General features: G+C 44.1%; 1 protein-coding gene across 2 annotated transcripts; it reads left to right on the top strand.

The window, feature by feature from the left end:
- Nucleotides 1-11,718: 11,718 nt before the first annotated feature.
- On the top strand, nt 11,719-24,307 carry LOC140207019 (uncharacterized). 2 transcript variants are annotated; one of them, XM_072275339.1, is made up of 3 exons: nt 11,719-12,879; nt 21,511-22,403; nt 24,090-24,307. In XM_072275339.1, exons 1-3 carry the CDS (start codon nt 12,806-12,808, stop codon nt 24,092-24,094), a joined length of 972 nt encoding a protein of 323 aa, XP_072131440.1. In that variant the 5' UTR covers nt 11,719-12,805; the 3' UTR covers nt 24,095-24,307. The 2 variants fall into 2 exon arrangements, with proteins under 2 accessions (XP_072131440.1, XP_072131439.1); XM_072275338.1 differs by having other exon boundaries at nt 21,511-24,307.
- Nucleotides 24,308-72,089: the final 47,782 nt, after the last annotated feature.

Consider the following 72,089-nt stretch of genomic DNA (forward strand, 5'->3'; position numbering starts at 1 on the left):
GTCACCTCCTCCCTCGCTACCATCGAGTTCCCTGAACAGTCCTTCCAGCTGAAGCGACAATTCACCAGCGAGTCTCTTTTGTTGTGTCACTGTGTTCGGTGTCCAGCGTGGCCTCCGGTATATTGATGAGAACCCGATGTAGATTGGGAGAAAGTTCGCCGAGCACCTACGCTATCTCCGCCAGAACAAGCGGGATAGTTGAGTAGCCACCATTTTTCTTTCCATTCCCCATTCCCTATCCGATATATCTATCCGTGTCTCCCTGCACTTTCGTAGGAACAACACCTTGCATGAGCATCGATTTTTCAAACCTGGTAATATCCCCGAACACCCCTTACTCTACCTCCCACCCACTTTTCTCATCTCTCACCTTATCTCAGCAAATCAACCTCGTAGCTGTATACTTTATCACTCCCCCTCCAGGTTTCCTCTATCACCTGGTGGTTCTGCCTCCCCTCCCCTCCTTTTACATCTACTCCTCAGCTCTATTTTTCGGAAGTCCTGCCGAAGTGTTTCGGCCCGAAACGTCGAAAATAATTTTTTCCATAGATGCTGCCTGGCCCGGTGAGTTCCACCAGCAGTTTGTCTGTGTGTTGCTCGTATTTCCGGCATCTGCAATTTTTTTTCTTGTTTGTAGGTTACTATCGTGGTTCTGCTGAGAGGGAGATATGCACACCTTTCACTGGTTAAATTCTGCTGAACGCGGCATATTGTACCGAACTTTTTAACAAAATCTACGATTTCTAAATCATTCGCCCCTGCGAGGCCCAAAACCTTCAATATGTCTTTCATCCACGTGCTCATCAACGAGTCTCTTAAAAGCCTCCTAATGTATCAGCTATGACCACCTCCCCGGCAGTGCATTTTGGACACCGGACACCACTCTCTAATTAAAGAATAAAGAAAACTGTAACCAGTATAACAATTACAGCACGGAAACAGGCCATCTCGGAGCTTCTAGTCCGTGACGAACTCTTACACTCACCTAGTCCCACCGACCTGCACTCAGCCCATAACCCTCCATTCCTTTCCTGTCCATATATCTATCCAATTTAACTTTAAACGACAACATCGAACCTGACTCATCCACTTCTGCTGGAAGCTCGTTCCACACAGTTACGACTCTCTGAGTAAAGAAGTTCCCCCCTCATGTTACCCCTAAACTTTTGCCCTTTAACTCTCAACTCAAACTTCTTCTGACCTCTGCCCTTAATGCGCATAATATACAGTAAATGCTCGGGCCCAGGGTGACTGTTACAAAACAGAGGGATGCGTGGGTGTCATTGGTCGCTGAAAGCAGCATCTCTGGCTAGATATGTTAATGACAGCGGCGTTTGGAGCCACAGGCCTACATCATTCAGCACATTAAATATAAGTTGCAGTTACAAGATTTTATAAGAATTTGGTCAGGACTTACATGGAACACTACTTGTAGATTTGGTCACCTTGATACTATCACCTTGCAAATATGTTATTTAAACCGGAGAGAGGTCAGAAATATTTACCAAGATGTTGCCAGGACACGAGGATCTGGCTAACAAGTAGAGATTGCATCGTAGATTATACTATTCTATTTAATGTAGGAGATTGCGGGCTGACGGGATTAAGGAAAAATGTCAAGATGGACACAAGCCCGGGTGCTCATCATCTTTTCCTCGGATAAGTAGTGCCACAAACCTGAAGGTGCAGGGTTAAGATCAGAGATGAAAGAGTTGAAAGACGCACTTGGGGCAGCTTTCTTTCTCACGGACTTGGAACGAGCTGATAGATGTGGTGAGTCAGATGGCCACTTATCAACTTTGATAGGCCACATACATAGCACATGGACAGGAAAGTTATAGAGGGTTAAGGGCTAAACGTGGGCAGATGGGATCAACTCGCTGGGGTAACACTATTCCACACGGATGTGTTTGGCCGTAAGGCCTGTTTACTTGTTGTAAGAGTCTGTGAGTCTGTCTATCCATTACATCATCAGGGAAAATAGAATTTCCAAGTCATTTGGTTATTTTACTTTTCCTCATACTGTTCCGGCAACTCTGTCATTTCCTTTACATTGACTCTCTCAGTGTCAAGCCAGAGCCATAGAGAACAATTACTCTTTGCCTAACCTGTCTGAGCCAGTAATGGCTTAAAGCCTCCATAAGATCTCCACGACCTCTTCTACTCGGAGGACCTGACTCATTTATATTTTACTGGGCCATTACATTGCTGAGGAATCTCGTCCTGTCGTTGGACGCCATGATATGAAACTCCCCGTGTTGAGATTCGTAGATACAAAATCGATTCCTTTTCCTTCACGTTTTGTAAGACTTTACATTCTGAGGACTCCTTATTTCTGCTGCCGAACGCGGGATCCCAAACTTGCAAACTGTATCGTTAACTGCGGAGGATGATTGCACGCTCTTTGGAGGAGTCTGCTACATAGCTCGCAATCCGCAGGGTGCCAGACGATTGTGAAAAGTCCAAATGGCTTCCAGGTCATTCAAACACAACAACGGAAGCCGACGACTAGATTCCGAGAGAAACAGTCGTACGCATTCTCAGAGTGAAATAAAGATTTTGTGTTTCCCGTTTCATTGCTTACCTTTCAGGTGAGTGGGCACTTCAGATAAACACCGCTCAGTGTCCATGTAGGCGAACTGGCCGTCACCTGTTCAAACAGATTAGCCTGCATGAAGTCTGTTATGTTAAAATTGTAAATTCATCTTCATTTACATCTGCAACACACAGTGTATTGTCCAACGTACCACGTTCCTGTATTTCCTTCAGTATTCTGCTCAGCTTCGGTAAATGGTGCTGTAGTTTCACAAAGGATTCCCACATCACCCTCCGGGCCCCCGGAGCCCTTCTCCATCACCAGATCCAGGAGGAGTGTGGCAGCTCCGCTCGGTTTCCCTTCTCCGCGAGCTCAGTCACGCTCTGTAATGAACAATGGGGAATATTTTGAGGCGAAGTGGGAGGCGGGCTGCAGGCAGGAAGAAAGATTCGGCTCGTTGACAAAATCCACTGGGGGACTGAGCACAGAGTACAAACGCTGGAGGGTATTGACCCATCCTGAACACGGACTGACACAACGTAGGTCGTATTATGACAGGGTCACAGACGGGTTTCCCCGGGTGAAACTGCCGTTGAACTTTGGGAGGGACACAGACTGGCGGGTTGCATGAGCCTTCCAGTCTCACTCGACAGCTGGGAAATGTCAACGAGGTGCAGTCAGCAACTGCACGGCTTCTGCGCATGCGGCGGAGTCCATCCGTGCATGTGCTGGAGACCAAAGGCAACTGGTGCTAGTGCAGAGAAAGGAGTTCGGATTGTGACGCTCAGCTATCTCATGGGGAATGTGAGGGATATGTACAGTGTGCGGCTCTTCGCTGTCATTCAGTCCGGTGATCAACACTTCATTGTCGTCCAGAAACGCAAAGACCGTCGGAAAGCAGAATCTAGGTAAATCTGTGTTAATTGCACATGGTTAGACTTTATATCTTTTTGCAACCTCTGTGGTCGGATTTCTTTATCCAGAATGTGTTGACTTCATGAAGTTCATTGCAGAGAACGCGCTGGAGGCCGACTTTTTTGATATATTTAAAGGGAACTTTGGTAGGTCTTGATTATTAAGGGCGTCAAATGTTATGGGGAGATGCAACGCTGTGAAGTTGAAGGCGATGATTCAGGAGACACGAGAGAAACAGGACGGGTCGAATGGCATAAGTCTGATACTAAATCTTACGACTTTAACAATATTTGCGGCAGGAATTACAAACTGTAAATACTTCCTTCACAAAAGTCAGAAGGTAACTAAACCATGAGACAAGATGGGATACTTGATCAAATGTAAAGGGGTTAGCAGTTCAAAAGAAAGGCAATAGTCACTAGTGACTATTCAATTGATGATGAGGGTGATGGTCAACTCCGGACAAATCACTATGTGTTTGATTTGTGAGCAACACAGGGGTAAAGAGAACACAGACTGTTGTAGAGCCGTTAATGTCGAGCATTGGGAACATGATGGAAAGTCAGACAGAGTGGTGTGAAGTGGTTATCTGTCCACTTGCAATATCTCCAAATTGTCAGTTACATACCAATAATTGTCTGCATCCTAACCTGACCAAAATGAATGTGATCAGATAATTGGAGAGGGACTTGTATTGGTTGAATAAAGGTTCAGTATATCCGCGTATGGAAACTCCTTTGTTACGACTGACCACAAGCCTCTCGGAATTTCTTTGCCCAGCTGTTCCTTTACACCGGTTCTTTCGATCTGTCATAGCGGTAGAAGAATTTACACTAGTCTGCGTCCCTTCCACTTACTTGATACTCCATGCCTGTGAAGTGATCCTGGCCTGTTAACATGAAGCCGAGTCCCTCTACACCCTCCTCAATCGCCTGCTCCAGCCGGTCCCGATAGAATCTCGTCAACTGGAACAGTTGGTGATCGACACAAAATGACAGGAAAGCAGAGACTGCAGAGTTCTGATCTGTGAAAAAAACACCACAGAAGATCACACCATGAATGAGCCGACCACGATGCGAATTTAAACCAATGCTGTCCACAGGCAGATGTTCAATATCCTCCATGTTCTCGACATAGTGTCTCACCAACGTAGAGGAGGCCGCATCAGGAGCACCGAACCCAGCGCAAATTTGCAGTTGGGGTGCTGCCACAGCGGGAAGAACTAGCTTGAGCATTGAAATGAAGTGAGAAAAGAGCTATATTGGCAGGTGTTGCATCTAGGCAGGGATGTGCCGCGTGGCAGATCAGTGCCCATGGACAAATTCGCGAAGGAATCGGAGAAATTTGCAGAAATCGGGGGTGAGTGTGTGTGTTGGGGGGGGGGAGAAAGATAAAGAAGATATCACGTGGCATAATTCCATTGGAGATGACGAAATTTGTGGACGACAATGTATTAGATTTGGAGGCTGATGAGGTGACAGTTATGGACATAGTGAACTCTATTATTTTTAAGCCGGCGGTAAATTGTCTTCAGCGCAGATGAAAAAGAAATTGTGGTGATGCTGGTGAGGGCAGCATCAATAGTGGAGCGAGGAATACCCCGTTCTTTAATGTAAGAGGATATTTCTGATGTCCTGAAACAGAAATCCGCACCCGGGACACAGATGCGGCGACGGTGAAGAAACTGAGAAAAAGGTATGGCATTTTTACAGGAGAGAGAGTGGGAAGAGGTATACACGAGATAACCGTGGGAACCAGTCGGTTTAAAAAAGATATCGGTTAACAATTTGTCTCCAGAGATGCGGGCAGGGAGCTCACGGAAAGGGGGGGGGGGGGGGATGTGTCAAAGATGTACCAAGCGAATTTCAGGTCAGGCTGGAAGGTAGAGACAAAGTTAATGAAATTGACAAGCAACGTCAAGGCAGTTGTTAATGTAGTGGAGAAGGAGGTTGGGTGTATAACGGGGGAATGATTCAAGCATGGACTGATGTGCAAAGCCTACAAAGAGACAGGCATTTTTGAGGGTCAATGCGAGCGCCCACAGCTGCCTCTCGAGTTTGGGAGAAAATATGAGGAGCAGAACGAAAAATTGTTCAGAAAGAGGACCATTTCTGCCAACGGAGAAGGTGGAGTGGAGCTAGTTGGTTCTTTTAACAGTAAGGAAGAGGAGAGCTTCCAGGCCTTCTGAATGGAGATAGACGTGCAAGGGAAATGAGCATCTATGGTGAAGGTAAGGCGGTCATGCCACAGTTTTGAAAATTGCTGAGGGCACCAAAGGCGTGAAAAAGGTCATGTCTGTAGCTGGGAAGGGAACGAGCCTTTGTATGTTTCGTTCTCTGACATTTTGGCTACAGTTGCACCAACAAGACAGACATTTGATAATGACGATCCTAGTGACTTCACCTGTTGCCATTCTGGTTCTGCCTGACGATGATTGATTATCGTCTTCTGGTTTTCACTTTGCCCCGGTGCAGGAAACTTCCTCCTGCTGGTGATGTTCAGAAAGCAGACTGAGAGATGATAACAATGATGATGATTACAATAATAATAGTAATAGTAGTAGTAGTAATAATAATAATAATAATAATAATAATAATAAGGCATTCATTATTCTTGCGAGACCATGGATCTGCGCCTGGAATGTCTTCACTCTCCAGGGCGCAGGCCTGAGCAAGGTTGTATGGAAGACCGGCAGTTGCCCATGCTGCAAGTCTCCCCTCTCCAGGACACTGATGTTGTCCAAGGGAAGGGCATTAGGATCCATGCAGCTTGGCACCAGTGTCGTCGCAGAGCAATGTGTGATTAAGTGCCTTGCTCAAGGACACAACACGTTCCCTCGGCTGGGGCTCGAACTCACGATCTTCAGATCTCTAGTCGAATGTCTGAACCACTTGGCCACGAGACCACACTGTTGTTGTCATTATTATTATTATTACTTTATTTAGCTCGAGTGCGAAATTCATTTGTTAGAGCAGCAACATTTAAAAACACACATGGCAGCCTGCAGGCTTAAATAATATTGAAGGACAGTGTAATATTATACACAATAATTATGCACCAATGTGCAATAATGGGTAATATTAATGTCCGAACTAATAAATCAGAGGCTAGTGTACTATGATGTGTGCTCTCCTGTCGCAGAGAGACAATCTGTTATATAAACCTATTGCATTGGTAGGAAAGATTTTCTGTACCGAACCTTCTCACAGTTAAGCTGAATGAATCTGTTCGAAAAACAGTTCTGTTATTATTCAGTAGATCATCGGAAGGTTGTCCCAGTTTTTCTATAATGGATATCAGTTTGTTTAGTGACCTCCTCTCCTGCACACTCAGGGAAGTTGCAGTCAACCATGACAATGATTCTGTTATATTTGTATTTTTTTCCCTAACCTGCCAACATAACTGCTCCTCATTGTCCCGGTAGCCATTGTGTCTGTGTTGCAGGGTGGGAGAGGGCTTTGGAATGCTCCCTTTCTGCTCCTGACCTGTTCCCCGAAGTTCTCCATTTCTGCAGCTGTGATACTCTTCAGGATTAGCAAATCCACTCGTCCCCATTTCACATCCCTGCATATGAATTTTGAAACAACTAAACCTGGAACATCAAACAGGCAACCTACCCTTTCAACAGGCAATGTTCAGTAATGGTGGCAACAAGTACCATCTATATAATGAACCGTGTTCTAAGTTACTCTCATTCTGAATACTTACTGTATTGAAGTAAACACATTTCAACCTATTCAACTGAATACATGATGCCCTGTCCAAAGCCTATTCTTCCACAGTCAGTCCAAACTTTGCATCTACATTAACATCATGTGCACCGTCATTTGCCGAAAAATCTGTTTACCATCGCCCTACCAAACGAGTTGAAAACTGTCCCCGGCAGCTCTAGTAGAACTGCCTTTATGATCATTAGCCATTTACTAGTTCATGTCCGCTTGGTTTTGGGTCAAATGGGAACTCAATTTCATTTCAATTCCTACTTCTTCTTAATCATAGATTCATGGACTTTTACAATTTAATGAGTAGAAAAATACTATTGATTTAAGCTATTGTTTGGCAATTGCCATTGAAAACTTATGCGAATGCGGTTCTGTGACATCTTGCTTTAAAGGATTTGTTCTCAGCAGAAAATTGAATGACAATATACTGGAAGGTGCGTTTACCATTGCAGCTTGTTGCAATAACAGGTTGCTGAAGTTCATGGAAATTCCACATTCCTTTAATCACTGCAGCATTTTGAGATTATTAACACATAACAAACCCGCGGAAGAAAACATCAGAGCTGAACAAAAGCTACTTCAGAAGATGCATGATTTTGAAGGAGGAAATATGAGTGGTTTTAAATCGCTGAGTTGCTGACAGCACGTTAGCAGACCCAATCATCATAACCGTATCCGACAGAGGCATAATTGGTACCTATGGGCACATTCATCCTCACTCCAACTGTTTCCTACCTTCCTTTGTACAGAATTTTAATGTCTGAATTACCAGTGCCAATTAACTTGCTCTAGCAAGTTAGTCTCACCATACTTTCTCCTGACTGAGTCAATAAAAACGCTGCGTCATAACAGAGAGCAACGCATTCCTGCCCAATGTTATTAAAAGCAAAATTAATTAAAATTAACCGTTGAATACAAGTGTAGTGACCTCATGAACACATTTGTAGTTGTCCCTTGCACTTTAGAAAACCTGATAGGGGATACAAAGGAGTCATTTTTCAGTCCTGGTGAGACATAAAACATAGGAGTAGAACTAGGACATTGGGTTCATCGAGTCTGCTCTACAATCTATCATGGTTGATCTTTTCCAAACGCCGTATTCCTACCTTCTTGCGTTAACAGTAAAATGATTTAGCAATCAAAAACATGAAACTATTCAACAATAACCTCCACTAGCCTCTGTCGCAACACATTCTACAGATTAACCAATATTTGGATGAATAAATTTCTCTTATCTCAGTTTTAAAGAGAAGCCTCTTTATGCTGGTGTTGTGCTGTCAGATCCCAAACTCTCCATCTAATGGAAACATTCATTCAGAAGGTTTAAATAACCACGTTCACCACTATCCCTCTGACTCCACTGAGCACCAGCGCAGAACCACCAAATGCTCCTCATACAGAAACCCTGTATTAATGGTTATTCTTGTAAACATTGCTATCAGAACCTATTTCGACAAATAACAGACACATTGGTACCAGGATTATTTACTGGGAATATTGTTATTTCTTTACTGCTCTACTAACTATCGCAAAATGAGCGCCTGTGTACAGATCCATTTCCAGGAAACAAGCCATTCCAGGGTGAATGTACTCAAAAGAAACTGGAATTACTGCACTATATCCGTTCAGCAGCTGTGGTAGGGAAAGGAAAAAAAGTTAACGATTCAGGCTCACAACCTTTCTTAAGAATGTCTTTAACCATTATGCAGTTCTTAATGCAGATTTATCACGTGTTAGCATGAGAGGCTGAACAATCTTGGGTTGTTTCCTTTGGACTGGCTGAGGCTGAGAGAAGGTCTGATACAGGTTCATAAGATTATTAGAGGCATACATACAAGAGGTATTTGTTTCCCAGGGTTGCATTGCCTAATATCAGAGGACTTGCATTGGAGGTGAGAGGAGGTAGTTTCAAGGTCGTAAGTTTTCTATACAGAGAGTCGCATATGCTGGAATGCTCTGCCCGGTATGGTGGTAGATTCAAATATATTAGCCGCTTCTAGGAGACGTTTGGATAGGCACATGGATGTAGGAAAGATGGAGGCGTGGTGTAGGTAGGAGAGATTAGTTTTTGGAGGATTTTGATTAACTTTTTAGCTGGTTCAGCATAATCTATCATGGGCCAAGAAAACATTCCACATCATTAGAAAAGCTGAACAAGGCCTGACTTTCTGAGGAGGATGAACAGATCTGGAATATGTGCATGTATAGTCACGTTTTTCTACAGATGTGCAGTAGAGAGAATCCTAACATGCTTGATCAGTCCGTGGTGCGGGAAGTGCGCTGCGACGGACAGGAAGACTCTACAATTGGTTGTGAAATGCGCTGGCGCATTACCGGCACCTGACTATTCACTAACAAGTATTTTATGCACAGAAAGGTGCTGAAGAATGGCCCGAAACTTTATGAAGGATCCCAGCCACCCTGTCATGATTGTTTTTGTCCCACTCATGTGGGGGTTACCTAAGTAGCGTCCACGCTAGATCAAAAATTTCACCCACTAAGCCAACGCGCCACAATATCTTTCACCAACAGTTTTTTTTTATTTCCTGTCAGTCACCATATGTCCAGTTTCTTATGTGCCTATTGTCACTTTATGGTCATATAATCCATGTACATAAGCTGTAGTATGTATTATGCTTTTTAAAAGAATATTGTGTTCTTTAACTTACTGCGTTTTCAACGTCCTGTTCTGGATCCTGAGAAACAATTATATTGTTCCCCTTTACTCCTCTGTACTGGAGTGACGTTAAACAATCTTGAAGCTTGTGCCATAGGGGCAATTATCATGACAACCTATATCATCGATACTCCCTTTTGATTTTATAAATTGCTACAATGTTAGCCTTCATTCTCCTGTGCTCTCGGGAATAAAGATTCAACATGGCCAGTCTCTCCGTGCATCTAGGACCGCTAGTCAGGCAGCATCCTCCCAAATCTCTTCTGCGCCTTCTTCAGCTTGATAATGCCTTTTCCGTAGCAGGGTGACAAAAACTGTACATAATACTGTGTGTGGCCTCACCATCTGGTTATATAATGTCCATACTCCCAAGCTCAGTACCTTAGATGATGAGGGCGAGCGTGGTTTCTCTACCACCCTGTATACTTGCATGTTTACGTTCAGCGAACTGTACACTTGTGCACAATATCAGTCTGTTTCACTATCCTCGGTGCCCGCCCATTCATCATACAAGTCCTACCATCGTTTAACTCTACAAAATGCACTATCTCTCATTTGTACAAGTTGAAAATTATTTCCCATTCCTCAGCTCACGATCATAACTCACTAAGATGTCTTTTAAATTCATTGTAACCTGTTGTAATATCAACCAGACACCCTAATTTAGTATCAAAGTTGTTAAATGTGCCATGTATATTTACATATAAAACAATAGCTTTAAAAATGAATGCTAGAGATCTCAACAGTGACACGCACACCCCAAACGCGACAGGCCTCCATTCGCCAAATCCATCGTTAATCATCGTCCTCTGCTTGCTGTTATCGAGCCCGGTGTGGATCCACCTCGCTAGCTCCCAGTGAAACCCATGTGACCTAGCCTTCCAGAGCAGCTGCCGGATCTTGTTAGAGGTTTTACCAAAATCTATATAGACAACATCACTGCCCAACTTCATCTATCCTCATAGTTGCTGGTTTATTACACTCTAAAGTATTTGATGTATGACGTCTCGATAAGTGGTGTAGTCAGTGACTTCTCCACAGCCTATGCCCAAACGCCAGAGACTTCAGCTTCACTGCAGACTGAGGAAATTACATTCCCAGCTGCAGAAATACCAACCTGAACCGAAGTCCGGGGACTGCTAGTTCCATATTCTAAGAGATACCATTCCAATATTAGAACCTATACACAGACGTTTGGTGCCAACGATTTGCCGTGATGTTCGTGCCATTTCAGATTCACACACTAAGGCAGAATTAGAACCTAATAATGCACTGCCTGTGCCAGCGGCTCATGCTGCTGAAACAGTCTGTTGGCTGTGAGACAATGCAGATCCACATCATCCTGTTTTATCGCTGTCCTTTTGGTGCGTGGGATCTTGTCTAGCACAATTGTCTGCAATGTTTCCCACAGTGTAGCAGGAACAAAATGGTTTTCATATAAAATGATACAATAGAAAATGCAGAAAGTCAATACGTCAAACTACATCTGTGAAAGAAGAAAATGTGAAAGATTCATTTTAAGAACGGGGAATATAAAAGTTGCTGCCGATCTGCTGAGAGTTTCCAGTATTTCTTGCTTCTTACTTTAAATTCCCTGGAACAGTAATACATTTTTTTCTCTCTGTTTTCATGCACAGATATCAAGTGATTGCAAAATACTTGGCTCTCCCGAAACTGTATAAATGCCACCCCACCCTCACCAATTTGTTATCTCTAATTTCATTCTGTCCCTGCTGTCATGCATTCCATAGAGTCAATGATTACAGCATCATTCCCTGCCACTATCATTCAGTTGCATTTGATCCTGAGAGCACTGTCTCTACGCTGAGAAGCTGTGATAACAAAGCGATAAAATTGTGCAACACTACTTGCAGATCTGGCGGACTGTTACCCGGGAAACAAAGGAAGTGGTTCACCAAATTTAACTGAAAAAGGAAATAACAAACTCAACATAATATGCTACGAGTTTGATTATGAAAAACATTATCACTGCAGCCATTTTGTAATGGTGAACCTAAAATTCTAATTGCTGCTTTTACCCTGCCTCGTGTTGTATATAATTGAACCTCTGATAGTTCTAGTTAACAAAAAAAAAAAAAAAAGATTCCTGGAAAATTCAATGAAGCAAAAGGTGAAAGACAATATTCCGTAATGAAGACAAAGGTTTGAAGACAGTTTGCTAATATGCAGTATATCTTTCAGCTGTTGAGATACAGGCGAGATGGAGGTTGAACGACAAGCTACGGAATGAGCAGATGGCGCCAGGTGGCAGAAAGGATCAAGGACATTCTCAGATGTTCCTCCAGCAAAACACAGATAGTGAATTAATAGTCCATACTACTGTACAAGTGATCCTAAAATGAGAAAGCTAGAACAAACAAAAAGAACTTTGGAAACTGTCTTTTGACCCACCAAAGTATATGAAGACATCATACAAAGTAACCTAGCCGGATACTTTACGCCTTCGAACGGTTGTTGTTCGGCCCATGACTGCAAGGAACTATAGATAACTGTGGGTACAGCTGAGAACATCAAAGAAACAACCTTCACCTCCATGGACTCTGTTATATCAGCTCAACCTGCTGTTGTAATGTATTTAACTGTATGGGTGGGATGCAAAACAAGATTTTCACTGTACCTCTGTGCATGACCGTAATTAACCGTTTCCCCACAACGACAGGACGTGGCCGAACAGGATGTCAGTACCGGACCAAACCGGCGCCAGGCATCGATCAAGGTGAAGTTCGAATCTGCTATCGGGCCGGGAGATAGAGGTAAAGTTTCCCAAGTACAAACCGACGGATCGGTAGAGTCCGACTTCAAACCCTCATTGATCATCATCAGACCTGCCGGCTCGGGACCGACCTCAATACTCACCGATGGGAACTTGATGTATTTGCCCCGCTGATAGCTCACTGAACGGAAAGGAAACCACCGACTATCCGGAGACCAAGCATGTGCAATGTGACCCCTGCGTGTTCAGAGCGGGAGGCGGGGCCTCAGAAATCCGCAGATGCTGCAGAGCTGCGGTAAGATGGAAGCAGGAAATGGGTTCATGTCACCGGTGGTTGGCCTGCTATGCCAATGTCAGATTCAGGTTATGAAATAGATTTAAAAATTCAGCGCAAAGGTAGAAATATATAGTAATAAATCGATTCCCTATCTTAATTGTATGGCAATTTTAGACAGACTGGGATGCTATTTTGAAATTTCTGAAGGAAGACTTAACAGAAAGCAGGAGAGTTGAGTGGTCCACTTACGGCATGTAGGAAGGCAGGGAGAACTCCAGCGTCCCTGATAACTTGACCTGCGAGAAACACATCTAGCTGAAGCTTCCAACAATCTGCGTTAAGAAGTTGGCGCGAGAACTGAATGAACTCCGGATCACTTGGCAGGCTACTAGAGTGATAGGTAGGACATACAGAGAGTCAGTTACAACTAAGTTACAGGACACAAGAGTATAAGTTACAATCAGGAAGGGAAAAGGGGTTAATGAACTATTCCAGAGTATCTTTGTGGCCATCCCACTCCGAAACAGGTATTTTGGATGCTGTTTATGGTGTGGTGCGGGAGGGAATAGGTGGTTATCCTAACAGAGCAAAGTTACATTTGGCTGATCTCTGGTACAGGGTCTTGTTTTGTGACTTAAGTCGGAAGGCAGATGAACAGGTGCGCTGTGGTGGTACTGTATTTGTTAGCAAAAGCAATGGACGAGGTTCTATGGACAAGAACAAGATTCCCGATTGGTATGCTGCCTACTGGCTCCCAAAGTCCGGGGCATCTCGGATCAAGTCCTCAGCATTCTTAGGTGGGGTTAGAAAAAAACAGTGGTTGTGGTCCATATAGTTACCAATGAAATGGATAGGACGAGTGACGAGGTTTTCCATAGACAGTTAGGTGCCAAATTAAAAGGCCGGTCCTCCAAGGTTGTGATACCGTGATTGCAAAGTGTGCCACGTGCTAGTGAGGCGAAAGCTATGACGATAAATCACCCTTAGCGACAGCAGATATAACGGAGTCAGTGTTATTCCTCCATTAAAAAAAAACTCCAAAGAGAAAACCGGTAATTATTGGCCGGTGATTCTGACATCAGTTGTGGGGCAATTATTGGAAAGTATTCGAAAGAACCGAATATATACAGTGGCATGCAAAGGTTTGGGCACCCACGGTCAAAATTTCTGTTACTGTGAATAGCTAAGCGAATAAAAGATGACCTGATTTCCAAGAGGCATAATGTTAAAGATAACACATTTCTTTAATATTACAAGCAAGATTACTGTTTTTTTTTTTTTACATCTTTTACAGTTTCAAAATAACAAAAAAGGAAAAGGGCCCGAAGCAAAAGTTTTGGCACCCTGAATGGTCAGTACTTAGTAACACCCCTTTTGGCAAGTATCACAGCTTGCCAATGCTTTCTGTAGCCAACTAAGAGGTTTTCAATTCTTGTTTGGGGGATTTTCGCCCATTCATCCTCGCAAAAGTCTTCTAGTTCTGTGAGATTTTTGGGTCGTCTTACATGCACTGCTCTTTTGAGGTCTATCCACATATTTTCAAAGGTGTTTAGGTCGAGGGACTGTGAGGGACATCGCAAAACCTTAAGCTTGCGCCCTCTGAGGTAGACATTGTGGATTTTGAAGTGTGTTTAGGATCATTATCGTGTTGTAGAAACGATCCTCTTTTTTATTTTCAGCTTTTTATTTTACAGACGGTGTGATGTTTCCTTCCAGAATTTGCTGGTATTTAATAGAATTCATTCTTCCCTCCACCAGTGAAATGTTCCCCGTGCCACTGGCTGCAGCACAAGCCCAAACCATGATCGATCCACCCCCGTGCTTAACAGTTGGAGAGGTGTTATTTTCTAGAATTTCTGCACCCTTTTTTTTTCCAAACATACCTTTGCTCATTGCGACCAAAAATTTCTATTTTAACTTCATCAGTCCACAGGGCTTCTTTCCAACAGGCATCAGGCTTGTTTAAATGTTCCTTTGCAAACTTCTGTCGCTGAATTTTTTGGGGAGGACGCAGAAGAGCTTTTCTTCTGATGACTCTTCCATGAAGGTCATATTCCTGCAGGTGTCGCTGCACAGTAGAACAGAGCACCACCACTCCAGAGTCTGCTAAATCTTCCTGAAGGTCTTTTGCAGTCAAACGGGGGTTTTGATTTGTCTTTCTAGCAATCCTATGAGCAGTTCTCTCCGAAAGTTTTCTTGGTCTTCCACACCTCGACGTGACCTCCAACGTTTCTGTTAACTCCTATTTCTTAATTACATTAGGAACCGAGGAAACGGCTACCTGGAAACGCTTTGCTATCTTCTTAGAGATTTCTGCTGCTTTGTGGGCATCATTTATTTTAATTTTCAGAGCACTAGGCAGCTGCTTAGAGGAGCCCATGGCTGCTGATTGTTGGGAGAAGGTTTGAGGAGTCAGGGTATTTATCAAGCTCTAAAATTTGCATCACCTGGCCTTTCCTAGCGATGACTGTGAACAAGTCATAGCCCTAACGAGCTATTTAATGTCTGAGACCTTGGTAAAAGTTATCTGAGAGCTCAAATCTATTGGGGTGCCCGAACTTTTGCATGGTGTTCCTTTCCTTTTGTTTCACTCTAAAATTGTACAAAGCAAAAATAATACGCTAATCTTGCTTCAAATGTTGAAGAGAATGTTTCATCTTTATCTTTATGACTTTTGGAGATAAGTTCATCTACTACTCACTTAACTATTCACAGTAACAGAAATTTTGACCAAAAGTGACCAGACCCTTTCATGCCACTGTAAGACACAAGAGCAGAATTACGTTATTCGATCCAACGGGTTTGCTTCGTCATAACATCATGGCTGTCTTTTTATTTCTCTTTAGCCCCATTTTCCTGCCTTTTCCCGGAAAGGTTGGACAACCCGATGAATGAAGTGCATGTCAAAATGCGCTTGAAATATTCCCAACGTATTAGCCATCCACGGCCTTCCATTGAATTCCACAGATTCGCCACCCTCTTAGAACACAGAACATAGAACAGTACAGCACACTACAGGCCCTTCGGCCCACAATGTTGTGCTGACCCTCAAACCCTGCCTCCCATATAAGCCCCCACCTTAAACTCCTCCATATACCTGTCTCTTGATGAAGATACTTTTCTTCCTCATCTCCTTTAAAAATGGAGACCCCTCCATCCTGAGGCTGTGCCCCCTCCCACCGTAGGAAACATCCTCTCCACATGCACTCTACAATATCTAGCCCTTTCAATATTCAACAGGTTCTAGCGCCACCACAACCAAACCCCCCACCCCCGCAACTCCCCACACACGTTCATGCTGCGAATCTCCAGCGATTTCCCCTCCAGAGCCAACAGTCTTTCCTTGTATGTTAATCCTTTTATTCCTAGGTTAATTCTAGTGAACTTCTATTGAATCCTCTCCAATGCCAGCACAACTCTGTCTCAGAAAAAGACCTTGAAATTGCTCACAATACACCATGTGCTGTCTGAAGCCTCAGCATTATACTTTTGCTTTTACATTTCAATCCTCTTGAAATAAACATATCTTGCGTAAGTTTATGTACAATCAGTCTCGGTTCATAAGCTCTTATAATCTATTTGCATTTATTTGTTTGCTTATTATTTTCCTGTCTTTATTCTATTTTTTGTGCCGTATCGGATCCGGACATATGAACATTTCGATCCCTTTACACTTGGTACTGTGGAATGACAAAAAGCAGATTTGGAGCTTGAAATTAATGGAAAAAATATTGCATTCAGCTTCCTTAGCGACGACTCAATCGGCAAAGTTGACCGTGTGGGAATCCTGCAAGATAAATCCCAAGAGTCTTTGCATCTACAATTATTGAACTTTCTCTCCATGTATAAAATAGCCCATGTCTTTACTCCTTAGCCTGTTTGCATGACCATACACTTCCCTACACCTTATTCCATCTGCCACTTCTTTGCATATTCCCCCAATCTTTCCAAGTCCTTCTGCAGGCACCATGAGAGCGTGGGTCCCCGGGGATCGGACAGTGTGTGACTCGTGGAGGGTTGGTCCCCGGGGATCGGGCTGTGTGTGACTCGCGGAGGCTGGGTCCCTGGGGATCAGACAGTGTGTGACTCGTGGAGCGTGCGCTCCTGGGCATCGGACAGTGTGTGATCCGGGAAGGTGGGAACCCGGGTTCGGATAACATGGGTCCCTGGAGATCGGACTGTCTGCGAATCTTGGACTGTCGTTACCTGGGTATCGGTCAATGTGTGACTCGTGGAAGGTGCTTCCTTAGACATCGGACAGTGACCAGGGAGGGTGGGACACTTTGGGTCAGACAGTGTATTACTTGGGGATGGTAGGTCGATATGTGAATCGGGGAGGATGGTTCCTGGGGATCGGACGGTGTATAACTTGCAGTGTGTGAGTCACAGGGAATCCGACGGGGTGCAACTAGTGGAGGTTGGTCCCTGGGGACTGGACAGTGTGGAAATCTTTGAAAGTGTATCCCTGAGGACCGGCCAGTGTGTAACTCGCGGAGGGTGAGTCTCTGGTAAGAGGACAGTGCGTAACCTGTGGCGGGTGGGACCCTGGGGGTCCGACAGTGTGTACCTCGAGAAGGGTGGATCCTTGGGGATTGGGGAGAGTGTAATTCGGGGAGGGTAGATCTCTAGAGATCACTGGGGATCGGACGGTGTGTGGGACAAACTGTATGGGGTGCTGTTTGGATATGATGGAGGGTGATCAGGGAGCGGTGATTATACGAGATCAGATGATCAATTTTGAAGTGGGACGTCCAATGGAATGCGTGTAAGAGGAGGCCCGGCTCACAGGAAAGGCCGGGGCAGATCTCTCTCTGTTAGTCCCGCAGTGCAGATGATGATACTGCATTGTCAGCCTGGCAAGGTGGTGGCAGGAGACACTTGTAACAGCTTAAGTGGTACTTCAGAGAGATAGGTGAAGGAAGATACGGTGTAGGCAGACGTGTGGCTTGAACTGGTGTCATGTTCAATTGACGTCATAGAAATCACGGGTAGTTCATTTGCTGCATTTTCCGGTGGTGCACAATCAAAAGCCTAAAAAAAGTGTCTTCCACGAACCGTTCTCATTAGAACGGCTTGGACTTTCTTTCTTCGTCCTATCTCTTGCAGTAGGAGCCACCTCAGGAGGGCCGATCCCTGGCAACTGTGTTTCAATTCTTCCCGCTGACGAACAGCGGTGCCATCGAAATTTAGAGAAAATAATCCTAAACTCGATTAAATTGCTAACTACAGGAGCGGGGGATGGGGTGGAGGGATGTGGGATGAGTCCGGTTTACAGCCCAGCAAATGACAGTAGTCGGAACGTGGAAGCACGACCGCCGCAAACAGCAGCCTCGGGATTAGAGCGACGCTATTACAGGTGATCTTCTGGCCAAGTGGTTAAGGCATTCGACTCGCGATCTGAAGGTCGTGAGTTCCAGCCCCAGCCGAGGCAGCGTGTTGTGTCCTTGAGTAAGGCACTTAATCACACATTGCTCTGCCGCGGCACTGGTGTTAAGCTGGATGGGTCCAAATGCCCTTCCCTTGGACAACATCAGTGTCGTGGAGAGGGGAGACGTGCAGCATGGGCAACTTCCATACAACCTTGCCCAGGCCAGTGAAGACCTCCCAGGCGCAGAACTAATTACAGTTCGGGGATGTTCCAGAGTTCAGAGTTCAATTGCGGAGCTCTACTGCCGGGACGGCCTCGCCGTGGAATGTGTGGACTTTCCGGTTTCTTCCCACCGTCCAAAGGACTGCCCAGAAGGTTAACTGGAGACCCGGGATGGGAGAAAGGTGTTTCCCACCCGCTGCCACGTTCTGGCAAGATCGGCGATACCGTGGAGCAGGTCCAACAGCAAAGGGGGACGGGTGAAGGAAAGAGTGGAGAGCAAACAGAGAATCAAATCTTATGGCCTCGTGGAACCTGACTTAGATCGAGGGCGTTTCCATCTTTACTTCTGTCGTCTATATAGTCATATCTTTTCCCTGCCACGGCAACCGCTCAGTCTGTTCACTGCTTAGCGCTCCCAAGTTCCGAGCTGACGGTTTGATTCTCCCCTTTTGCCTGGGACGTGCTGAGCTGCCTGAGTGAATGAATGGTGCTGTCAGGTGCAGGGCGAGTCTCCGCGCAAACAGTTGCCAATAGCTCAGGGAAAGGGAGCTGCCTCTCCTGTGAAAACAAGTCAGGGCGGCTTCATAATTGCATATGAATATATAAGACCATAAGATATAAGAACAGAATTAGGCCATCTGGCCTATCGAGTCTGCTCCGTCAGTTCATCATGGTGGACCCAATTTTCATTCTCAGCCGCAATCTGTTGTCTCATTTGTTTCAGTGAACTTTGCCTTTTCTCTTTCGAAGGTGAAAGGTGACCTGTAAGATGATGGGAAACATTAAACGTGTGCACAGCCAGAGGCCTTTTCCCCACAGGGTTGAAATAGCTAACACGAGGGGCTGGGGTGGTGGGAGGTGTTCTATAGTTATACGAGGAGGCATGCAGTGAGGTGTGTGTGTGTGTGTGTGTGTCTGTGTGTCTCTGTGTGTGTGTGTGTGTGTGTGTGTGTGTGTGTGTCTGTGTGTGTGTGTGTGTGTGTGTCTGTGTGTCTCTGTGTGTGTGTGTGTGTGTGTGTGTGTCTGTGTGTCTGTGTGTGTGTGTGTGTGTGTGTGTGTGTGTGTGTGTGTGTCTCTGTGTGTGTGTGTGTGTGTGTCTGTGTGTCTCTGTGTGTGTGTGTGTGTGTGTGTGTGTCTGTGTGTGTGTGTGTGTGTCTGTGTGTGTGTGTGTGTGTCTCTGTGTGTGTATGTGTGTGTGGGGGGGGTTAGGAGCAAGAGGGAACTGAAGCACAATAGGACAGTTGAAAATGGAAAATCGACGGGACGGAAGCACGGTGTCGGTGAAATCTGTTTGCTGATGAACAAAAGCATGAGCCCTGTAAATTGGCTGCTCCGAGAGAAAACTCAGACATCGACATTATTTCCACCAAATGAGTCACAGCTGACCTAACACCCAAGAATGTTGATATATTTCTCTTCAAGCTGCCCAATATTTACATCAGAGTCAATGGTGTTGATTTAAAGTGTTTGTTCAAGTAATTTTAACTAATGAAGTTAGTCAGAGGTATCTCTGGAGACTGATCCTTTGTATAAATCAGGGACGTCTTGAATGCATCAGCGCAGAGTTTCTGCCGGAGCTGTGAATTCAGGAGCGACAGGTCAGGTTCTCACTGAAATGGGTTATCCAGTCATCTTGAGAATAGGGGAAGTTTACTATCCTTTTATTTCAGCCGTTGGAATTCCCGGTAAGCCGCCGTTTCAGCCTCTGTAGGTGGGAACTGAAGTTGAATTCCAATGTTGTGATTGTTTCTGTCGCTGGATTCCACTGCCGCATGTCTTTTCCCAGTCTTCCATATTTCAGGAATGTAATGAACACCGGGAATGTGGATTTGGGGATCTGGATCTAAAAACAAACCGATGCTGGAATTCAGCGATACTGGAATTCATGGATCAGGCAGAGTTCTCTCAGCTGCTTCGGTTCAACAGTGTGATGTTCGGGTTTCTCTGCTTTTGGTCCGGTAGTGGCTGCACTGAAATCGCAAATATTGTGTTTACACTGCATCCAGTGTTTATGCCAATTGACTGTCTGCATTTGTATGTGAGCGGTCGTGTGAGGTGCAATAATCAAAGCTTCGACTGGTAGTAACACTTCTGTAAATGTGAGGAGTTCCACGTTGTAGCGTGAAACTTGTAGATTTTTAACAAATGTGTGCGCTGTGACTGACTGTGAAGCAGTTCATGGACAACTCAGCGAAGTCGTTGCTAAGCCAACTATCATAACCGAACCGACGTGTGACTTCATAGTTATCAATACTCTAAAACGTATTATATATTATCTACTTTTGACACCGATACAGTTATCTAAAAGCGACACTGAGTTGGCTACTGGACGATGAATTCCTCTCCCCTGCTTCCCTGTGATGGATTCAATGGGAGGTGTCATATCCACATCTCTCGTGTGAGATTGCGCTGTAATTGTGGTAACAGTCAATGCTCTGCTGTAAAGTCACTGAGGTGGCAAATGCTGGATTAAGAAAGAGACTGGGAAATACTTTAAACACAAAACCCCAACCAGCTTGAATGGAAAGAGAAATTTTAAGAGGTTTTTCAGGGGCCCCTTTGAGAACGTTTATGAGAAGATACAATTTAACAGTTTATCCCACATATTCTGTTTTGTCTGGTTGCGTGTTTCCGCATTTCCCGTTTTTTTTTGTACCGTCCTTCGGTTGTCCTGACAGGGAGCGCCATGGAAGTTGATGATTGTCTCATGGAAGTATCCCGCAGTCAGGGTGCGGATTTATTCAGTTTATGACACGAAACGCGGAGGAGCCGTTAGAAAATGTTCCAACCAGTATGGACTCTGAGGAAGTCATTACCAAGTTTTCACTTTCCGCTGACACTGCACATTTCGGTCATCAGTAATAAATCCGTATACAAATTATATTGATTTTATTTTACAGTGTAAAATCCTTCTCTCTCTCGTCCAGATCTGCGCCCTCTTTGGACCCTTCCACAATTAAGCGCAACAATATCATGGAGTTATTAGAGAATCCCCTCACACTGCTGCATTGGCCCTGGTCAGTACTTTTTCAGCTTGCCGTTCCCTGTCTCTCTTTCAGCGAACCTGCTGGCGATTGTGATTGTGTCCCGGGGAAAGTGCGGTCTGTCCAAATGCGTCAATCGTTACCTGGTGGGAATGGCCGCCACCGATCTCTTGTTGGTTATTTCCTATCCGCTGCTAACGTGGACTGCTTGGATTTATTTTCCCCGATCATTCCTTTTCATCACTCCTGTGTGCAGACTCGGTGCATGGTTGATTTTTGCGAGCACCGCGGCCTCAGTCTGGCTGACTGTCGCTTTCACCGTCGATCGATTTGTGGTATTTGCTGTGAGAAGCTGAAAACAAAATATTGCACCGAGAGGACGGCCGCTGTGGTTATCGGGACAGTGAGTGTGCTGGCCTGTTCGGAGAATATCCCCTGGGGCTTTGTATACGAGCCTTTGGTAGTAATTGATGGTGTTCCCTGGTATTGTGTTTACACATCGAGCTACAAAAGTTCCCCCTCATGGGCGGCATTTGCAATGTTTCACCGCATTTTAACCCCTTGCGTCCCATTCTTTCTGATTCTGCTGCTCAATATTCGAACTGTTAGGAAGATTCTAGCAGCCAGCCGAGCCCGCCGGGGGCTCCGGACACGAAGAAATGGAGAGAATGACCAGGACCGGGAGATGGAGAACCGACGCAAATCCATCGTTTTGCTCTTCAGCATAACCGGTAGTTTCATACTGTGCACGGTAACACCGCAGGCATTTTATATCTATCAGCGGATTTCAATGAGTTTTATTTATTATTCTGTGACAGATCCCCGCTACCTCACTGAAGAAATATCGGGAATGCTACAGATTCTGAGTTCCTGCACCAACACTTTTATTTACGCCCTGACCCAGAGCAGATTCCGAGAAGAACTCAGGAATATGCTGATATTCCCATTGAATCGGATTTTGAAATTTGGTAAACGTTCGAAATAAATACTGTAAATTATTACAAACAAGCTGCCTTCACGATACCTATTCTGTAAACCCACTTGTGTATAAATGGAAACAATATGATGAACAGACTTATAGAACTAAAACGGGAGAAAATCTGCTGATGCTCGAAATAGAAAATAACACACACTATCAGAATTTACTCTTTTCTATAATTGCTGTCTGGTATGCTGAGTTCCAGCATATTTTGTGTGTGTTGCCTCAGAGCAATAAACCAGCTGTTTACAGCTGATTCTGACGGCATCACTGGCTTCGGCGTCCCAGTGAAATCCACTTTGCACCTTACCTCACGACCCGATTACATTGAATGTTGTGGCGAATCTGTTACTCTTGTTTACCGGTTCTAACAAAACTGCCTGATCATGTGGTATACTTTCGTCAGTAACAACCACTCCTGCTCCTGTCATAACCCGGCCTTTCATTCACCCTCGTTTTCTCCTCTTTCTCAACCTGTAGGTTCTCTTTCTCTCTGACGTCATGAACTATCTTCCAGTAGTACAATTGTAACTGTTTTACATATGACAACAAAATACCATTGTCTTTACTGCAGAGAGTGAGAGAGAGAGAGAGAGAGAGAGACAGAGAAAGAGAGAGAGAGAGAGAGAGAGAGAGAGAAGTGAAGACAATACAAAGTTTGGGATTCTGAAATTGTTCTAATTGTTCTCGGTCTCGGAGGAATACGAGGAATCAACAAGTAAGTCAAATTGTGAATTGGGAGAGTGAATAGAGACGAGGAAATGACTAGAGTGAAGAGTATTAACAGGAATCCCAGGCAATTTTATCCATACAGTGCAAAAAAACCTAAACATTGTAAACAAACCACGATTAAATTGAAGCTTGCGATGAATCTGTTACCCCTGCTTCCCGGTTCTGACAAAAAAGTATATTTTCATCTGTAACTATAATATCCCCCATATTGACTGGGATCCTTAGTGTAGAGGCTCAGAAGAGAAGAATTTGTTCGTTGTTACCCTGGAAAGACTTAGCGATATTTACCGTCTATACTACGTCAGTTTGTGCAGATTTAGCATGTCATCTGAAACTTAGCCAACTTCTAGAGTAGTAAAGTGGAGAGGACCCTGCCTGGTTGCTTTATTGTCTGGTATGGAAACACCAAGTTCCTTGAGTAGAATAAACAACGAGAAGTTGTGGATGCAGCCAGTCCATCAGATGTGTATCCCTCCCCACCGCTGAGAACATCGACAAGGAGTGAAATCACCGGAAAGCAGCATTCATCATCAGGGACGCCCGTCACCCAGGTGATGCTCACTTCTCCATGCTGCTGTCCGGAAGGAGTGACAGGAGCGTCAGGTCCCATAGCAACAGGTTCAGCAATACTTCTACTCGTAAATGATCAGGCTCCTCCAGTAGAGGGGATAATTTAACTTACCCCAACTATGAACTCACATGAGAGTTCCTTGCCCTTCCTTTCGTCTATTGTTGCCGAAGGTACTTCACAACGCCCAGAGTCTCACCAGTGTCCTCTTTGTCCTTTCGCTCCTCTTCCTCCCAAGCCCATCGGTGCACCCCCCCCCGAGGAACATATGTACACATGTGGATTATATATATATAGTTCATTCAATGAGTCAATTTTTAGAATTAAATCATAAATACGCAAGAAGATATAAATCACTCCATCTACTGTTTCAAGGTTAAATACCGCTATTGCCATCTAGAACACAGTCGATCCCTGGATTGTATCGGTGGACATTGGATGTTCTTTCGCCAGCCATTCTGTGTCCGGCAGCAGCCATTGTAAGTGAGGTCTCACTGCATCCCTGACGCTCACATTAACCAGGGATTCGCCCATTTTAAGTCAGTACGTCACTCCAACCTTTGTGCTCATTTCTACCATCACTCCATTTCCAGCAGCCACTTCAAGTGACGCGGCGGGCATTTGGAGTCATTCTGGGCTTCTTCTCGTCCCTGGAAGTCAAATGCGATTGTTAACCGCAGTGGTTCTGAGATCCACCTGTAGCCTCTCTGTGTCACAGCCACGGATTCGGCTGCGCAGTAGATACGGCAATGCGCTTGTGGCCATACACGTGTCAACTAATTATTACCGCATTGTGGTAATATTTAACTCCATACTCGTCTTCGTAGTGCTTGTTCGAGACTTGGACATAGCTACGCTTTGATATCTGCATTCCACCTTGGCTGAAAAATTGGACTGTGGACTAAACTGACTCTGAAGACTGGCGGTGTTCGTTTTATTCTCGGTTGTTCTTTTCAGCCGCAGTATTGGCTTCGTTTTCCATTTGAGGATTTTGGTCAACGGCCCTGTCTGGCCGAGCGGTTATTGTTTTCTTTTTCCCTTTAACACTGTTCGCATTAAGGTCTGTGAAATATCGACCCGCTCCAGTGTCTCTCACTCCGCACTTGAGTCATATCCGAACCGGGTAACGTTCTGCCCCTTCCGCGTCCCTCCTTCTCCTGCGCCCCTGCCTGTCTCAGTGACTCTCCCTCTTCCACACCGCTCTACGTCTCCGCTGACCTGTTGATGTGTCATTCACTCATTCACTCCTTCCCTGCTGCTCACTTTAACCAAGGCGTCACTAACTCCTTGGTGCCCCTGTCAACACAGCGGGCGGGTTCTTTTTCAGCCAGCAAACTTCTCCCTTTGCCTCGACAAAATTAACCGTAGTGACGGTCGTTTTCAATCGACGTCTTACTCCTTTCCTTCCAGGAGCTCTTTTTAACCAAGTTATCACTAACCCAAACAGCCCATCAGACACTTTCGGTCAGTGCGTCTCTCCTTCCTAATCAACCATTTTACATCGACCAATTACCCTCTCTTTCTTCTCAATGTGTCACTCCGTCTCCTCTGGTCATTTTATCCGGTGGGCCTCTCCTTCCCTTTTTGCTCGTCACTGCCCCCTTTCGGCCATAATAACAAAGGCGTCAGTGATCATTTCATGTCGGCCCGCCACTCCCTTTGGATTTCAGTGAGTCGCCGCTTTCCTGACATCCATTTTCTGTCTGTGTATTTTCCATTTTCTTTCTGTGTATTTTCCCTCCCTGCTGACCATTGTTACCCTCCTTCCTGGTGACGATACTAACTCGACTCGTCACTCTCTCCCTGGTGACAGCTTTAAATTCTGGCTTTTTAGCTCCGTCCATAGCTCCAACTTTCAATCAGCACATAACTTCCTCCCTGGTGTTGGCCAGAAGAAACTACAGTCTAATCAACGACAGGAGACGCAGGCAAACCAGTTGTCTTTGTTTCCCCCTCTTTTATGGACTCTGAATTGATTCTTGCTGTTGATTAATCTAATCAGAGCAATTGAATGTGGTTACAAGCAACAACGTATTGACCTGCTAAATCTGAGGCCATTCTCATGGGAGTAGCTACTTGTTATGTAAAATGCCAGACCTAACAAAGAACCAATTTGTAATCTCGTGACTCCCTGTCTGGGTTGCCTCTTTTAACTGTATTGGACCAGTCAGAGTGTAAAGGCAGAAAGACACAAGGCTGGGGTGGGCAGAATCACGAAACAATGTTGGTTGTAGCCCTGTACAATGACCAGTAAGAAGGTCACCCAGGTAGTTCAGGTGACCTTGAGCCAAATGGACGGAGATCCAACAGTCCAGTTGATGAGGGACGGTATAAGACTCAGGAGCTCCAAATACGCAGGGGCGATAACTGTCCAGCAACCAGAAACCTACCGCGGCGGATAAGGTGGATCCCACGGACACGTGGTGATCGGGACCACAAGCAACGCCTCGACAACCTAGTCACCTTTTCCCGGGTAATACCTTTTCTCTTCATTCGCTGTTCATCTAGAGTCAGGAATTCTAGCAGAGTGCACACAGGGAGATGGTTTGTGAACTCACGCTTTTTAGTTCAGACAATAGCAGATACTTATCCGAAAACACTCATTCCCTGCCCCTCACTGATCATTATTACAAAGGGTGATTTTTGTAACAGAACTGGAGTCCCTGTTGGGGCTTGAGGACAAATCTCTTTGTTTAGCGGGAGACTCGGGTCGGACCACGTGGGTGAGGTACAGAGAGATCTGGGACTGGGTAGTTAGCGGTTGCTCCCACATCCAACCAGCCAGGATGAAGAATTCAGGAAATTCTGCAAGTCCAAAAGACTTGGATTGTTTTGAATGGAGGCTGACTGGCAGAAAGTTTAAACAATTACAAAAATCAGTCGTGGTTGCATGTTTAATGGAGGATTTGATAAAATTGCGAGAAAGTGCTAAGGCAGAATGGCACAGATTAAAGGGGAAAACCAATATCAACATAAAGCAGAAGCCGAGCGAGATAGGTTACAACAGGAAGTTCTGGAATATCTGCAAAGAGCTGACGCCGAGCGAGAGAGGTTAGAGGGAGAACACAAAAGGCTCCAAAAGGACATAGAAACCTACTGTTTGAGATTGCCTTGGAGCCCTTAGCAATCGCTGTTCGTGATTCACCCAATATATTTGGCATTATTGGTGGGAATGGGAAGCATAAGGTATCATTATATGCAGATGACCTGTTACTATATATCTCTAATCCAGAGAAATCCATTCCTGCAGTAATATTACTACTTGCTCAGTTTAGTAGTTTTTTTTTTTCTGGTTATAAATTGAATCTTAATAAGAGTGAGTTTTTCAATTAAATATGCAAGTTCCAATCTATTAACAATCACCATTTGGACTGGTTAATGATTATTTTACTTATTTGGGTGTTAAAATTACTAAGAAGCATAAGGATCTATTTAAAGTTAACCATTTACCCCTCAATTATCATGTTGAAAAATTGCTTACTAAATGCTCCCCATTGTCCTCATCATTGAACTGTCAAATCAATGCTATTAAGACGACCATTTTACCTAAATTTCTGTATCTATTTCAGGTGGTACCAATCCTCATCTCTAAATAATCTTTTGATATTATCGATTCTAAAATTTCTTCATATATATGGCAGAATAAAACTCGTAGATTAAGTAAGAAATATTTACAGAAATCAAAAAAGGATGGCGGTTTGGCATTACCGAATTTTAGATTCTATTACTGGGCAATTAATATTCAATGTCTGATGTTCTGGACACAAGATTTGGATGAAATTCAATGTCCACGATGGGTGAACCTCGAGTGTGAGTCTGTACAGGGGTTCTCATTCGCTTCTATTTTAGGGGCATGCCTTCCATTTGTACTTAAACTGAATAAATAAACGATTAATCCAATAATTAAACATACAATACGAATATGATTTCGATTTGGTAATTTTTTTAGATTGAATAAATTTGTCCTATCAAGTCCTATTCTATCAAATTTTGTTTTCTTGCAACCATCCAGAGCTGATCAAGATTTTCTTTTCTGGAAAACGAAAGGAATAATATGTTTTCGTGATTTATTCATGGATAATTGTCTCACGTCCTTTGAACAGTTGTCTAATAAATACAATTTGCCTAGATCCCTTTTTTTCAGATATTTAGAGATTAGAAACTATTTCAAGGTTATTTTACCTACTTTTCCGATATCACATCAAACTGAAATTTCAGAAAATATTTCAGGTTTAAACTCCTATCAGAAGAGTTTATTAGCAATTGTTTATGATTTAATTACGAAAATACCTTTAGGTATGGCTGATAAATAAGAATGAATGGGAAAGAGAACTTCAGGCATCTTTACCTATAGAGAAATGGAAGAAAATTATCCAACTAGTTAACACTTCTTCAATGTGTGCCAGACACGCTTTGATACAATATTATGTGGTTCATAGGGCCCGTATGTCAAAGGATAAGCTAGCTGTTTTTTATGGTCATATAAATCCTGTCTGTGACAGATGTAATTCTGAGGTAGCTCCCTTGACACATATCTTATTGTTTTTCACGCTTTTGGAAAAATATTGGAAAGACATTTTTGATATTATTTCAGTAGTTTTGCGGATTCATTAACAACCTCATCCTATTACTGCAATTTTTTTTTTGTACTACCAGTGATGGACTCCAGTCATTTATCCCCTTCAGTTTGTCGTTTGATTGCATTTGTTACATTAATATCCAGAAGATCCATTTTTTCAATGGAAAGATTCTAATCCCCCTACGACATTTCAATGTTTTTCCCCCAAACCATAACATGTTTAAAGTTGTAAAACAATTAGGAGAGGTACTATCGATCCTTCCGTTAAATTTAAAAAAAAAACGTGGAGGCCATTTATTCAACATTTTCAACAGCTGACCTTTTCCAAATCTTTTTAAATAACTTTTTGTTTGTGTATAGAGGAGCGGAGTTAATGACAAATAATGATTTTAACCGATAAAATATGGCAGCCCAGTCTTTGTTTTGTTTTATTTTGTTTTTTTTTAGTGTAGGGGGTAAAAACTTGCTTGATTTTCTTTTCATGTTCAGTTATTAAGAGATTGGGAGGTTTAAATTAAACATGTTACTCGGAGTCTGTGTCTGTATACGTTAACCGTTATCAATGTAATCCCGATCTATTTGTATTATTATCATTGTTATGTTTATCAATTTGAAACTCAATATAAAAGATTGAAACAGAAAGAAAGGAGGTAGAAACCTTCAGAGAAAGGATTACTGAGTTACAGTATCAGAGAGGTACGGGTTTGATGCATATGAAACAGTTTCAGTTGAAGTGTGAGAAATTACTTGAAGAAAATAAAAGTAAACTAGATATCAGTGATGCGTCACCGGCGGTCTGATCGTTCCGTTTACTGTATGTTGAAGTGATGGGTCACTTTGAAGGAGGAAATCCTGCCAGTGATCTCACTCACGTTCGAGAAGTGTAAAGAAATTAATTGCTAATCTTCACGCTCGATGGTGAAACTTTGCTTTCATTCATGAAATGCCTGAATCTATAGCATATTGTTTGCGCGAATTCACGGTAACCTGTCCAGTTCACGAAACTGTCAATATGACCAATTGGAGATGAAGGGAATTCCCCAGCTGACGTCATTAGGATTAATGCAAAGGGTTTTTTTTCAGCATAACATGGACATGCAAACGCTGACGGAAAGTGCTGGTACTGCAGGGGTACAATATATACAATCTAATCGTAGAGCAGAAGCTCTAAACGTAGAGACAGGACACAAATATAATACTTCCTGTCGATATTCGTCAGAAAATCGGTCTTTACAGTTGTAGTGTTCACTAAAAGAAAGAGGAAATTCTGCTGCTGTTCTCCATAAATAATTATCGGTATTCTCATGTCCGTAAAAAAAGAACAAATTCCCAGGGCTGAGAGAGATCTTATCCCGTGGCGTGTGTGGTAGTCTGGGTGGAAATTTCTAAAGACATGGAGAAACACAGCACAGAAACAGGCCACTCGGCTCGTGTAGTCATGCTGAACTATTCTGCCGAGTCCCATTGACCCGCACCATGACCATAGCCCTGCACTCCATTCCCAAACTCCTGTTGCATCTGCACTTATCCAAACTTCAGTTGCATGTGTAGCCGACTAGGCTTGCCCGCACGTTCGTGTAGGGAAATCAGCTTTCGGCCCCACCAAAACAGAGCATTCAAACTTGGGTGGATGTTGTGTAAGTACCCCAGTTCAAACTCACAACGCAATTTCAGACAGTACGCAATAACCGAGTCAATGATTACACTTTATAACTCTTACTTTTTTGTGTGGTTAGTACAGAAACAAAATATAAATGACAAAAGTGCCACTCTTATTAAAGTTAACATTTCGTGCCCAAAATTCGTTGGAGCTCACGCCTCTGGGGTCCCTCCTTTAACGACCTCCGCCGAAACGCCGCCTTTCTCTGGACGCTGAATTCCCATATTCTCCGTCCGCTGAACACCGAACGCTCCCCGCACTCGTTCTTCCTCTTTCCTCGCCTCGACCGAAAGCCCGCGAACAAACTCGGTTCCCAGACATACAAGGTAGAATAACATGTCTCCCATTGGTTAGTTTCCCGTTATCTGTAAGTATAACCCAAACATCGCAGCTACAGAGAAACCAGTACAACAGCAGTTAGCATTACAAGGAAGCCACTACAGCAGTCTTAGCAGCTAACATTACTGAGAACCCCACACATGTTGTAATCAATCCTCCGCTCGTTACTCCCGAAGCCAGCCTGTTCCACTCTCACCACCCGCATGTTCTCCTTAAGAATTTCACCTTGCACCCTTAACCTCTGACCATTAGTCCCACCAAGCCTCAGTGGGAAAGAACATGCTTACAATTACCTTATCCAACCCCTAAAAATCTCTATGAACTCATTCAATTTCATTGCTATCTTTCCTTCCGAAAGGTGACCAGGACTGCACACAATACGCCTAATCGGCCTCACTGACGTCTTATTCAACTCCAACATAACATCTCATCTCCGATACTCAATACCTTGACCTATAAAGGTCAATGTACCAAAAGTTCTCTTTACCACCCTGTCGACCTGCGATGACACCTTCGAGAGATTATGGATCTCTATTCCCAGATCCCTCTGTTCCACCGCACTCATCGGTGCCCCAACATTCAACGTGTAAGCCTTCCAAAGTTCAACGGCTCGCAGTTCTCTGCATGAAATTCCATCTACCACTTTTCAGCTCAATTTTCCGGCTGATCCAAAGACGCTAAGTGACTCTAACAGATTTTCGGGAAGTCTGATAAATTTAGAACACACGCCAATGACATTAAATCTGTGATAAGTCTGAAGGAACGAGCTGTTCCAGAGTTTTAAGTCGACAGATCCCCATAGGCAAAACACCAAAGAATATGCGCTGTATTTCCCCCGCGTTTCTTTACCCAGACCGGGGTGAGAACAGAACGGCTTCCTGGATGCAACAGATTCCCGGAGCCAGTGAACGATGAATCCCCAGCCCAACATTTCCATCTAAACTGGAATGCATGCTTCCTTTAATTACACGAGACACGGTGCACAAGAACAGAGACATGATATTGCTGTACATTGTTCTACTCAATACACTGTGTAATCATTGGAGTTTCATGGAACAAAACGCCAGACACAGTTCCACTGTATCTCGGTACACGTGAGAGGACTAATCCGAAACCAGCACGAAACCGATGAGCCGGATAGGTTTGTGACTGCTGTAGCGAAACACCCTGAGGCTAAGAGGATCGCGATTATCGGCAGACGATAACCAGTTTGTAATGTATCCCACGCAAGGAGGCGTCAGCAGCCAGGCACCATAGCTGGTTCTGAAGTACAGCGAACACAGAGAATATCGGATCGCTTTGTTCCTCACCGGGTGAGTTGCTGAAGATCTGAAACCGATTGCGTGAGAGCCCGGCGGCGGCAGACAGTCTGACAGATCAGAAGGATCTGGGTGAGCATTTGGATAGAAGGGGCATAAGAGTTTCGCCATCCAGTTGCAGTCAGGGAGAACACCTTTCCCGGAAATGACGTGCCGCCGTTTCGTACTCTGAGAACTTGCGAACCTGTGATATCCAAGTAGCCGCTCACTTCTCACTGTGGTCCGGACAAGGGAACTCCATGTGAGCGGCCTGATCTGTCCACGGACTGTGACTCCCCCATGGTGGGGAGACTGATTCAGATTTGCTGTCTGGGTGGATGGAATTGGAATCGGTTTAATATTGTCACATGTACTGAGATGCTGTGAAAATCCAGTCCTGTGTACAGTTCAAATCATTATATAGAGCCGTGAAGTAGAATAAACGGAGAAAGGTCAAACAATAACAATGCTGAATAAAATGTAACAACTACAGATACACTGAACAACAAGGAGACAAAAAAGGAGGAAAATCACAACGGAATAAACTGGGGGGTGAAGAAACAATATTATCGTACTCGGGATCATTTCAACAATATTTTATCAGCGGAGTAGAAGACCTGCCCGAGCCTGTAGTTATGTGTTTGCTGTACTCTGTAGTTTTACTCGTGCTTTCCTGATCTTTCCAGAAAACAGCTCCTCGGTCAGCTCTCCTTCCTCTCTGCTCAGTGAGACACATGCAGTGATAGAGTTTCGGTCTAATCCGGCCTCTGTGATGGCGGCAACCCGTAGAGTTTCGGCTCTCTTCAACCAGCCGCGTTCGATAAAACCAGATAGCGGCCGTGCTCTAAAGAAATCGTTAATTTTGTCACCACACAGTACCGTAAGATCGAACAATTTAGCTGGGAAAGACGGACAAAGCTGGAAATCTGTACCAACACCTGTTCTTTTGCCCAGGCCTTGCAATAGCCCTGTCGGGAGAGACTGCAATTGAAATGCAAATCCCTCGACATGTCTGTCCTCGGATGCCGCTGCGGCCAAGGTAATACTAAAAAAAAAAATCGAGAGCAACTGCACCCCTCATTGCGGATTGGCATTCGCATTTCCTCAACACTAACATCGATTTTTCAAACTTCTCTTAACATTGTGATTGCATGATGTTTCTGGAATGCTAGAATTTATCAGAGCGGTACCCGGGACAAGAGCTAATTACCTGTATGACCTGCGAGCTGGGTGAACCGGACCGTTCGCAGTCACCGTTAAACGGGAGAGGTTTCAGGAACACAGGAGAGGTTTCACGCTGGAGCGGAGCAGGGCGGCTGGAACGGGCGAACTGTGGGTCACAACGATGGCGCTGGTCTACACTAACAAATATAGGTCGTTCCACTGGGGAAGAGAGGGGGGATAGAAACTGGTGAATGCAGGAAAAAAACGATTAAAATGATCTTCAGTGAGCCAGTGCGAGGAATCATGCCGGCGATGAATGAGACAAACAAGGAGAACGCCTGTCTCCATTGGTGCAGAGATTGCCTGCAATGGGTGGTGAATTATTTGGGCCAGGCAGGGAAACATCACTAACTCATGACATCCTTGCAGCAATGAGAGCCAGGGGATGTTTTATCGCGTCCTTCAGTTGCTCCCTGAACCTGGTCTGGGTGACGGCGTAAAGAGCCGTGTTTGTGCAGCAGCTCAGAAGCTGCAGCATCGAGCCCGGTTCTCGCAGAGAATCATCTGGAAGCGTCACGGCAGACAAAGCAGACAGTCGGTTCCAAGCAGTATAAACAGTGAACGGTGCCCACAGCAGGACGAAATTGCCAGAGATGATCAGCAGTAAAACGAGTGATTTTCTGCGGTTCTCCATCTCCGGGTCTCTGGCACTCTGTCCCTTGTCAGCACACCGGAGTCTCCTGCGCCCTCTGCTGGTGAATAGAACATGCCGGATGGTTAATGCATTCGTCAGGAGGACCAGCAGGAATGGGATTACAGGAGTGAGAAGATTATGAAATAAGTCAATTGACATTGCGACAAATAAAGACACATAATCTGCGGTATCTACACAAATAAATGGAGCGATCAGCATTGCATAATACCCCGAGAGTCGAAAATACCGCAGTCCACTTCTCCTTCAATATTTCACATTGTCAATGCATTCAGTCGCAGAAAATGGCATAATTTTAAGTGTTGAAGAGTTAACAAATAAACTATAATTAGAATCAGACTGCATTTAACAAATTATTTCGAGTCTAAAACAAAGGAACACTGGAAGATATTTACCATCCGCAAGTTAATATTCAACAATTTAAAACACGACGTCACCGCGTCACCAAATATTCATCGGCGCGCACGTTTTTTCGCCTCCAATCTCTGACCAAGGATAGGATTTAGATTAAATGAACGTTTTGCTGTGTAGTATCAGGTGATGTAATCCCCATCACCATCGCTGAATGAATATATTTAGACACTGTATTGGGAACATTTCCCTACCAAATCCAGTCCGGATCTATCGCCTTTATCGCCTTACTGAAGGTATATTCCTTTAGTCGTTACCTCCCTTATAATCTCACATTTGCCCTTTCTTATTCACACACGACAACTTTTAACTAAGTCTCAATTTTTCACTGTGTGCAAAGACAAAGGAATCAAACATTACTAAAGACATTCTCGATTCTAGATAGAAAGGCGCCTGATGCTGTGGGAATGGAACTGGACTCTCTGACGGTGGTGTCTGAAAAGGGAATGCTGTCCAAGTTGAATGCCATAATGGACAATGTCTCCCATTCACTACATAATGTACTGGTTGGGCACAGGAGTACATTCAGCCAGAGACTCATTCCACCGAGATGCAACACAGGGCGTCATAGGAAGTTATTCCTGCCTGTGGCCATCAAACTTTACAACTCCTCCCTTAGAGGGTCAGACACCCTGAGCCAATAGGCTGGTCCTGGACTTATTTCCTGGCATTATTTATGTATTATTATTTAACTATTTATAGCTTTATATTGCATATTTATACTCTATTCTTGGTTGGTGCAACTGTAACGAAAATCAATTTCCCTCAGGATCAATAAATTATAACTATGACTATGACTATGATTCGTCGGTGCTGAGACATTAAAATTTTGAACGTAATATGTGTTAGTCCTTTCCCTAAATTTTCTCGATATAATGTTGATTAATTACAGCGCTTGGAACACCATTCTTACATCTGATGTAAATGGTCTTCTGTCCTTGTCGCTCGTCTGGGTACATTTGGCTGGTATGTCTAGCGGTAACCTTTGTTAACACCCAAAGGAAACTTAACGGATTCTTTACTTCTTCACTGGCTATCCTTGTGTATTCGGCAAAGTCAAGTGTTAAGAATATAATTCTGAGGTTTTAAAGGCTGCTCGGTGTTATGGTCGCATGATATGTTCGCATAGAAACACAGTCCAATCAATTCTCTTTCATCTGCATTACCGAGAGTGCCCACTGTTTTCCGCTGATTGGTTGCCCGTATCAGCTCACTATGGTTATCCGCGGGCAGTAATGTCCGAATATCATGATCAATACCTCTCAGATGCTGAGGCACGAAGGATGGGTAATGCATGTTATATTCTTCTTTAAGATTCCGGCCCCTGTTTCTTTCCATAGTGACTTTCTCGCTGGTCGGAAATGGAGAAGGGGAAGGAGTAGTGACAATAGTATTGGGTTGTTTGGTTGTATGCTGGCAGGATAACTATACCAGGCTGCGTCACTACGTCCGGCACCAACGTCCTGTTTGAAATCCAGACCCTGTTTATTATTTCTCTCTGAATGGAGTTGTTGGCCCAGCAGTTTTTTCTATCTGCTTTAGACACTGCGTTTGATCTCCACTGTTACGTTTCTTCTCTGATAATGATTTCGGCATTACATTCAAAATGCGTTTAAATCAGTGTACATTTTACGCAATCCTTCCACTTTGCTACTAGCTAATGTACTTCTTATCACCCTTTTCTTTCAAAAGCCTTCTAAAACTGATAGAAGTATACCACGGAAATGCCCCTCGCAGCTGCCCTCCTCGCAAATAAGTTGCCTTCTTATTAAGGTGGTCAGCTTATCTTCAAGACGGGTCATAACATCATGAAAATCAAAATTGGTACTTCTAATTAGTCCTTCTGTCATTTGGTTTGCTGCCTCCATTCCACCCAATTCCCCAATTAAGCATTCTTTTGAATTGGCTTTGCTTAAATTTATTGGCTTACGAAATCTCGTGAGCAATCCTCCAAATATTTATCACAGATTTTTAAATTTTCCTTCATACCACCATGACCAGAGATGTCTCCACATTGACAACAATTCCACGTTACCTACTTAACCATCAGAGTGTTTAAAAAAGGCAGATTTGAGTGTGATCTATAGTTATCGAGAACTTGTTTTCACAAACATTGAATGGGAGCACCCAGCGACTAATGGATTGCAGGGAAGTGAATTCATTAAGTTATTGTTTTTTTTTTGTTTTTTTTCCCCCAATATACGAAAGCACCGCAGAAAAGGGGAGGTCTGTCAAGAATTAGCATTCTGTAACAATCAGGATAGAATTTTGAATACGGAAGTTGCAGATTATTTCTAGCACCGGCAGAATTTCTCATATTTTCTACATCAGCAACGTGGTCAGCTGACCGTTGCCATTCTGACATTGTTCTGTCTATTGTGTGTGTGTGTGTGTGTGTGTGTATGTGTGTGTGTGTGTGTGTGTGTGTGTTAGGTGATGGACAGAAGGAGAGGTCAGAATGGGTAACCGCAGGGGCAGTACATAAGAACATCAGAACATAAGAACATCAGAGCAGGAGTAGGCCATCCGGCCCATTGAACCTGCGCGGCCATTCAATAAGATCATGTTTCATCTGTCCATAAACTCAGCTCCATCTCCCGTCCTTTTTCCCATAACTCTTAATTCCCTTTCTATGTGAAAGCCTATTAAATTGTTTCTTAAATATATTTACTGAAGAAGCCTCAACTGCTTCCCTGGGCAGATAATTCCACAGATTCACTACTCTTCGGAAAAAATAGTTTATCCTCATCTCCGCCCTAAATCTTCTCTCCTGAATCTCCAGGCAATGACCTCTAGTTCTGGTCTCATCTACCAATGGAAGCAGCGTTCCTATTTTTATCTTATCTATCCCTTTCATTTTTTTTTTTAATGATTCTATTTGATCCCCTCTCATTCTTCTGAACTCCAGAGTGTATAGTCCCAAGTGCCTCAACCTGGCCTCGTAAGTTAACCTCTTCATTCCTGGAATCAAACTGGTGAACCTCCTCTGCACTGCCTCCAAAGGCAGTATATCCTTCCTCAAGCATAGAGACCTGAATTGCACACAGTACTCCAGGCGCGGCCTCACCAGTACCCTATATAGCTGCAGCATGACCTCTCTGCTCTTAAATTCAATCCCTCTTGCAATGAAGGCCAACATTCCGTTTGCCCTCTTAATTACCTGCTTAACCTGAAAGCCAACTTTTTGTGATTCATGCACTAGCACTCCCAAGTCCCGCTGCAAAGCAGCATGCAGCAGTCTTTCACCATTTAAATAATAATCTTCTCTTCTATTATTCCTTCAGAAGTGGATGATCTCGCATTTACCAACGTTGTATTCAATCTGCCAGACATTGGCCCTGCCACCTAACCAATCTATATCCCTCTGCAGACTCTCCAGATACTCTGTACAATTTGTTTTTCCACTCAGTTCGGTATCATCAGCAAATTTTGCTACGTTTTACTCAGTCCTCTCTTCCAAATCATCACCGTAAATAGTGAACAGCTGCGGGCCCAACGTCGCCCCCTGCGGCACCCCACTCACCACAGACTGCCAACCGAAGAAAGACACATTTACACCAACTCCCTGCCTTCTATTGGTTAACCAATCCACTATCCATGCCAATTGAGGACATAATGAGTGCAATGGATAGAGGGAACAGGTGAATGTTGTATACTTGTATTTCCAGAAGGCGTTTGATAAGGTGCCGCATAAGGGACTTATGAATAAGATACGGATGCATGGTACTTGCCCTTTCTGAATCCATGCTGCGTCTGTCTAATGGAACCACTCTGTTCTAAATATTTTGCTATTTCTTCCTTAATGACAGCTTCAAGCATTTTCCCAAGTACAGATGTTAAGCTAACTGGCCTATAGTTGCTGTCTTTTTCCTACATCCTTTTTTTTTCAAAATGTGGTATGATATTTGCTGTCCTCCAATCCGCCGGGACTCTAAAGAGTTTTGATAAATGCTTAGCAACGCGTCTACTATAATCTCCGTCATTTCCTTCAGCACCCTGGGATGAATCCCATCAGGACCAGGGGACTTATCTACCTTCAGATCCTCTAGTTTACTCATCACTATCTCTTTAGTGACAGTGATTTTATCGAGGTCCTCCCACACCCATTTCGTGCATAGCATCCTTCTTTGGCATATTAGACGTGTCCTCCACCTTGAATACTGACACAATATAGTCGTTCAATGCCTCAGCCATTTCCTTATCGATCAATATCAATTTCTCTTCTCGTCTTTGAAGGGACTACTTTGACCTTAGCTATCCACTTCCGTTTTTATATATTTATAAAATCGTTTGCGATCTGTTTTTATATTTTGTGCTAATTTACTGTCATACTCTATCTTCCCTTCCCTTATTTCTTGTTTAGTTGGTCTTTGTTGCCTTTAAAGTTTTCCTAATCCTCCAGTCTCTCATTACTCTTTACGACTTTGCACAAACGAGCTTTTGATTTGATACTATTTTATTTTTTTTTATTTCCTTATTTATACAAGGCTGGCTCTCCCCACACTTACTGTCCTTACTTTTGACTGAAATAGATTTTTTGTTGAGCACTGAGCTCTTTGAAAGTATTCCACTGTTCCTCAACTGTCCTACCAAATAGCCTGTACTCCCAATCCACATTAGCCAATTACTCCCTCATCCTGTTGTAGTCTTCCTTGTTCAAGCACAACACACTAGTTTCAGATCTAACTATTTCATCATCCATCTGAATAAGAAGTTCAATCATACTACGGCAACTCTTCCCAAGAGGATCCCCGAGTACAAGATCGTTAATCTTATCTGTCTCATTTCACAGGACTAGATCCAAGACAGTATTTTCTCTTTATGCATTATATGGAGTCCTCCTCGAGACTTCCTTGACCAACCTGATTCACCCAATCTATGTGGATGTTAAAATCCCCCATGACAACTGTTGTTCCGTTTTTGTTTAATCGCCTGTGCCGCTGCAATATTTTTATTAGGTGGCTTATAGAAAACACCCACCACTGATTTTTTTTCCCCTTTACTATTCTTAATCTCTACCCATATGGACTGAACATTCTGCTCCGTAGATCTTATATCGTCTCTCACAATTGCCCTGATCTCATCCCTAATCAAGAGTTCAACCCCACCTCCTCTGCCTTCCTGCCTATCCGTATTACCTGATAGCCTTGGATATATGATTCCCAGTCATCACACCTTGAAACCCCGTTTCTGTGATGGCCACTAAATCATATGCCTTTGTACTGATCTGTGCCACAAGTTCAGTAACCTTTTTTTTTTCTAATACTAGGGGCATTTAGATAAAGAGCCGTTCCACCCATTGTCCTTTTACAATCTAGTGACCTATGCGATTTTTTTGTTTTTTGCTATTATGCACTCTACTATAAATTTTTTTTCTTCACTAACTCCAGCTTTGGGCTCGACATCACTTCCCTCTGTAGTTTGGGGCCGAACGGCGATGGTGAACTCTGTTTATAGATGAACAATTAGACAACAAAAACATTCAATCTGTAAGTGTGGCTGCTTACTGACAAAGTTCAGTTTTGTCATTGGAGCTGCGGCGTTGATTCCACCAGATGAATCAGTGCTCAGGTAATTCCGAAGAATGTTGATATATTTTTTTCCGCAATCGGAACAATATTTACATCTCGGCGTTCAACATCATCACCCAGAAAACCTCCACTCCAAACTCACCCAGCTTACTGTCTCCCCCGCCATCTGTCAGTGGATCACAAACTTCCTGACTGACAGGGTGAACAAGTGAGGCTGGGGAGCGTCATTTCTAGCACCCGGACAATCAGTACAGGTGCCCCCCAGGGACGTGTGCTTTCCCCACTGCTCTTCTGTCTTTACAGGATCCATCCGTTAAACTCCTGAAGTTTGCAGACGACACAAATGTCTTTGGCCTTATCCGAGACGGTGATGAGTCTGTATACAGACGTGTGGTGGAACCGCTGGCCCTCTGGTGTGGTCAGAACAATCTGGAGCTAAATACGCTCAAGACTGTGGAGATGACAGCGGACTTCAAGAGGAACCCCCGCCCCAATACGCCCCCCACTCACTACTCACTATACTTAACAGTATTGTGTCTGCTGTGGAGATCTTCAGGTTTCTGGGTGTCACGATCTCCCAGGCCCTGAAGTGGACACCCAACGCGGATACTCTTATCAAAAAGACTCAGCAGAGGTTGTATTTCCTACGTCAACTCAGGAAGTACAACCTGCCTCAGGAGCTGCCGATTCAATTATATTCAGGAACAATTCAGTCTGTTCTCTGTTCGTCCGTCACTGTCTGGATTGGATCAGCTACCAAACAAGATTAGAATATACTCCAAAGAACCAACCGTCAGGGCTGCGGAAAAGATTATTTGTGTGAAGCTGCCCTCGATCCAGGACTTGGATGCATCTAGAGTCAGGAAGCGAGCAAGCAGCATCATTGTAGACCCACCACACCCTGGACATCACCTGTTCCAACTCCTTCCTTCTGGTAGGCGCGTTAGATCACTGTATGCCAGGACAAATAGGTACAAGAACAATTTATTTCCGTATGCCATCAGTCTTATGAACACTTGAATTTTCGTCTATTATAAACCAAGTCCACCTGGACATACACAGGAATACCTCATTGTATATAGCTCACGATTATTTGCACTATTGTTCTGTTTGCTTTCTGATTCTGTAGAGCGAGATCTCAGGGAAACCGGCATCAAATTCCCTGTATTTGTCCACATACTTGGCGATAATAAAGGATTCTGATTCTGATCAGAGTCAATGATGTTAAATCATAGTTTTCCGTTGAAGTAATTACAGCTAGGAAAGTTAGTCAAGGGTTTAACTGAATCTCTGGAGACCGATCCTCTGTATAAATCATGGCCATTTTGCATTAATACGCTCAGAGCTTCTGCCGCAGCTGTGAATTCAGGAGCAACGAATGTCAGATTCTCACTGAAATGGAGTATCCAGTCATCGTGTGGATAGGGAAAGTTTACTATCCATTTATTTCAGCCTTTGGAATTCCCGGTAAGTCGCAGAGTCAGCTGCCGTTGATGCGAACTTAAGTTTAATTCCAATGATGTGATTGTTTCTGTCGCTGGTTTCCACTGTCACATATCCAGTCCCAGTATTCCACATTTCAGGAATTGGATGGAAACACTCGGACTGTGGGTTCTTGGATTCGGGTATAAAAAACACACCGCTGCAGAAATTTAACGAATCGGCCAACAGCTGTGGAAGTCAACGTGTTAAGCAGCGTTCTTTCAGCTGTTTGTGTTCAATAATGTGATGCTCGTGTCTCTGTGCTATTGGTCTGGTAGCAGGGGCACAGCAATTGCAAATATTGTGATTAAACACTCAGGGAGATTATACCGACTGATTGTATTTGTATGTGAGCGGTTGTGTGACCTGTAATAATCAAACCATCGACTTGTGGTAACTCTTCAGCTAATGAGAGGAGTTCCATGTGGCAGCACGGAGATTGGGGACTTTAAAAAAAATGCGTGTACTCTGACTGAATGTGAAGCAGCTGATGAGCAAAATAATGAAGCTGTTACTGAGCAAATTAACTGATGTGTTGTTTTACAGTTACAAATACTCTGAAATGCACTCTATTCTACTTACATCTGACACCGTTACAGACATCAGACTGCGGTACCTAGTTTGCTGCTGGACCTTCAATTCCTCTCCCCGATTTCCTGGTGTTGGATTCAGTGGGAGGCGACACGTCTGTCTACCAGGTTGTGTCAAACTGCGCTGTATCTGTTGGAATCAGTCAATGTTCGGTTGTAAAGTCAGTGAGGAATAGGAAACAAACACGGACAATTCTGCAGGCATTGAGACCGAGACAGTGTGCATGGAAAGAGAATCCAGTTAACACGCGTGTCAGGGGCCTCTCTGAGAACAGGTTTGAGAACATACACTTTTAATGCTTTTCCGCACAGGTTCTGTTTTGTCTGGATGAGTGTTTCCAGCATTTCCTGATTTTGTTTTGCCCTTCGGCTGTTCTGTCGCTGACAGGGATCACCATGCAATTTAAAGATTGTCTAATGGAAGAACCCTGCTATCAGCGTCTGGATTTACTCATTTGCTTCACACAAGATGTGGAGGCGCCGCTAGAAAATGTTCCATCCAGTACTCACTCTGGTGGCGTATTTACCCAGTGTTAGCTTCCGCTCCTACCTGATATTTCGGTAATCAGTAAGGAATCCGTGTTTAGATCACATTGATTTCATTTTACTGTATAATTCTCTGCCTCGTCCAGATCTGCACCATTTCGTCGCCCTTCCACGCTCACGTGTAATAATGAAGTGGAATGCTACGAAATTCCCTCAAATTGCTGCATTGGCTTCTGTTTAGTATTTTCCGAACTTGAGCTTCTGTGTCTCTCTTCCAGCGAACCTGGTGGCGATTGTGATCCTCTCCCGTGGAAAGTGCGGTCTCTCCAAATGTGTCACTCGCTACCTGGTGGGAATGGCCGTGGCCGATCTCCTGGTCGTTATCTCGCAACCGCTGCTGACGTGGACTGCTTGGATTTATTTTCGCCAGTCTTTCCTGTTCATCACTCCTGTGTGCAGACTCGGTGCATGGTTAATTTTTGCGAGCACCACAAACTCTATCTGGCTGACTGTCGCTTTCACCGTAGATCGATTTGTGGCTATTTGCTGTGAGAAGCTGAAAACAAAATATTGCACCGAGAGAACGGCGGCGGTGGTTATCGGGACAGTGAGTGTGCTGGCCTGTTTGGAGAGTGTCCCCTGGGGCTTCATATACCAGCCTTTGGTAATAGTTGATGGTGTTCCCTGGTATTGTGTTCATACACCGAGCTACAAAAACTCTCACTCATGGGCGGTATTTGAGATATTGCACCGCATTTTAACCCCTTGTGTTCCATTCTTTCTGATCTTGCTGTTCAATATTCTGACTGTCAGACGGATTTTAGTGGCCAGTCGAACCCGCAGGAGTCTCCGGGGACAAAAGAGTGTACAGAATGACAAGGACAGCGAGGTGGAGAACCGACGGAAATCCATCGTTTTGTTGTTCAGCATAACTGGTAGTTTCATATTGTTGTGGGGAACACAGGTGGTATTTTATGTCTACAGACGGATTTCAATGAGTTTTGTTTTTTATTCTGTTTCTGATGCGCGTTTCATCACAGAGGAGACATCAGGAATGCTGCAGATTCTCAGTTCCTGCACTAACACGTGTATTTATGCCCTGACTCAGAGCAAATTCCGAGAGGAACTCAGGAATGCGGTGAAATACCCACTGAACCAGATTGTGAAACTCATTAAGCGTTAGAAATATATGCTGTAAAGTTTTACATTTCAGATGCCTTCATCCTCATATTCTGCACCCACACTTGTGGGTAAATGTCAGCATTGTAATGAACAGAGTTACAAACCCCATTTCCAGAAAAGTTGGGATATTTTGCAAAATGCAATAAAAACAAAAATCTGTGATAAGTTAATGGATATGAAACTTTATTTAACTGACAAAAGTACAAAGAAAAGATTTTCAAAAGATTTACTGACCAACTTAATTGTATTTTGTAAACACACACAAATTTAGAATTTGATGGCTGCAACACACTCAACAAAAGTTGGGACAGAGTTGAAATGAGATTGAAAAGTGCACAGAATGTTCAAGTAACACCGGTTTGGAAGAGTCCACATTAAGCGGGCTAATTGGTAGCAGGTGAGGTATCATGACTGGGTATAAAAGTAGCGTCCATCAAAGGCTCAGTCTTTGCAAGCAAGGATGGGTCGTGGCTCACATCTTTTCCCTAATTGCTGCCTGGTCTGCTGCGTTACAAAAGCGCTGTTTGCAGCTTTACACGACGGCGTTGCCGGCCACAGCGCGCCGGAAAACTCCCCCTTGCACATCACCTCCGCCCCCGAGTAAAGCTTGCGGTGAATCTGTTACTCTGGTTTCTCTGTTCTGACAATACTTCCTGATGTTGGAGCACATTTTCGATTTTTATCAACAGCTCTTGCTTCCGATATAACCCATCCCTTCGTTAAACCTCTTTTATTTTCCTCTTTCTGTACCTGCAGCCTCTCTCTGCCACCATGAACTATCTCCCGGTAGCAGATTTTACGATTTTAAAACTTACGACAAGGAAGTACATTCAGCCAGAGACTCATTCCACCGAGATGCAACACAGAGCGTCATAGGAAGTTATTCCTGCCTGTGGCCATCAAACTTTACAACTCCTCCCTTGGAGGGTCAGACACCCTGAGCCAATAGGCTGGTCCTGGACTTATTTCCTGGCATTATTTATGTATTATTATTTAACTATTTTTAGCTTTATATTGCATATTTATACTCTATTCTTGGTTGGTGCAACTGTAACGAAAATCAATTTCTCTCGGGATCAATAAATTATAACTATGACTATGATTATGATTCGTCGGTGCTGAGACATTAAAATTTTGAACGTAATATGTGTAAGTCCTTTCCCTAAATTTTCTCAATATAATGTTGATTAATTACAGCGCTTGGAACACCATTCTTACATCTGATGTAAATGGACTTCTGTCCGTGTCGCTCGTCTGGGTACATTTGGCTGGTATGTCTAGCGGTAACCTTTGTTAACACCCAAAGGAAACTTAACGGATTCTTTACTTCTTCACTGGCTATCCTTGTGTTTTCGGCAAAGTCAAGTGTTATGAATATAATTCTGAGGTTTTAAAGGCTGCTCGGTGTTATGGTCGCATGATATGTTCGCATAGAAACACAGTCCAATCAATTCTCTTTCATCTGCATTACCGAGAGTGCCCACTGTTTTCCGCTGATTGGTTGCCCGTATCAGCTCACTATGGTTATCCGCGGGCAGTAATGTCCGAATATCATGATCAATACCTCTCAGATGCTGAGGCACGAAGGATGAGTAATGCATGTTATATTCTTCTTTAAGATTCCTGCCCCTGTTTCTTTCCATAGTGACTTTCTCGCTGGTCGGAAATGGAGAAGGGGAAGGAGTGGTGACAATAGTATTGGGTTGTTTGGTTGTATGCTGGCAGGATAACGAAACCAGGCTGCGTCACTACGTCCAGCACCAACGTCCTGTTTGAAATCCAGACCCTGTTTATTATTTCTCTCTGAATGGAGTTGTTGGCCCAGCAGTTTTTCTATCTGCTTTAGACACTGCGTTTGATCTCCACTGTTACGTTTCTTCTCTGATAATGATTTCGGCATTACATTCAAAATGCGTTTAAATCAGTGTACATTTTACGCAATCCTTCCACTTTGCTACTAGCTAATGTACTTCTTATCACTCTTTTCTTTCAAAAGCCTTCTAAAACTGATAGAAGTATACCACGGAAATGCCCCTCGCAGCTGCCCTCCTCGCAAATATGTTGCCTTCTTATTAAGGTGGTCAGCTTATCTTCAAGACGGGTCATAACATCATGAAAATCAAAATTGGTACTTCTAATTAGTCCTTCTGTCATTTGGCTTGCTGCCTCCATTCCACCCAATTCCCCAATTAAGCATTCTTTTGAATTGGCTTTGCTTAAATTTATTGGCTTACGAAATCTCGTGAGCAATCCTCCAAATATTTATCACAGATTTTTAAATTTTCGTTCATACCACCATGACCAGAGATGTCTCCACATTGAGGACAATTCCACGTTACCTACTTAACCATCAGAGTGTTTAAAAAAGGCAGACTTGAGTGTGATCTATAGTTATCAAGAACTTGTTTTCACAAACATTGAATGGGAGCACCCAGCGACTAATGGATTGCAGGGAAGTGAATTCATTGAGCTATTGTTTTTTTTTTGACCCAATATGCGAAAGCACCGCAGAAAAGGGGAGGTCTGTCAAGATTTAACATTCTGTAACAATCAGGATAGAATTTTGAATACGGAAGTTGCAGATTATTTCTAGCATCGGCAGAATTTATCATATTTTCTACATCAGCAACGTGGTCCGCTGACCGTTGCCATCCCGACATTGTTCTGTCTATTGTGTGTGTGTGTGTGTGTGTGTGTGTGTGTGTGTTAGGTGATGGACAGAAGGAGTGGTCAGAATGGGTAACCGCAGGGGCAGTACATAAGAACATCAGAGCAGGAGTAGGCCATCCGGCCCATTGAACCTGCGCGGCCATTCAATAAGATCATGTTTCATCTGTCCGTAAACTCAGCTCCATCTCCCTGCCTTTTTCCCATAACTCTTAATTCCCTTTCTATGTGAAAACCTATTAAATTGTTTCTTAAATATATTTACTGAAGAAGCCTCAACTGCTTCCCTGGGCAGATAATTCCATAGATTCACTACTCTTCGGAAAAAATAGTTTATCCTCATCTCCGCCCTAAATCTTCTCTCCTGAATCTCCAGGCAATGACCTCTAGTTCTGGTCTCATCTACCAATGGAAGCAACGTTCCTATTTTTATCTTATCTATCCCTTTCAATTTTTTTTTATGATTCTATCTGATCCCCTCTCATTCTTCTGAACTCCAGAGTGTATAGTCCCAGGTGACTCAACCTGGCCTCATAAGTTAACCCCTTCATTCCTGGAATCAAACTGGTGAACCTCCTCTGCACTGCCTCCAAATGCAGTATATCCTTCCTCAAGCATAGAGACCTGAATTGCACACAGTATTCCAGGCGCGGCCTCACCAGTACCCTATATAGCTGCAGCATGACCTCTCTGCTCTTAAATTCAATCCCTCTTGCAATGAAGGCCAACATTCCGTTTGCCCTCTTAATTACCTGCTTAACCTGAAAGCCAACTTTTTGTGATTCATGCACTAGCACTCCCAAGTCCCGCTGCAAAGCAGCATGCAGCAGTCTTTCACCATTTAAATAATAATCTTCTCTTCTATTATTCCTTCAGAAGTGGATGATCTCGCATTTACCAACGTTGTATTCAATCTGCCAGACATTGGCCCTGCCACCTAACCAATCTATATCCCTCTGCAGACTCTCCAGATACTCTGTACAATTTGTTTTTCCACTCAGTTCAGTATCATCAGCAAATTTTGCTACGTTGCACTCAGTCCTCTCTTCCAAATCATCACCGTTAATAGTGAACAGCTGCGGGCCCAGCATCAACCCCTGCGGCACCCCACTCACCACAGACTGCCAACCGAAGAAAGACACATTTACACCAACTCTCTGCCTTCTGTTGGTTAACCAATCCACTATCCATACCAATTGAGGACATAATGAGTGCAATGGATAGAGGGAACAGGTGAATGTTGTATACTTGTATTTCCAGAAGGCGTTTGATAAGGTGCCGCATAAGGGACTTATGAATAAGATACGGATGCATGATACTTGCCCTTTCTGAATCCATGCTGCGTCTGTCTAATGGAACCACTCTGTTCTAAATATTTTGCTATTTCTTCCTTAATGACAGCTTCAAGCATTTTCCCAACTACAAATGTTAAGCTAACTGGCCTATAGTTGCTGTCTTTTTCCTACATCCTTTTTTTTCAAAATGTGGTATGATATTTGCTGTCCTCCAATCCGCCGGGACTCTAAAGAGTCTTGATAAATGCTTAGCAACGCGTCTACTATAATCTCCGTCAATTCCTTCAGCACCCTGGGATGCATCCCATCAGGACCAGGGGACTTATCTACCTTCAGATCCTCTAGTTTACTCATCACTATCTCTTTAGTGACAGTGATTTTATCGAGGTCCTCCCACACCCATTTCGTGCATAGCATCCTTCTTTGGCATATTAGACGTGTCCTCCACCTTGAATACCGACACAATACAGTCGTTCAATGCCTCAGCCATTTCCTTATCGATCAATATCAATTTCTCTTCTCGTCTTTGAAGGGACTACTTTGACCTTAGCTATCCACTTCCGTTTTATATATTTATAAAATCGTTTGCGATCTGTTTTTATATTTTGTGCTAATTTACTGTCATACTCTATCTTCCCTTCCCTTATTTCTTGTTTAGTTCGTCTTTGTTGCCTTTTAAAGTTTTCCTAATCCTCCAGTCTCTCATTACTCTTTACGACTTTGCACAAACGAGCTTTTGATTTGATACTATTTTATTTTTTTTTTTATTTCCTTATTTATACAAGGCTGGCTCTCCCCACACTTACTGTCCTTACTTTTGACTGAAATAGATTTTTTGTTGAGCACTGAGCTCTTTGAAAGTATTCCACTGTTCCTCAACTGTCCTACCAAATAGCCTGTACTCCCAATCCACATTAGCCAATTACTCCCTCATCCTGTTGTAGTCTCCCTTGTTCAAGCACAATACACTAGTTTCAGATCTAACTATTTCATCATCCATCTGAATAAGAAGTTCAATCATACTACGGCAACTCTTCCCAAGAGGATCCCCGAGTACAAGATCGTTAATCTTATCTGCCTCATTGCACAGGACTAGACCTAAGACAGTATTTTCTCTTTATGCATTATATGGAGTCCTCCTCGAGACTTCGTTGACCAACCTGATTCACCCAATCTATGTGGATGTTAAAATCCCCCATGACAACTGTCGATCCGTTTTTGGTTAATCGCCTGTGCCGCTGCAATATTTTTATTAGGTGGCTTATAGAAAACACCCACCACTGATTTTTTTCCCCTTTACTATTCTTAATCTCTACCCATATGGACTGAACATTCTGCTCCGTAGATCTTATATCGTGTCTCACAATTGCCCTGATCTCATCCCTAATCAAGAGTTCCACCCCACCCCTCTGCCTTCCTGCCTATCCGTATTACCTGATAGCCTTGGATATATGATTCCCAGTCATCACACCTTGAAACCCCGTTTCTGTGATGGTCACTAAATCATATGCCTTTGTACTGATCTGTGCCACAAGTTCAGTAAACTTTTTTTTTTCTAATACTAGGGGCATTTAGATAAAGATCCGTTCCACCCATTGTCCTTTTACAATCTAGTGACCTATGCGATTTTTTTGTTTTTTGCTATTATGCACTCTACTATAACTTTTTTTTCTTCACTAACTCCAGCTTTGGGCTCGACATCACTTCCCTCTGTAGTTTGGGGCCGAACGGCGATGGTGAACTCTGTTTATAGATGAACAATTAGACAACAAAAACATTCAATCTGTAAGTGTGGCTGCTTAGTGACAAAGTTCAGTTTTGTCATTAGAGCTGCGGCGTTGATTCCACCAGATGAATCAGTGCTCAGGTAATTCCGAAGAATGTTGATATATTTTTTTCCGCAATCGGAACAATATTTACATCTCGGCGTTCAACATCGTCACCCAGAAAACCTCCACTCCAAACTCACCCAGCTCACTGTCTCCCCCGCCATCTGTCAGTGGATCACAAACTTCCTGACTGACAGGGTGAACAAGTGAGGCTGGGGAGCGTCATTTCTAGCACCCGGACAATCAGAACCGGTGGCCCTCAGGGACGTGTGCTTTCCCCACTGCTCTTCTGTCTTTACACTAATGACTGCACCTCACAGGATCCATCTGTTAAACTCCTGAAGTTTGCAGACGACACAAATGTCATTGGCCTTATCCGAGACGGTGATGAGTCTGTATACAGACGTGTGGTGGAACCGCTGGCCCTCTGGTGTGGTCAGAACAATCTGGAGCTAAATACGCTCAAGACTGTGGAGATGACAGTGGACTTCAGGAGGAGCCCCCCGCCCCAATACACCCCCCACTCACTATACTTAACAGTATTGTGTCTGCTGTGGAGATCTTCAGGTTTCTGGGTGTCACGATCTCCCAGGCCCTGAAGTGGACACCCAACGCGGACACTCTTATCAAAAAGGCTCAGCAGAGGTTGTATTTCCTACGTCAACTCAGGAAGTACAACCTGCCTCAGGAGTTGCCGATTCAATTATATTCAGGAACAAATCAGTCTGTTTTCTGTTCGTCCGTCACTGTCTGGATTGGATCAGCTACCAAACAAGATTAGAATATACTCCAAAGAACCGTCAGGGCTGCGGAAAGGATTATTGGTGTGAATCTGCCCTCGATCCAGGACTTGGATGCATCTAGAGTCAGGAAGCGAGCAAGCAGCATCATTGTAGACCCATCACAACCTGGACATCACCTGCTCCAAATCCTTCCTTCTGGTAGGCGCGTTAGATCACTGTATGCCAGGACAAATAGGTACAAGAACAATTTATTTCCGTATGCCATCAGTCTTATGAACACTTGAATTTTCGTCTATTATAAACCAAGTCCACCTGGACATACACAGATAAACCTCATTGTATATAGCTCACGATTATTTGCACTATTTTTCTGATTCTGTTGAGCGAGATCTCAGGGAAACCGGCATCAAATTCCCTGTATTTGTCCACATACTTGGCGATAATAAAGGATTCTGATTCTGATCAGAGTCAATGATGTTAAATCATAGTTTCCGTTGAAGTAGTTGCAACTAGGAAAGTTAGTCAAGGGTTTAACTGAATCTCTGGAGACCGATCCTCTGTATAAATCATGGCCATTTTGCATTAATACGCTCAGAGCTTCTGCCGCAGCTGTGAATTCAGGAGCAACGAATGTCAGATTCTCACTGAAATGGAGTATCCAGTCATCGTGTGGATAGGGAAAGTTTACTATCCATTTATTTCAGCCTTTGGAATTCCCGGTAAGTCGCAGAGTCAGCTGCCGTTGATGCGAACTTAAGTTTAATTCCAATGATGTGATTGTTTCTGTCGCTGGTTTCCACTGCCACATATCCAGTCCCAGTATTCCACATTTCAGGAATTGGATGGAAACACCGGGACTGTGGGTTCTTGGATTCGGGTATAAAAAACACACCGCTGCAGAAATTTAGCGAATCGGCCAACAGCTGTGGAAGTCAACATGTTTAGCAGCGTTCTTTCAGCTGTTTGTGTTCAATAATGTGATGCTCGTGTCTCTGTGCTATTGGTCTGGTAGCAGCGGCACAGCAATTGCAAATATTGTGATTAAACACTCAGGGAGATTATACCGACTGATTGTATTTGTACGTGAGCGGTTGTGGTACGTGTAATAATCAAACCATCGACTTGTGGTAACTCTTCAGCTAATGAGAGGAATTCCATGTGGCAGCACGGAGATTGGGGACTTTAAAAAAAATGCGTGTACTCTGACTGAATGTGAAGCAGCTGAGGAGCAGCAAAATGAAGTTGTTACTGAGCAAATTAACTGATGTGTTGTTTTACAGTTACAAATACTCTGAAATGCACTCTATTCTACTTACATCTGACACCGTTACAGACATCAGACTGCGGTACCTAGTTTGCTGCTGGACGTTCAATTCCTCTCCCCGATTTCCCGGTGTTGGATTCAGTGGGAGGCGACACGTCTGTCTATCAGGTTGTGTTAAACTGCGCTGTATCTGTTGGAATCAGTCAATGTTCTGTTGTAAAGTCAGTGAGGAATAGGAAACAAACACGGACAATTCTGCAGGCATTGAGACCGAGACAGCGTGTATGGAAAGAGAATCCAGTTAACACGCGTGCCAGGGGCCTCTCTGAGAACAGGTTTGAGAAGATACACTTTTAATGCTTTTCCACACAGGTTCTGTTTTGTCTCGATGAGTGTTCCCAGCATTTCCTGATTTTGTTTTGCCCTTCGGCTGTTCTGTCGCTGACAGGGATCACCATGCAATTTAAAGATTGTCTAATGGAAGAGTCCTGCTATCAGCGTCTGGATTTACTCATTTGCTTCACAGAAGACGTGGAGGCGCCGCTAGAAAATGTTCCATCCAGTACTCACCCTGCTGGCGTATTTACCCAGTGTTAGCTTCCGCTCCTACCTGATATTTCGGTCATCAGTAAGGAATCCGTGTTTAGGTCACATTGATTTTATTTTACTGTGTAGTTCTCTGCCTCGTCCAGATCTGCACCATTTCGTCGCCCTTCCACGCTCACGTGTAACAATGAAGTGGAATGCTACGAAGTTCCCTCAAATTACTGCACTGGCTTCTGTTTAGTATTTTCCAAACTTGAGGTTCTGTGTCTCTCTTCCAGCGAACCTGGTGGCGATTGTGATCCTCTCCCGTGGAAAGTGCGGTCTCTCCAAATGTGTCACTCGCTACCTGGTGGGAATGGCAGCGGCCGATCTCCTGGTCGTTATCTCGCAACCGCTGCTGACGTGGACTGCTTGGATTTATTTTCGCCAGTCTTTCCTGTTCATCACTCCTGTGTGCAGACTCGGTGCATGGTTAATTTTTGCGAGCACTACAAACTCTATCTGGCTGACTGTCGCTTTCACCGTCGATCGATTTGTGGCTATTTGCTGTGAGAAGCTGAAAACAAAATATTGCACCGAGAGAACGGCGGCGGTGGTTGTATGGACAGTGAGTGTGCTGGCCTGTTTGGAGAGTGTCCCCTGGGGCTTCATATACCAGCCTTTGGTAATAGTTGATGGTATTCCCTGGTATTGTGCTCATACACCGAGCTACAAAAACTCTCCCTCATGGGCGGCATTTGAGATATTGCACCGCATTTTAACCCCTTGTGTTCCATTCTTTCTGATCTTGCTGTTCAATATTCTGACTGTCAGACGGATTTTAGTGGCCAGTCGAACCCGCAGGAGTCTCCGGGGACAAAAGAGTGTACAGAATGACAAGGACCGCGAGATGGAGAACCGACGGAAATCCATCGTTTTGCTGTTCAGCATAACTGGTAGTTTCATATTGTTGTGGGGAACACAGGTGGTATTTTATGTCTACAGACGGATTTCAATGAGGTTTGTTTTTTATTCTGTTTCTGATGCGCGTTTCATCACAGAGGAGATATCAGGAATGCTGCAGATTCTCAGTTCCTGCACCAACACGTGTATTTATGCCCTGACTCAGAGCAAATTCCGAGAGGAACTCAGGAATGCGGTGAAATACCCACTGAACCAGATTGTGAAACTCATTAAGCGTTAGAAATATATGCTGTAAAGTTTTACATTTCAGCTGCCTTCATCCTCATATTCTACACCCACACTTGTGGGTAAATATCAGCATTGTAATGAACAGAGTTACAAACCCCATTTCCAGAAAAGTTGGGATATTTTGCAAAATGCAATAAAAACAAAAATCTGTGATAAGTTAATTCATGTGAAACTTTATTTAACTGACAAAAGTACAAAGAAAAGATTTTCAAAAGATTTACTGACCAACTTAATTGTATTTTGTAAGCACACACAAATTTAGAATTTGATGGCTGCAACACACTCAACAAAAGTTGGGACAGAGTTAAAATAAGATTGAAAAGTGCACAGAATGTTCATGTAACACCGGTTTGGAAGACTCCACATTATGCAGGCTAATTGGTAGCAGGTGAGGTATCATGACTGGGTATAACAGTAGCGTCCATCAAAGGCTCAGTCTTTGCAAGCAAGGATGGGTCGTGGCTCACATCTTTTCCCTAATTGCTGCCTGGTCTGCTGCGTTACAAAAGCGCTGTTTGCAGCTTTACACGACGGCGTTGCCGGCCACAGCGCGCCGGAAAACTCTCCCTTGAACATCACCTCCCGCCTCGAGTAAAGCTTGCAGTGAATCTGTTACTCTGGTTTCTCTGTTCTGACAATACTTCCTGATGTTGGAGCATGTTTTCCTTTTTATCAACAGCTTTTGCTTCCGATATAACCCATCTCTTCGTTAAACCTCTTTTATTTTCCTCTTTCTGTACCTGCAGCCTCTCTCTGCCACCATGAACTATCTCCCTATAGCAGATTTTACGATTTTAAAACTTACGACAAGGAAACAAGACAGAGTGGTAGAGCGAGGGAGAGCGAGAGCGATAGTGAGTGTGGAGAGCGCGAAAGCCAGAGAGAGACAGAGAGAGAATAAAAGCGAGAGGGAAACAGAGAGGGAGGGAGATTCGGAGAAAGGGAGAGCGACAGGGACTGAGGAAGAGCGTGAACATGAGAAAGCGAGAGAGAGTGAGGGAAATGGAGCGCAAGAGTGGGAGGGCGTGGTAGAGAAAGTGGGAAAGAGCGGGAGAGGGAGGGGCAAGAGAAACAGTGATAGATCGAGTGGGGCAGAGAGAATGTGGCAGAGGTAGAGAGAGAGATAGGATGAGAGAGAGAGAGAGAACGAGTGGGGGGAGAGAGGGGAAAGATAGAAAGAGAGAGAGAATAGAAGAGCGAGAAGGAAACCAACTGACGCGAAATGGGATCAGATAGAGCCTAATCATATGCAAAATGCAAGAGGAACCGATGTCAGGCAGCAACTATTGAAAATTGTGCACTCGCTGTTTAGGTCTGAGGATCTTCAACAGGTTTGGAATTTAAAAAAAAACAAAAATAAAATAAACGAGGGTGGCTAATGTAACCCCGCTTTTTATAAAAAGAGGGGAGAGAAACCGGGGAATTATAGACCGGTTAGCCTAACGTCGGTGGTAGGGAAAATGCTAGAGTCAGTTATCAAGGATGTGATAACAGCACATTTGGAAAACAGTGAAATGATCGGACAAAGTCAGCATGGATTTGTGAAAGGAAAATCATGTCTGACGAATCTCATAGAATTTTTTGAGGTTGAAACTAGTAGAGTGGAGAGGGGAGAACCAGTGGATGTGGTATATTTGGATTTTCAAAATGCTTTTGACAAGGTCCCACAGGAGATTAGTGTGCAAACTTAAAGCACACTGTATTGGGAGTAAGGTATTGATGTGGATAGAGAATTGGTTGGCAGACAGGAAGCAAAGAGTGGGAATAAACGGGACTTTTTTCAGAATGGCAGGCAGTGACTAGTGGGGTACCGCAAGGCTCAGTGCTGGGACCCCAGTTGTTTACAATATATATTAATGACTTAGATGAGGGAAATAAATGCAGCATCTCCAAGTTTGCGGATCACATGAAGCTGGGCGGCAGTGTTAGCTGTGAGGAGGAGCTAAGAGGATGCAGGGTGACTTGGATAGTTTAGGTGAGTGGGCAAATTCATGACAGATGTAATTTAATGTGGATAAATGTGAGGTTATCCACTTTGGTGGCAAAAACAGGAAAACAGATTAACATAGAACATAGAATAGTACAGCACAGTACAGGCCCTTCAGCCCACAATGTTGTGCCGACCCTCAAACCCTGCCTCCCATATAAACCCCCACCTTAGATTCCTCCATATACCTGCCTAGTAGTCTCTTAAACTTCACTAGTGTATCTGCCTCCACCACTGACTCAGGCAGTGCATTCCACGCACCAGCCACTCTCTGAGTAAAAAAAACCTTCCTCTAATATCCCCCCAGAACTTACCACCCCTTACCTTAAAGCCATGACCTGTTGTATTGAGCAGTGGTTCCCTGGGGAAGAAGCTCTGGCTATCCACTCTATCTATTCCTTTTATTATCTTGTACACCTCTATCATGTCTCCTCTCATCCTCCTTCTCTCCAAAGAGTAAAGCCCTAGCTCCCTTAATCTCTGATCATAATGCATACTTTCTAAACCAGGCAGCAAACTTGGTAAATCTCCTCTGTACCCATTCCAATGCTTCCACATCCTTCCTATAGTGAGGTGACCAGAACTGGACACAATACTCCAAGTAAGGCCTAACCAGAGTTTTATAGAGCTGCATTATTACTTCGCGACTCTTAAACTCTAACCCTCGACTTATGAAAGCTAACACCCCATAAGCTTTCTTAACTACCCTATCCACCTGTGAGGCAACTTCCAGGGATCTGTGGACATGTACCCCGAGATACCTCTGCTCCTCTACACTACCAAGTATCCTGCCATTTACTTTGTACTCTGCCTTGGTGTTTGTCCTTCCAAAGTGTACCACCTCACACTTCTCCGGGTTGAACTCCATCTGCCACTTCTCAGCCCACTTCTGCATCCTATCAATGTCTCTCTGCAAACTTTGACAATCCTCTACACTATCTACAACACCACCAACCTTTGTGTCGTCTGCAAACTTGCCAACCAACCTTCTAACCCCACATCCAGGTCGTTAATAAAAATCACGAAAAGTAGATGTCCCAGAACAGATCCTTGTGAGACACCACTAGTCACAATCCTCCAATCTGAATGTACTCCCTCCACCACCACCCTCTACATTCTGCAGGCAAGCCAATTCTGAATCCACCTGGCCACACTTTCCTGGATCCCATGCCTTCTAACCTTCTGAATAATACTACCGTGTGGAACCTTGTCAAATGCCTTACTAAAATCCATACAGATCACATCCACTGCACTAGCCTCATCTATATGCCCGGTCACCTCCTCAAAGAACTCTATCAGGCTTGTTAGACACGATCTGCCCTTCACAAAGCCATGCTGACTGTCCCTGATCAGACCATGATTCTCTAAATGCCTATAGATCCTATCTCTAAAAATATTTTCCAACAGCTTTCCCACCACAGACGTAAGGCTCACTGGTCTATAATTACCCGGACTATCCCTACTATCCTTTTTGAACAAGGGAACAGCATTCGCTTCCCTCCAATCCTCCGGTACCATTCCCGTGGATAACGAGGACACAGAGATCCTAGCCAGAGGCTCAGCAATCTCTTCTCTCGCCTCGTGGAGCAGCCTGGGGAATATTCCGTCAGGCCCCGGGGCCTTATCTGTCCTAATGTATTTTAACAACTCCAACACCTCTTCTCCCTTAATATCAGCATGCTCCAGAACATCAACCTCACTCATATTGTCCTCACCTGAATATTATCTGAATGGTGGCTGATTAGGAAAAGGGGAGGTGCAACGAGACCTGGGTGTCATTATACACCAGTCATTGAAAGTGGGTATGCAGGTACAGCAGGCGGTGAAAAAGGCGAATGGTATGCTGGCATTTATAGCAAGAGGATTCGAGTACAGGAGCAGAGAGGTACTACTGCAGTAGAACACGACCTTGGTGAGACCACACCTGGAGTATTGTGTGCAGTTTTGGTCCCCTAATCTGAGGAAATACATTTTTGCCATAGCGGGAGTAAAAAGAAGGTTCACCTGATTGATTCCTGGGATGGCAGGACTTTCATATGATGAAAGACTGGATCGACTAGGCTTATACTCGTTGGAATTTAGAAGATTGAGGGGGGATCTGATTGAAACATATAAAATCCTAAAAGGATTGGACAGGCTAGATGCAGGAAGATTGTTCCCGATGTTGGGGAAGTCCAGAACGAGGGGTCACAGTTTGAGGATAAAGGGGAAGCCTTTTAGGACCGAGATTAGGAAAAACTTCTTCACACAGAGTGGTGAACCTATGGAATTGCCTGCCAGGGGAAACTGTTGAGGCCAGTTCATTGGCTATATTTAAGAGGGAGTTAGATATGGCGCTTGTGGCTAAAGGGATCAGGGGGTATGGAGCGAAGTCTGGTACAGGGTACTGGGTTCGATGATCAGCCGGCTTACACTGTCCAGCGGATATTGGATGTCCGCCGTCCGGGCAGGTGTCTCCAGTACCTGGACGACTGGAAGGCGTACGGCCAGGAAGAACGTTCCTGGATTTCCCGCTCCTTCATCCTGGACCCTTCTCTCATCCGGGATTTCCATCGGGACCATCCAGACAAGCTTCGGGAATCGCCCGGATGCTCCCGTTGAGGGAGGGACACTGTCATGGTTCCGTTTGGCTGTTCCCCTTCAACGCTCGTTTCTCCCTGATTATGACCTAAATTCAGTCATTGGATTTCTAATTGCTGCTTGTTTACTTAATTATAGTAAACATAGTTTTCACCAGAGACTGTGAAATAAGTATGATAGTGTCACTATCACAGGCTGCCAGTTTGTTGGTCTGTTCTCGTGTGATACTTCGTTCTCTTCTCTGATTAGACCCGTTAGTTCTAAGCTTAGTTTCAAGTTCAGTTCTAGTTTCAAGATAGTCCCTGCAAATCCTGCCTCATTGTTAAGATTCCTCCGGTTTGCTGTTCTACGTTCACGTCTACGCCAGCATCCGCATCTCAGTTGGCATGCCGGTGTCCTACACTTGATTTCTCCTCAGTCGCCCCGTGCAACAAGATCACCTCGGAAAAGAATTGCTACTTTTGATCAAACAGAGAATGGGCTGAGAGATAATGGTGGAATTGTGGCATTTGATTAATATCTTTACAGTTAAATAGATTGTACCGAATGTCAAAGATATGAGGCGGTCAAGTTATCGACTGGGAGAGATCAGGGTCTTCATGCCGAACGGCCCATGTGAGTGTGGGGAAGCATTGTTCTTCAAACTGTCTGCAACCCTCGCTAATATCGTGAAGACGCGTACACTTTTCATTATCTCAGATCCCTTTGAATATCGCTGTGGATCTTTTTTAAATGTTTCGAGGAACTTAAGTAAATATATTTTATTGTGATATATGCCGCCAGCTGTTACTGCGACTTCCATCATTGAATCCATCGGAAATGACGGGAACTAACGAAAAAAAAAAACAATGAACGATTGTTCGCCTTAAACAAAGAAATTTTGTTTATTTCATCCGCGGATCTCAGTTCCTTCCCTCAATGTCAGAAGAAGATGCGCTCCGCCAAATGTTACAAAATAAATCTACTTCAAGATGATTGCCTATGTAAGAAACAACATTGATATAAAAATGTCCTATTTAAGTAGCGGAAGCCAGTTGTAATAGAAATTAACCTGACAAGATTCACATTATATTTTGTTGTATGGTACAGACATTGAAATATTCCTGAGGATTCAAATTCACCGTACGGTGACCGAGTAAGTAAAAAGCAGTTTAATGTAAATGTTTGTGTAGCTGGTTGACACTAATGGGACTGCAGAGATAACCACGCTAATTGCCTCAGTGGAATTGCTCTGAATTGCATATAACTCTGTAAAGCCTGTCACCCGGATATATCAGCAGTTGGAACGTTCCGTACAACTGAACGCTGCTTCTGACGGAATATGGGATATCCAGCGATTTACCACATCGCGGCCATTTTCTATCCTGCACTTGTAGCGATTGGTATCCCTGGTAAGATAATGGAGTTGGTCACTATGGTGCCGTCGTCTTGCTTTTGCTCCGCTGCACTGTTCGTACTGTTACTCAGCACAAATGCTATCATCGTCTGAAATGTGTTTCCAGAAGGACGGTTAAACCATCAGATAGTTTAGTATTAATTTTCCATATTATTTTCGATGTGATCTTGTTTTGCCTATTACGTTATTGCAGACATGAACATAGTTTCACAGATTCACACTGCTTGGATTTCTGAAGCGATACTGGTCTATGCTTTTCTGGGTTGCAGTGTCTATCAATACAGACACTTCGACCTTAAAAAAAAAAGATACAGCAGCTTTTGCAAATGACCGACCAGTGTATTTTCGACATCCATCTCTGCTCTTCCATATGTCAGTAAATGAGAACTTGTGCTAAATATTTCAGTGATTCCATTTTGTTCCCACTGCATATAATCCCTTCAGATGTTTCACCTCTAATAATGGAAATGGTGTTGTTTACTGGAGCGAAGGACCAGTCCGCCAGTCGCGGAAATCGGAAGCCTCAATCTAAACTGCCAGAAGGTCGCAAATCCACTGACACTCGAGTTCATTATTGTCCACCAGCAAGGGTGCATCGACGGACACTTCACACAGCAGATTTCTGATTTTTTTTTCAAATAAAACAAAACATGCCCTGCATAGCATCTGGAGAATGACATTTGCAGATAACGATCTTTCTGTTTCGTTCCTACCCCCCAACCCCCAACTTCACATTTCTTTCAGTTAATTTAACGGCGATTGTGATCCTATCTCGGGGAAAATGTGGACTGTCCAAATGCATCACCCGTTACCTGGTTGGAATGGCAGCAGCGGATCTGATGGTGGTTATCGGCTTTGCTTTAGTGGAACAGACCAACAATATCTACAATTATTCCAGATCCCTGCTCATCACTCCTGTGTGCGCTCTGACAATAGTATTTGTGGTGGTAACAATTGACTGTTCTGTTTGGTTTACGGTCAGTTTTACTTTCGATCGTTTCATTGCAATATGTTGCCGAAAGCTGCGGGAGCGGTACTGCACCGAGAGAACAGCAACGGTGATTATGGTGACGGTGGTTATAGTGAGCTGCGGGAGATGTGCCCCGTTTTACTTTGCCGTTGAACCTTATGTCATCATTGACAACATCCCGTGACGTTGTGCCTTCACACATGAATACGCTACTTCACCCGTGTGGAAAGGATACGAATTACTGGATAGCATTTTAACACCGTTGCTACCAATCGGCTTAATTCTAGTGTTCAATGGGTTAACAGTAAGAAATATCATTGCTGCAAATAGAGTCCGCAGAGGGCTTCGGAACAGCAGTGATAATCAGAAGGATACCGAGGTGGAAAACCGCCGAAAATCGATGATTTTGTTGTTTGCAATATCAGTTAATTTCATATTATTGTGGATGCCTTATGTAGCTCGTTCTCTCAAATGGCAAGCACAAAACTATTTTTATCAGGACAGATATTTGACATCCCCGGTATATATACTACAGCAATTTGGGTTCATATTGCAAATGCTCAGTACCTGCACCAATACTTGTATTTGTACACTGACACACAGAAAATTCAGACAAGAGCTGAAGGATGGAATGAAATATGTGTTTACGTTAAATGGCCATCTGTGTAGATCACGTCCATTCCAAATGCAGTTCAGCGCAGTTTTCGAATAAAGTAGTTTGAAAATGATTAGGTTTGTCATGAATTCAAACAGGCATTTGCGTATTCATCCAGAAATTGCGAAATCCACGGAGGACTGCATACGTCATACAGTTAAGTAGGAAACTGGGCAAACTTTGAATGGGCTGGCGTGAATGTTACATTACCTCACTTTAGGCCACGGGCCGGATTGGACAAAATGGGACTTCATGCGGGCCGGGTCAGTTGTGCACGAGCGCGTGATCCCACAGCTTTCGTTGCCTTCGTTTTTTCAACCTGCTCTCATATGGCTTGGACTCTGCTATAAATACAAAGCGTTCCACTTTACGAATTTCGTTTCTTATGAAGAAGATTGCCTTGGAAGCATTATTGTTATGATCGGTATTAACTTACAGTCGTAGGCTACAAGGAATTTGTGATGAGAGAGAGAGAGAGAAACCGATGATATTTTGGCTAAGATTGTTTTGGGCGCCACACCCTTTCCATTAATAAACCATTTGAAATCGAACATTAGCAGACACAAATGTAGACCTAACGAAACAAATTGTAAATATTGGCTACACAACTGCACGTAATTTTTATTAGCCTGCTTCCAACAATCAAACTCAGACAACGAACACAGTTAACCTCTATTTTTTATTGAAGTGCTCACGTTTACAATAATAGAACAGTCAAAAATGAATGACTCACAATTTTATGACACTAAATATTTCATAATGCATTTTGCTTACATGTGGCAGTGTATCGAACAGTGTCACTCATGTTTCACTTGCTGCTTCCAGACACTTGACATCTCTGGGCTTTAACAACCCTGTCAACATCAGGGTGCAGTTTCTGGGCAGTTGTGATTCTCATATTGTCATTCAGATGTCTGTTTGTCAGCTGCAAGAGCAGTTTGGATTTGTTAATGTTCATTATGGCGAACGCCGGCTCACAGAGATATGTCGTCCCGAACATGCAAAGGATCTCTGAGGCAAAGTCTGTCATCTTGGGGTACATCGGTCCCAGGTATTGATAGAATGAGTCCAGGCCCACAGTCTCAAATTTATATGTCAAAGCCGAGTTGCACTGAATTTCGATTAGTTCTATTTGGAGTTCCTCCGACACATCTGATGCTGCGTTGACGGCAAACGGCGAGCAAAATAGTGAGAAATACTTCTCGAGCTGAGTGAAGACTTGGAAACGATTCTGAAGCTCACTTTTCAGCCGTGATATTTTGTCCTTGTACCTGTCCATATTGTCATCATTCCCATGAGCGACACGGACAGACTGCAAAGAGGGGAAATGAGCTGGTTTGCTCCGGGATAGTTGCATCCATCACAGGCCTAATTTAATTTGAAAGGCACGAATGCTGCCGTAGTATTCCGTCACAAGTTCGCTGCGGCCTTGCATGTTAACGTGAAGCACATTTAAGTGCTCTGTTATATCCACCAAAAATGCAAGATCACGAAGCCAGTCTGGGTCCTCAAATTCTACCACTACCTTCCCTTTCTCGTTCATGAACAGTCCAATTTCCGCACGTAATTGAAAAAAGAAACGTTTGAGCAGAACCCCTCTGCTCAACCAGCGGACTTCAGTGTGGTAGGGTAGGCCGTGACCAATATTACTTCCGAATAAAAGATTGTAAAATTACCGATGGTCGAGTTCCTTGGCTCTAATAAAATTAACTGTTTTAATTACTACATCCATCCCATTGTCCATTTTCAGGCTCCTGCAACATAACACCTCTTGTTGTATAACACAATGAAAATTCCTGAATTCCTGCTCTGTATTCTTCGTCTGAACTTTCTCTCTGAGTTTCGCAACAACAGCTGCCTTTTTCCCGACCATGCACTGTGTGCCATCTGTTGTCACGCTGACAGCGTGACTCCAGTCAACCCCCTGTCATAACGGGGGGCGCTGGGATCAGACCCAATTGCAAGACACATACACTGAAGTACTAGGAACAGGACTTGACTAGAGAGCAGGGACAAGAACACAGACTAGGGCTAGGACATTGGCAAGGCAAGAGGGACCAGGGCAGGGAACTGGGAACGAGGAACCTGTGCTTGGACTTCAAGCCGGAGTCTGGACAAGGACCCAGAACCTGGGTCTTGAATCGTGCTCGGACTCTGGAACTAGGCGAGGACATGACGTGGCTACAGGACTGGAAATGGCTTGGGTTCTTCGAGACGAGGACATGACGAGGCCTGGGTTCGAGGCGAGGACAGGGCCAGGATTGGGTTCTTCGAAGCGAGAACATGACGAGGCTTGGGTTCTTCGAGGCGAGGACATGACGAGGCCTGGGTTTTTCGAGGTGAGGACATGACGAGGCCTGGATTCCTCGAGGCGAGGACATGACGAGGCCTGGGATCATCAAGGCGAGGACATGACAAGGCTTGGGTTCGGACTCCGGATCTAGGCGAAGACATGACGTGGTCATGGGAGACAGGACTAGGCGAGGCTACAGGACAGAACGTGAGACTCCTTGGCAGGACGAGGGAACTCCAGCACAGGACGAGGCACAATGACAGGACGAGAACATGAAGCTTAACTTGGTACTCTGGAACAGCCAAGCCTTTGACTTGCGACGACAGGAAGCTCAGAACACAAAGCCGGAAGCCTTAACTTGGTCTTGGGGAGGACAGGACACAGAGCATTGGTATAGAGCACGGGAATACGGAGCCTTGGTCTTCAGAGACAGGAACACAGGGACATGGAACACAGAGCCAGGACCGCTCCTTGGGAACAGGGCTTGTGGCCGGGGCCCCACACAGAATGCTGAACACGACGAGACCGTTCACAACACAAAGTAGTAGCAAACGGTCGGACCTACCTAGTGAAGGCGGGAACACAGAGGCAGTACCAACTCAACGATACACAGTTCTTTATCTTGACACATTAAGGCTTCGGTCTCGCTCCGGTGGTTGAACTTGACAAGGTTGCAGGCAAGGTTCTAGACACAGGTTGCAGGCAAAGCTCCAGACACAGGTTGCAGGCAAGGCTCCAGACACAGGTTGCAGGCAAAGCTCCAGAAAAAAAGTTGCAGGCAAGGCTTCAGACACAGGTTGCCGGTAAGGCTTCAGACACAGGTTGCAGGCAAGGCTCCAGACACAGGTTGGGGGCAAGGCTTCAGAAGGAAGGGGAAGGGAAGGGACCGGTCCTGCCTTACGGTAACGGCGAAGACGGCCTGGTTTACCCACCGGTAGCAAGGACAGTAAGGGACAGATCTAACCACAGGGTAATGGCAAATACGGCCTGACTTACCCCACGGAGGCGAGGACGGGATTCTGGCAATATAAACCAGCACCCACACTCGAACCCAGGTGCACTTATATTCCCAGCCCCAAGACGGGCATCATGTCCCTGTGATTGAGCCCAACTGAAACAAGGGACAGCGGGCAGACTCGTAGTCTGGAGTCCACAGACTGGACGGTGAAACAGAAAGCAGACTTCACGGACCAGACCATGACATCGTTGCATTGATATATCCGCCCGCGGGGATATTTGTCCCATCTAGTTCAGGTGCAGATTGTCCAATTTCATCAGGTGACCTCTGCCCCAGCAGAAACCCCATTAGTTTGAAACGTGAACCCTTTTTGCTTACATCCATCCGGCCTGTCCTCCTGTACCTGTCGTCACCATCATGTGGCGCCAGGCGTTATCAAATAGTTACAGATCTCCTCGTCTCCACCCTCCCCTGCTGTTCAACAAAACCACAAAGCTAGCTGCTGATATTCTTCTCTGAAAGGCCGGGTCTCTGTCAATCAATCTTCACGTCCATCTGGTTCACTAGTGGGTTAAGTAGATTACATTCCTCCCTCCAAACTTCCATGTCAGGTTCATGTCTGCTCTGCCCACTGGACAATCCGGGATTTCTCCTCGTTTTGTCGCTGCCATTAGGGAAGAGGTGCAGGAGCTCGAAACCACACTAAGTGTTTTGGGAATGGAATCTCCTTATAATCAGGCTTTTCTCACCCCTGGCTCTCCACTCTGCTAAGGTTGCTCACTTTAACATTCATGTTTGTCACAACTTCTCCATCTGTCACAACACTGTCTTATATCCCAACACACTGATAGAAAATTTCAGTCTTCCTGCGACTTATTAACAAACCTGGGGATATTTGACCCGTCTAGTTCAGCTGCAGCCTGTCCGACTACTACAGGACAGTTCTGTCCCATTAGTGTGAAACCTAACCCTTTCTCCTTGTACTAGCTGCTCACTCTCATATCTATCTGCCCTGTCCTCTTACTCCTGACCTCAGAAGCACGTGGCAAGAGGACTTCTCCAGTGATTACAGCTCTGCCTTCTTCCACTCTCCATTGCTATAGATTAGAGTCACAAGCCTGGCTGCTGCTGCTCTGAAAGGCCGTGTCTGCTGTTGATCAGATCTGCAAATCCTTCTGCTGCACCCATGCATGAACTGCTTTCAACATCCGCTTCGACCCTCCCACGTCAGGCCAATGTCTTCTCTGCCCGCTTGACCATGCAGAATGCGTCCTCTTATTGTTATTACCATCAGGGAGAGGTACAGGAGCCTGTAACCACACTCAATGTTTAACGATAAAGCTTTTTCCTCTCCACTCTCAGATTTCCAAACGGTCGACGAGCACTGCCTAACATCAGCCTGACCTAATCGGTTTGGTGGAAGGAGTCAGAAGGTGGTTGTTGTCTTCTTTCCCTTTTGCAATCCTCATGCTCTTGATATCACTGTCGATGTCACTGGAATTCTCTTTCATCTTCTCTGTCAGAGCAACCCAATGCCCTATTTTAGCCGTCCTCATTTATTTTTCAAGTGTTTTTTTTTTCTCATTCCCAATACTCTGCAAGAGTCCTTTTTGACCTAACAGCCTTTATGCGATATGCACATGGACATCAACTTCACGTTGACCTCTCAGCATTTCTGTGTTTATACATCAACAGCCGGCGTTTTCTGATGGGAACATCGACATCCCTTTTGACCCTAACAGCCTTTCTCTGATAGGTACATCTACATCCCATTTGACACTAACAACCTTTATGTGTTTATACACCAACAGCAATCGTTTTCTGATAGGCAAATCAACATCCCTTTTGACACTAACGGACTTTATGTGTTTATACACCAACAGCAGGCATTTTCTGATAAGAACATCAACACCCCTTTGTCCCTCGTAGCCTTTAAGTGATATGTAACATAAATATCGCTAGCAAACATATACTGTGTAAAGGTATTGACCTTGCATTTTATTCAAAGGGCAAGAAGCAGATTTTGTACTCTTCAGACGACGTTTTAAGGACTCTCAGACCGTGCTGGAAAACAGTCTATCCCGCCGACATTTGCCGTATCTCTACTGATGCCATCCGAGTTGGCCTTTCTCTCCACTTTCGGATCTTAACTGAACAACTCCTTTATCAAAAGTGCTCCAGTACACCCACTCCTGTCATTTGCCCTGTCTGATTCCCAAAGAGGAAATCCAGTATCTGCTTTTCTCTTGTCTGGACTTCCACATATTGATTAATTAAACTCTACTGGACACATTTGACAAACATTATCCCATCCAGCCCTTATACAGAATGGGAAATCAAGTTAATATGTGGAAAGTTAAAATCATCTACTACAACAACTTTATATTTCCTTCAACTGTCTAGAATCTCTACAAATTTGATATGTTTAATCCCAGACAACTCGGCGGAGCGCTATACCAGACAGTACTATTGACATGTTCCTCCGTTTTATTCCTTAGTTCTCTCATTGTGGCCTCAGTAGACGAGTTCTCCAGTACGTCCTCACTGAGCACTGCCATGATATTTACCTTTCTGAGTAACGGCAGCCCTCCCTCTTTATACAGCTCTCTCTATCATGTTTGAATCATTGGAACCACAGAACGGCAAATCACCAGTCCTACAGCTCCTGTTAGCAAATCTCCCTAATAGATAGCATCTTGAACTGTACAGTGCAGAAACAGTCATTTTGACCCACAATGTTCTTCCAAGTTAATTAAATTGGTTATCAAAGGGCCAATAATCCAATCGATTCTGCTTTCTACATACATCATATTCCCCTTCCCTCTCCAAGCGGACACCTATCTCTTGCCTCCTGCAGCTTAGAGGTTATAGGAAGGCGGTCACGAATATCCATCAACCGAATAGTCTTCAGAATGATCGAAAGGTCGTCTAACTCCATTCCCCTAATGCGGTCTGTAAGGAAATGCAACCATATGCAGCTCTCGCAGTGCAGCAATCATTCGCCAGAGGTCTCCTTGATTTCCCACATCCAGCACGGCAGTGCTCTGGGATCAATTCCACCTGTTCTACCCGTTCAATAAAGGAAGAGAGAGAACTTAACAGAACTTCACAGAGTCTACCCCCTTACGCCAAAGCCTCAGAGCTCCACTCTGACACAGACTGTTCGCAAAATGGCTTCTCCGCTACTCTCCAAGTTACTTTCATTGGATAGTAGTTATCCAATCAAATTATCAATGAACAACTGTGTCTCTTTTACTGGAAAGAAGCAACATCCCGAAACTCACCTCATTATATGACTCCGAAGTTACTCATGGTTAACGAAAATCAAAGTTAGGGAGGGGCAGAAAATAAACCAATACGATGTCAGAAAGAGAACTGGAGTAAAAAAAAGTGTGAAGATGTCAAAGCTTAGGTCTCCTTACCTGAACACATGGAAGATTTGCAGTGGAGGTGACAGCACAAATAGTAACAACTGTGTTTGATCTAATTGTTATTGCAGAGAGGAATTTGTGGCGTGACCGGAACTGGTCATTCAGTACTCCAATGTTCAGCAAAAGGGAAAGGAGGAGGGTGTCTTCGTTCACTGCGTAGTGGAGAAGGGTGAATACAGATGCAGGGACAGTGTTTGGGAGTAGGCTTCAGTGGAAATAATGAAAGGCGGGGAAAAGAAGGCATGGATGTGTCTGGGCTCCAGACCCCGGGCGTTTCCTCTCAATGGGCCAATGCATAAATGGGAACATATCAAGGGGAAGTGAGAGGCTGACTATGTTTGACATGGGTGATTTCATCTGTACATTGATTAAATTAATCGAAGTGGCAATGTACAGTAGTAGAGGAATTTGTGGAGAGGTCATGGGCCGTTTCTTCTGGTGTTGTGTTGCAGAAATTATCCAAGGTCATCTATTTTAGATGTGAGATTTGCCATGAGTTTGTGCAATTACTACGATACCTTATGGTACAGGATCCCAAAGGAGGAAGCGAGCACAACATGGGAGAATTCCAGACACAGTTTGAGAATAAAAAGCTTGGTCCAGAACCCATGTCCTCATCCTAGATAAGGGCAGTTAGACAGGTGTGTAGGTGGAGATTCTGGGATGGAAAGTGTAAATAGGCTCAGGAACAGGTCAGTGGGTGAGTAGTGGCAGATGTTAAACAGCTGGTTCATAACCCTCAGCAGACATTGATCCCAATTCAACAGGGTGATGAACCAGCTGAACTTATTTAAGTTCATGGAAAATATTATCTTCCATTATATTACATTATAATATTATATTATTATAATTGCATTATTATTATATTAAATATTACATTATAGTATACGTGTACACTATACAATAAGTGACTAGAGATGGTGGAGCCAGAAGACTGGAAACTTTTCAGGAGCCGGTAGCAAGAGATGCAATTCTCAAGCTAACAGCGAAATGGCAGATATAACTGAATAAATAGAAAATGGGATTCACAAGGCCAGAAGTGAATAGTTACATTTGGCAGATCAAACGTAGGAGGTCAGCCGTTAACTGTCAGTGGTAAGACGCTTAACAACGTTCTGTACAGAGGGATCATGGAATCCAATTTCATAGCTCCCTGAAAGCGCTACACGCATTGGTCTTGTGGTAATGAAGGCGCCTGGATACTGACCTTTATTAGTTAAGACACTGAGTTCAAGAAACAGCCAGTTATGATGCAGTTGTATGAAATTCTGTTCAGGCTGTATCTGAAGTACTGATTTCATGTATGGTCCCTCCATCGTAGGAACGATCTAGAAGGTTTAGAAGGTCTAGCACGGGTGACATATAGGATGCTGTCCGCAACCTAAGGCATATTCTATGTTTAGAGTTGCGAGAAACATGGGCGAATATCTCTGGAGCAGTGGCTGAGGGGACACTGGACAGAAGTTTATAGTTTTGAAGGCCATCGATCGACGCAAATATCTTTTCTCCAGGATAGAAATTACTAATCATAAAGGGCGTGCATCTGATGTAAGAGCTATGTTCTGAGTATCTGATGTTGTAGAATCCGTGATGAGTGCCGAAGTAACAAGTCAGTTAGAAAGGTATAATTATATATAATCAAATCATCATGGGTTAGTGGAAGATAACTCATGCTTGACCAGATTAATCGACTTTTCCCAAGATGTGACCAGCAGTGTTGACAGAGGGAACCTGTAGCTGTGGTGTATTTAGCGTTGTAGGGGGCATTTGATATGCTGTTAGTTGAAAGGCTGATGCACAAGACCAGAGGGTACAGTACTGGGGTAAATGTAATGACGATGTAATGTCATGAATGATGATGATGATAATCACATAAATTACGGAGGCAGAATAAACAGTTATGTTTCAGTGCTCCAAAGATAGTTTCTGGTTTCTGAAATGTTGATATTAATCACTTGGTGGAGGGGGCAGAGTCTGAGGGATCCAGTTTTGTCAATGAAAGGGAAAGAGATGGGAGGACATGCTGTGAGGAGACATTTGATCTGTGAAACAGGGCATAGAGAGTTTCGCTGAGTGGAGCAATCCTGTTGAATGGATTTTAATGAGGGGAACGAGAGATCACATACAGTGGTCGGAGAAATCCAAGTGTACAATATTCTGTATTTGGAGAGAAACTGTAAATGAATGAATCACTGAGGGATCCAGGTGTTGTCCTGCACAAATTGTAACAAGAATACAGGCAGGGACAGCACGAAGTTGGGGTAAAAACAAATAGAGCTTTGTTGTCAACTTATTCGTCAGATTCAGAATAGGAAGATGGTGGTGGCCAGGACATGCATAGGAATGGTACAGTCCTGGGTATTGTCATTGAACAGTGAGACCTAGAACTACAAGTACATAGCTCCATGAAAAGGGCAGCAAAGGCAGTGAATGGTGAGCATGTAATGTTTGTCTTTAACGCCCGAGCAGTTGCAGTTGTACAAATCATTAATTAGACCTCACGTGTACAGTCTGCATCGCTGCTCAATGCAGACGAGGAAGGATGTGATAAGGCTGCATAAGGCGTAGGAAATATTCAGAGGAATTTTATCATGACTGAAGTCGTTGAGTTGTGTGGAAAAAACAGGGCTGGTTAGAATAGTTTTCCTGAGGCAAAGGTGGCTGAAGAGAGACCTGACAGATGATTATAAGGTTCTGTGAAGCATAGTTGGCATCTACTGTCAGAACCCATTGCCCACGGGGAAAATTCAAAATGCTTACTGTTATATATTAGAGATGGCTACCAGTGGTGTCCCACAGGGGTCTGTGTTGGGGCCGCTTTTTTCACATTGTACATCAACGATTTGGATTATGGAATAGATGGCTTTGTGGCTAAGTTTGCCGACGATACGAAGATAGGTGAAGGGGCCGGTAGTGCTGAGGAAACGGAGAGTCTGCAAAGAGACTTGGATAGATTGGAAGAATGGGCAAAGAAGTGGCAAATGAAATCCAATTTTGAAAAGTGTATGGTTATGCACTTTGGTAGAAGAAATAAACAGGCAGACTATTATTTAAATGGGGAAAGAATTCAAAGTTCTGAGATGCAAAGGGACTTGGGAGTCCTTGTACAGGATACCCTTAAGGTTAACCTCCAGGTTGAGTTGGTGCTGGAGAAGGCGAATGCAATGTTGGCATTCATTTCCGGGGAGTAGCGTATAGGAGCAGGGATGTGATGTTGAGGCTCTATAAGGCGCTGGTGAGACCTCACTTGGAGAACTGTGGGCAGTTTTGGTGTCCTTATTTAAGAAAGGATATGCTAACGTTGGAGAAGGTACAGAGAAGATTCACTGGAATGATTCTGGGAATGAGAGGTTTAACATATGAGGAACGTTGGTCCGCTCTTGGACTGTATTCTTTGGAGTTTAGGAGAATGAGGGGCGACCTCATGGAAACATTTCGAATGTTAAAAGGCATGGACAGAGTGGATGTGGAACAGTTGTTTCGCATGATGGGGGAGTCTAGTACGTGAGGGCATAACTTAAGGATTGAACGGCGCCCATTCAGAACAGAGGTGCGAAGAAATTTCTTTAGCGTGATAGTTGTGAATCTATGGAATTTATTGCCACGGGCAGCAGTGGAGTCCAAGTCATTGAGTGTATTTAAGGCAGAGATTGATAGGTATCTGAGTAGCCAGGGCATCAAAGGTTATGGTGAGAAGCCGGGGGAATAGGACTAAATGGGAGAATGGATCAGCTCATGATAAAATGGCAGTGCAGACTCGATGGGCCGAATGGCCGAGTTCTACTCCTTTGTCTTATGGTCTTAAGTCAAGTTTATTGTCACTTCGACCATAAGCTGCTGGCACAGTACACAGTAAAAGCGAAAGAACGTTCCTCCAGGACCTTGGTGCTACCCGAAACAACATAAAACTACACTGGTTTATGTGAGACAGCTCAAGCCTATACTAGACTACGTAAAAACAACAGAACAACTGCATGAGTCTACAGACCTGCACAGGACTACATAAAGTGCACAAAGGCAGTGCAGGGCAGTATAATAATTAACAAGCAAGACAATAGGCACAGTAGAGGACAAATTTCAATAGAATAATACATGATGTAGACGTCAGTCTAGACTCTGAGTATTGAGGAGACTGATGACTTGGGGGAAGAAACTGTTGCACAGTCTGGTCGTGAGAGCCCGAATGCCTCGGTGCCTTTTGCCAGATGGCAGGAGGGAGAAGTTGCATCTGGTGCTGCGTCTGGTGTGCTGCATTTCGTTTCGGTCGCCTCAGATTGTTGAGGGTTTGGAAAGAGTTTAGCAAAGTTTTTTTTAAGGAGTAGTTCATCAGTTTCAGGAGAAGTTTCAAGAGGAGATTTATGAAAGGAGTTACACAAAGATGGATTGTTCTTTCCGAAGCGGCAGAATTCAAAGAGGGAACTGAGAGGTTAATAAGAGTCATCAATAAAGGTGGTATCTTTCTTATAGGATGGAAATACTGAATACTAGAGGAAAGTTTTCAAATGAAAACAAAACAGAGAGTCGAGGGTGTCTGGAATCTATTGCCGGGGTGGTGCAGGAGGCAAATAGAACAGTGACATTTATGAGGCCAGGACAGGCAAACAAAGACACTGAGGAAGGAGGGATATGGACAACATACAGGCAGATGGATTAGTTTAATTGGTACAGCCCAGCTTCACAGACCAAAGGCCCTCTTCCTGTCATGCACTGAAGTTCTCCGATGAAGGAAATGAAGTTTCCTCTCCGTCCTGAATATCCGTTCCATCATTCTGAGTCTGTGACCCAGGGTGATTGACTTCTCATTCAGGGTATACATTCTCCCTGCAGTCGGTGTGAACCTAAATTTCTCCTCACAATTCCAGAGAATACAGACCCAGATCACTCACTGTCCTTTCACTCAGCCAGCCTGCCATCCTGGGAACCAGTCCAGTCCGTGAGGGGAACAGTCACCGCACTCGCTCGGCTGCAGGGATAAGCTTCGTGAGGAAATGTGACGTGAACTGGAAATAACATTCAAGGTGCATTCACACTAGAGACCTATAAGAGACCTCAAAGCAAGACATCTGCACCCCTCTTCTCTAATTCTCCTGCAACATAGGACAAAATGCTGTGTGCCTTCCTCATTACCTGCCGTAC

Source organism: Mobula birostris, chromosome 13 (genome assembly GCF_030028105.1).
Source record: "Mobula birostris isolate sMobBir1 chromosome 13, sMobBir1.hap1, whole genome shotgun sequence".
In the NCBI taxonomy this organism is placed as follows: Eukaryota; Metazoa; Chordata; class Chondrichthyes; order Myliobatiformes; family Myliobatidae; genus Mobula; species Mobula birostris.

Coding starts and splice junctions, on each gene's coding strand:
- LOC140207019 (XM_072275338.1), top strand. CDS start 12,806: ATGTGCAATGTGACCCCTGCGTGTTCAGAGCGGGAGGCGGGGCCTCAG. Junction 12,880..21,510: donor GCAGATGCTGCAGAGCTGCG/GTAAGATGGAAG, acceptor TCTCTCTTTCAG/CGAACCTGCTGGCGATTGTG.